At 38.2% G+C, this 60694-nt stretch overlaps 2 protein-coding genes and 1 long non-coding RNA gene across 3 annotated transcripts; 1 reads left to right on the forward strand and 2 right to left on the reverse strand.

Annotated features, from left to right (window-relative positions):
* Positions 1-4176: 4176 nt before the first annotated feature.
* Positions 4177-23442, reverse strand: pctp (phosphatidylcholine transfer protein). The gene is made up of 6 exons (XM_077202298.1): positions 23280-23442; positions 20989-21106; positions 8851-8930; positions 8532-8703; positions 5996-6063; positions 4177-5920 (listed from the first exon to the last, which is right to left on the reverse strand). Exons 1-6 carry the CDS (start codon positions 23406-23408, stop codon positions 5846-5848), a joined length of 642 nt encoding a protein of 213 aa, XP_077058413.1. The 5' UTR covers positions 23409-23442; the 3' UTR covers positions 4177-5845.
* A 4232-nt stretch (positions 23443-27674) lies between these two features.
* Positions 27675-33336, forward strand: tmem100a (transmembrane protein 100a). The gene is made up of 2 exons (XM_077202300.1): positions 27675-27938; positions 30966-33336. Exon 2 carries the CDS (start codon positions 31018-31020, stop codon positions 31456-31458), a length of 441 nt encoding a protein of 146 aa, XP_077058415.1. The 5' UTR covers positions 27675-27938; positions 30966-31017; the 3' UTR covers positions 31459-33336.
* Positions 31624-51998, reverse strand: LOC143711008 (uncharacterized). The gene is made up of 4 exons (XR_013194724.1): positions 51915-51998; positions 38169-38257; positions 35113-35217; positions 31624-31693 (listed from the first exon to the last, which is right to left on the reverse strand). It is a non-coding gene; the product is annotated as an uncharacterized LOC143711008 (long non-coding RNA).
* Positions 51999-60694: the final 8696 nt, after the last annotated feature.

A 60694-nucleotide genomic window follows, 5' to 3' on the forward strand; every position in this document is an offset into this window, starting at 1 on the left:
TAAACAAATTGTTTTGTTTATTATCATATTTGATACATCATGCTTTTATGACTCATATAGTATCATAGTGAGAATATGAAGCTCAAGGAGGAAGAAACACTTAAATTTTATTCAGAGGCCCAAACTGAGCAAAAATATGAAATTGGTGTAGTTGATTATATTTATATGGCCAAAAAGTAATATAAAATGATGATGCTTGTGATGTAAACCAATGAGTATTTACAACAGGAAAGATACTACTTACATAAAATAAAATGCATTTAAATAATTTTTCACTCTATATCAACCAGTAATATGTGTTAGTAAGATGATATCTAAAAGCTTATGATCAAAGCTGATGTGGTTTTAATTATAATGCAATGCAATGTAATACAATGATGATTGAGAGATGAACAAATAAACCTTCCTCAAAAGCCTGATGGATCATATTTGATACAAATACAAATTATTACTGTAATCAGCTAAAAATGTAGGCTACTTTAAATTTAGTGTTAAAATAACTTGTCGAGAACTTATTTTGTGTACTTTAATACTAATGATACTTGGCTAAGCACATTGCTAACTGGTTAGTATGCTTAGCTATCTAAGCATACAGTTTATTAAAATGCAAATACGAAAAGCTTTTTGAATAGTTAGAACAAAAATACTGCAATAGATTGGCAGGCTTTTTGTTCAGACAACTGGTTATTCTGTGGGGTAGGATTTGATACACCTCCTTTTGACTTGAGCCAAGGAGCAACAACATAAAATACCCTAGCAACCACTTAACAACCACCCAGAACAACCTGGGAACAATTTAACATCCACCTAGAACACCATAGCGACATAATATCCAGCTGAAAACATTCGAGCAATCAATTAACAACCACTCAGAACAACCTAGCAGTTGCTCGGCACGCACTAAAACAACATAGAAATCACATACCAGAAAACCCTAACAACCATTAGACCTAGCAACTGCATAGCAACGCCTTGAGCAGCATGAACCCCTTAACAACAATAACCCAGCACCCGCGTAACCACACAGAACACCTTAGCAACCACTTAACAACCACTGTAACATCATAGTCGCTAGACAACCGCACAGAACAATCTAGAACACCTATCCACCCTAAACACACTAGCTTATTGATTGATGCTGTTTTCTGTTGATGCGCGAACAAAACTTCACTTAAAACAAGGTCTCAGGGTTTAAATTCTGTCGATTTTATCACGAAATTAAAATAATATGTTTTGGCGCTCTTTTTAGTGTGGGGCGTTACAGATCGTTGCGCCTCAGTTCAAGCGGAACGTGAACCGATCATATCTTCCTCTGTAGGCTACTAAAGCCCTAAATAAACATGAATGAGCATCCAAACAAAGGTATGTTGAAATATACAGTATAACTTACCGAAATGTAGTATGCCTCAATCAGTGTTTCAACCGCGGACAGACGGTGTTTCATCAACAAACTGGCTCGTAACACCAACGATATCCCACAATTCCCTCAGGAAAGCCTTTCCATGTCCACAAATGGACAGTGTGTTAGCTAGAAAAACATTTTTGTGAAAAATATGCACTATATTGGTTACATTTTTACTTAATCTGTTTGTGATGTCTTATTTAATGCATGTTTGATTAGATCCGTCATGAAAACAAGTTTATGTTTACGTTATGTTTACGTTTAAAAATATATTGAAAAAACGAATTGGAGAGGAAACATTATCATTATGTAACTTACCATAATAATGTACCAACTTACAGGGTTCCCTGAATAGTTTACAGCTTGAGGTCGTTTTTTTTACATTGAGAAAAACTGATGTAGCTATACTTAGGCTACCTGATATAGCTATCCAAATGAATGGATATCGAAAAGATATAGCAATTGTGAATCAAAATCAAATAAAATCGATCAATACCCAGCCCTACCACCCAGAACACCCTAGCAACCACTTAACAACCACACAGAACACCTTATCAGCCTCATAGAACACCCTAGCAACCACCCTGAACACCCTAGCAACCAATTTATTAATTATATTTAAGAATGTTATTAAATTATATTAACTGCAAAATTATTACCAAATCAAGTCCAAAGACTGCAACTCCTGCGTGTATTTTCTTATAAATCCCTGCACAAATCCAGACGGAGACGCAATCGAATTACCTGCAGAAACACTTTGTTTGGACTCCTATAAACTGGCACTAGAGCCTGGACTCTCCTCGACGCCAGAACGGTTAAGATTTCAACAATGCAAAGCATATGCTTATGAAAATAATTACCTAACCTTGAGTTCAGGGCCTTCTTGGCTACAGATAGAGGGGCCAGACGCAGCGCCAGGTAACGTCTGCAATTATAACCGGGCTGAATAACCTCCATCAAAACTCAGTTCATGCGCATTACGCGCTAGAAAAAGCCCATAAAAGCCTATTCAGGATCAAGGAAGCCTGTTCCCAGAGGCCCCTCTATCTCTAATTGTAATCTATTAAGAATCACAAAAGCTGCAGACGGGAAGGTTTCCGAGCGGAGCGTCTGTTCAGACAGACAGGCACCTGGGAAATCGGAGGAGGTTTTCAGTCCAGGAGGAAAAGTATATCGCTTTCTGAAGCTAATTAGTCCTGTACATGACCAATCAGAAGAAATACAACAGCTGGCCAAGAAATATATTTGCCTTCCATTCGTGAAAGACAGCCAGTGGAAAGAAACAGAGGAATACCTGATGTTATTCAAGAGGGCCGTTTCAGGGGACAAAATGTGGGACAAATATAGACCCTCAACAATCTCATTTTCATTGTTTCCTACAGCTTGAATGGACACGAGTGCATCGGCCAAGAGAAACATTCAGAGGGTGAATCTCATGAAGCCTGTCAAGAACATTTAACCTCAAAAGAAGATTTAAGAAATCATATTTTACAACCATTAAGGTTTTTTAATAGATTGTGAGTGACTATGCAAAGTGAAAAAATAATATATAATCTAAATAGTAAAGTATTTATAAATAATGCAATATTTAGACTGCCTTTAGTTTATGATATTGAAATAATAATAATGAGAATTACATGCAACTCAAATATTAAACAATCATATACATTATGTATAACAATAAATAATAATAATACAATTTAATGATAAAAATATGTCACAAATCAGAAAAAAAATCAATTTTCTATATGCAAAATATGATTTATTTTGAATTTGGGGTGAGAGCCGCTCTTTATGCTGGTGCCATATTTGTGCTATACAGAAACAGCATCACATTTAACATTAAATATAATTACATTGTCAACTATACATATAAATATACCCAACAAACCATGATTTACAGAAGGATGTTTATAACACTATAGTGTGCATACAAAACGAACAGTCTTAATTTAGGAGAGTTATAGGATCAAAATCAAAAGAATTCAATTAAAAAATGCACAATTATAAAATCTATAATATTTAAATCAGGGGATATCATTATATGAACTGTTTTGACTAACCTGTTTATTAAGTTTACTTTAGTCACTCTATGAATTTAGAACCACACACTAGTATATACTCTTACTATTTAAAAAAAAAATTATATATATATATATATATATATATATATATATATATATATATATATTATGGCAGAGATAATAGAAGTCATATACTAGTATTCTGTTCTGAATATGACAACACATGCAGCCACTGACATTAGACTGTAGTTACACTTTTGAGCAGCAGGGAGAGACAGCTCCTGCATTTAATTTAGCCTAGAAAATACTGTCCTGTACAAGTATTCATTTGTACACTCAAATCCATGAACATATTATATTTGAGTCACTTTGATCCCCACAAATGATATTTTAAAGCATTTTTTACTTTAAAAAAATGATTCATGCCTTAAAATAGCTTGAATGTAACTCTACACCCTTGCCTAATTTAGTATACGCGGTTCTATGAATATGCAAATGAGCCCCGCCTCCACTCACTCACAGCAGCTCAGAGATCCACTCGTTGACGATCACACGTTGATCTGATTAATTACAAGGTAGTTTTAAGGAGAAAATACTCAGCAATGGTGTCGACTTATGAATTTACACATGGAAATCTTAAAGCATATTAAAAATGACACATAGACATATAAACCTTAAAAGCTTGATTTTTACCACAGGGGGAATTAAGCTCAATTTGAATGCACAAACACAAATGAAACTTCAACAACATTAAAATGCAAAACACCAGTTTTATTGCAATACAATTTTGCAACAATGAACAGGCTGAGGCAGAATGCACAGATGATTTTATTTCCACTTGCAGTACTGAGAGTTTAAGAGGTAGATGTCAAAAGACAACAGATCCAGAAGAAAAAAACACAATGAATGAGTGTCAAACAAGTCAAAGGGAATGTCAATGAAACTCTTTAATAACTTTCCTATGAATAATCTCTATTTCATAATGGATAACAACCCACGACTGTAAACACCAGCAGATATTAATGGACTGTATTTCTGCTTTAAATTGCTCGTGATCAGAATAATGTGTTATTGTTTTCCATTAATTTACTGTACTCAGCATTAACATGTAAACAGCATTATTATGAATTGAGTCATAATATTTTCAGTGCAAATGCTCAGAAATATATTTCCTGATCTGTATAGTAATTGTCCTTAATGTGATTTATGCAAATTCCTGTTAAAAAAAAAGTATCCGCAAAGTATCAGAAATATACATTTGAATGCAATTCATTTTCCCAATATACAGACCATAAATTCTGACCATTAAAAAAAACCGTATCAACCATTAAAATTAAATCAGTGCAAACTTTATCATCTTTGTAAAGTCTCAACTGTGTTCCCGTGCTTCAAACAGCAGAGGACGCTGCTTTACTGCTATCCATCATTATAATATTAATGCCTAATTCAGCACATGCAAACTTTTTTTGTTATATTTAAGTGCATGATTGTATTCAATTGCTCGGGTTGGAGAACAAAACAATAACATAACCATTATGTAACTATTCAGATCACACACAGTGACCCTCCTGCTTATTTGCACACTTGATTCCAGATGTGCATTAACGTTTTGGGCAAGTGAGTTTTTACAATGTTTCTGAACAAGTCTCTTCTGCTCAGCAAGGCTGCATTAATATGATCAAAAATACAGTAAAAACAGTAATATTGTGAAATATTATTACCATCTAAAATAAGTTTTTTTCTATGTGAATATGTTAAAGTGTAATTTATTCCTGTGATCAAAGCTGTATTTTCAGCATCATTACTCCAGTCTTCAGTGTCACATGATACTTCAGAATTTGATGCTTGTTTATTATTGCTGCTCAATTATTAATAATGCCAGTGTATATCTACAGTATTGCTTTATGATTCAAACCTAACCAACTTCTTTTTGCCATATATCTTTCTTTACAGTAAACAACTTGATTTTATACTCTGTTTTCTACCACATTTCCATGTCTTAAGTGTCCAAATTTTATATATTATACATATATATATATATATATTTCATTTTATAGGGTTGCTGTGTAAAACCTAACAGGATTTGGATTTTAGGAAGGCTGATTGATTGATTGATTGATTGATTGATAGATTTTGTGCATTTGATTTATAACGAAGAGGTTAATTCATGTTTTTATATATTCACAAATGACATAAAAGCGCTGTGATTAATCTGTAATACATTCAAAACTGATTTTCTAAACTCAAATTAGCCATGATTTCATTCTAAAGTTCAACAGGAACCAGAAATCCTTTGAAACTTTAACTGAATTTTCTCCGATCCCCATATAATCATCAGTAACTCTACCCACAATCCCTCTACCCAGAATGCCCTTCTGATGTGAAACAGAACCAAAGCGGTGTCAGCAGAATGAGAGGATCACTTGTTGGTGCAGTAGTTTGCGTAGTTACTGCAGGCCTTCTTCATGTCAGTGAGAAAGGCGGGGACGCCCGTCTGAGGGGAAACACATTCATTACCACCGTTACATCAATAAATCCATATGAATGAATGAATCTACAGCCGGCTCACCTTCGCTGCCCAGTTCACCAGCCACGTCGGGATCATTCCTCCGGGATTATCAAAGTAGTTCATGAACACTGGAATATGATTCAAACACACACAGTTACAGGTGAACAGGAGTATTGTACGGGTGGGTGTGTGTGTGTGTGTGTGTGTGTGTGTGTGTGTGTGTGTGTGTGTGTGTGTGTGTGTGTGTGTGAGTGTGTGTGAGTGTGTGTGAGTGACTGTGAATGAGTGAGTAAGTGTGTGTGTGTGTGTGTGTGTGTGTGTGTGTGTGTGTGTGTGTGTGTGTGTGAGGGTGTGAGTGACTGTGTGTGTGAGTAAGTGACTGTGAATGAGTGAGTAACTGTGAGTGTGTGTATGTGTGTGTGTGGGACTGTACATTTACATTTAGTCATTTAACAGACGCTTTTATCCAAAGCGACTTACATTTGAGGATTAAACCAAGCGAGTCATCGTGGAGAGGCAAAAACAACGCAAGAAGTAATCAGAATACAAAGTTCAAACATTGTTCAGAGTAGCATAAACCAGACAAGCGAAGATTTCAAAAAAAAGTTTTTTTGATTTTTTTTAGGTTAAGTGCTAAAAAAAGACTGAGTGAGTAACTGTGTGAGTGAGGATGTGAGTCGGTGAGTGAGTGAGTGAGTCAGTGAGTGAGTAACTGTGTGAGTGAGTGAGGATGTTAGTCGGTGAGTGAGTGAGTGAGTCAGTGAGTGAGTAACTGTGTGAGTGAGTTAGGATGTTAGTCGGTGAGTGAGTGAGTGAGTCAGTGAGTGAGTAACTGTGTGAGTGAGTGAGGATGTTAGTCGGTGAGTGAGTGAGTGAGGATGTGAGTCGGTGAGTGAGTGAGTGAGGATGTTAGTCGGTGAGTGAGTGAGTGAGGATGTTAGTCGGTGAGTGAGTGAGTGAGGATGTTAGTCGGTGAGTGAGTGAGTGAGGATGTTAGTCGGTGAGTGAGTGAGTGAGGATGTGAGTCGGTGAGTGAGTGAGTTACTGTGTGTGTGAGTGAGTGAGTGAGGATGTGAGTCGGTGAGTGAGTGAGTTACTGTGTGTGTGTGAGTGAGTGAGTGAGGATGTGAGTCGGTGAGTGAGTGAGTGAGTTACTGTTTGTTTGTGTGAGTGAGTGAGTGAGTGAGTGAGTTACTGTGTGTGTGAGTAAGTGAGTGAGTTACTGTGTGTGTGAGTGAGTGAGTGAGTTACTGTGAGTGATTGAGTGAGTTACTGTGAGTGAGTGAGTTACTGTGTGTGAGAGTGAGTGAGTTACTGTGTGTGTGTGTGTGTGTGTGTGTGTGTGTGTGTGTGTGTGTGTGTGTGTGTGTGTGTGTGTGAGTGAGTTACTGTGAGTGAGTTACTGTGTGTGTGAGTGACTGAGTGAGTTACTGTGAGTGATTGAGTGAGTTACTGTGAGTGAGTGAGTTACTGTGTGTGTGTGTGTGTGTGTGTGTGTGTGTGTGTGTGTGTGTGTGTGTGTGTGTGTGTGTGTGTGTGTGTGTGTGTGTGTGTAAGTGAGTGAGTAGGTGACTGACAGTGAGTGGGTGAGTTACTATGTGTGTGAGTGAGTGAGTGAGTGACAGTGAGTGAGTGAGTTACTGTGTGTGTGAGTGAGTGAGTGAGTGACAGTGAGTGAGTTACTGTGAGTGATTGAGTGAGTTACTATGAGTGAGTGAGTTACTGTGTGTGTGTGAGTGAGGATGCGAGTCGGTGAGTGAGTGACTGTGAGTGAGTGAGTGAGTGAGTGAGTTACTGTGTGTGTGAGTGAGTGAGTGACTGAGTGAGTAAGTGAGTGAGTAGGTGACTGACAGTGAGTGGGTGAGTTACTATGTGTGTGAGTGAGTGAGTGACAGTGAGTGAGTGAGTTAATGTGTGTGTGAGTGAGTGAGTGAGTGACAGTGAGTGAGTTACTGTGAGTGATTGAGTGAGTTACTATGAGTGAGTGAGTTACTGTGTGTGTGTGAGTGAGGATGCGAGTCGGTGAGTGAGTTACTGTGAGTGAGGTGAGTGAGTAAGTTACTGTGTCGGTGAGTGAGTAAGTTACTGTGTGTGTGTGAGTGAGGATGCGAGTCGGTGAGTGAGTTACTGTGAGTGAGGTGAGTGAGTGAGTTACTGTGTCGGTGAGTGAGTAAGTTACTGTGTGTGTGTGAGTGAGGATGTAAGTTACTGTGTGTGTGTGAGTGAGGATGTGAGTCGGTGAGTGAGTGAGTTACTGTGAGTGAGTGAGTGAGTGAGTGAGTGACTGTGTGAGTGAGTGAGTTACTGTGTGTGTGAGTGAGTGACTGTGTGTGTGAGTGAGTGACTGTGTGTGTGAGTGAGTAACTGTGAGTGAGTTACTGTGTGTGTGTGTGTGTGTGTGAGTGAGTGAGTGAGTGAGTGAGTGACTGTGTGTGTGAGTGAGTGACTGTGTGTGTGAGTGAGTGACTGTGAGTGAGTTACAGTGTGTGTGAGTGAGTGAGTGAGTGAGTGAGTGACTGTGTGAGTCACTGACAGTGTAAGAGCGTGTGCGTGTGTGAGTGACTGACAGTGTGAGAGCATACGTGTGTGTGTGTACCTTTGGTCCCGCCAGAGCCGTCGCTCTCCATGGCCAGACTCTGTTTGTAGTCTTTGACCCGTATCACGCCCCCCTTCTCTGCACACTGAGACACACACGAGCTCTTGGCTAAAACCACCCAGATTCTCCGTCCTTCCGCATCCAGATCCCGGCGCTCACGCACATACACATACTCAACAGGGTTAAGGCCTCACCGAGAGAAAAGTGCAGGTTTTACTTCAATCAGATATTATTATAAATCAAGAAATATTATTCGTCTGACACTGAATCGGTCTATTCCCGCACACACACACACACTTGAAGGGTGTCTGTAGGATACATCCCTGTTGGACAGAGGAAATGGATATTTCACCTCCCAGTATATGGCTTTCTGCCCGCTGTAGTCTTTCTCGTGCAGCTCTGAGGATGACACACACAGACACACACACACACACACACACACACACACACACACACACACACACACACACACACACACACACACACACACACACACACACACACACACACAGTGTAAGTACTTGCACACTTAAATACTTAACACTTAACATTAATTAACTACATTATTTAACAGCAACTAACAATGAACAATACTTCTACAGTGTTTTATAATCTTAATAAATGTTAATGTCAAACTATCAGTTAATATTAGTTACATTTTTTTTCTTCTTGAAACAAACTTTGTTGCATTATTTTCCTGTTATCACTGTGAAGCTGCTTTTAAACAATCTGTATTGTAAAAAGTGCAATGAAAAAAAGGTGAATTGACTTAATGCAAAGGAAACTAAGGAGAACTGCATTTTTAATGTGCAGTAAAAATGCTGTGAAAATATACATATATTGCTCACTGTCAGCTCATAATAGCCAATGCATAAAGATTAACTAATCTTAACAAATGAAACCCAGAACCTAAACTACACACATTAACAAACAGTTCAAGAGCAAGTTATTATGAGAGGAATGTTTCCAGATGAGAAGAGTGAAAGATGAGTTATGAGACATAATCACAGAGATGGGTGATATGAATAAACTCTATCACTGTATACAGTCATTTCACACAAAGGTAGACGGTTTACATCATGATATAATTAATTATGCGAGAAATTAAACATGAAAAATGTTATATATATATATATATATATATTCATTAAATAACCTATATAACTTAAACAGCCAAATTTGGATCAAAAAATGTATTGTACAAATTAAAGCTACACTTAAGCTAATCTTCATGCAACACTATTAAATGTAATTTTAGAGACACTGTTTGTTTCCGATTTTATGGCAAATATTCAGGAGGACCGTTTTCAGTGGTGTGGAAGAACTAAAACCAGACCTGAACCTCTCCTGAACTCTGAGTCTGATTTCCATCATGCAACCTCACTGACGCCCTTGTGTCTTATGAGAGCAAATCCATGTCCAACATCTAACATCTTCCCAGAAGACTGGAAGCGATCAGGAACGACAAACGTTTCAGGGTTTGAATTCAAAGTCACGTAAAAACAGCTTCATAGTATTAAACGGTTGAGTTCAACACTGACTTGGATTATACAACGGACTTTGAAAGCATGAGATCCCACCCTTCCTTCACTGCGTCTCCAAAGCCACGCGACATCAAAACAAAATGAACACACACAGCAGAGTCTAATGAGAGACTGCATTAAATGACCTTTAGCCTCAAAGCACATAACATTACATAACAACATGAACGGATACTTGTAGAGGAATAGTTTTACCACCGGACTGCTGCAGATTAATTTCGGCATTGATAGTGTTGCCATAGAAACGCAAAAGATATATGTACGTGTTAATTATTAGACCACTTGTATTTTTGATTGCTATCATTTTGTTTTTGTTTATGAAACAATTGCCTACCCTACCTTTAATGTTAGTTAATAACAAATATCCTTGTTTCTGTTACTGTAGTTCACTGTGCATTAATTAATGTTTACAGATAGAACTTTTGATTTAAAAAATGTATTAGTAAATGTTGACTAAGATTATAAAAAGCTGTAAAGTAATTTTCATTGTTAGTTCAAATGTTAACAAATTAAACCGTATTGTAAAGTGTCGTGTGGTGGATGTTTTAAATGAGATAATGATTAATTATGTTGCTAACCATAAAGATATGAATTATACTAACATCTCGTAATAAGTTCTAACACTTCCTTTGGTCCTATGTCTGAAGATGACTAAAACTTCCATTCCTGAGTCTAACAATAAATCTAAATTGAGCTTACTTCCTTTTTCTCTAGAATGTAGCCATCAGATGATGTCTAACCTCCTAAAACTTTTGACTTCATTTAACTTTGGTAAAAGGAACTTTGAAATTGGACTAACCGTTATATTGTGAAATGATTGATTGAAATATTAACCCCTCTTAATGTATTTGATGATACAGAATATCTTTGCTTATGTTACTAACAAAAGGTAATGAAAGGGGGGGACTTGCTTTGACAATCTAACCAAATCGTGATGATTGAGAGCGTGACATATTAGTCATGATGATTCTGTTTTGAGATATCTGGGTTTGAGAACTCGTGGTGATGTATCATGTTACATTATAAAAACTTTTGTATTCGTGTTGACTGACTGGTGGGATTCTCAGTGGGATTTGTCAGAGATCCACCGGCCTTGCTTCTTCTAGGGAGATTCTCTGAGAACTGCTCGAGAACTCTCCTGGCCGTGATTAAAGCATTTAAAAGGACATTTGCTGGAGCCTGTCTGTTATTTTCTGCTGCGCAGCAGAAATGGTTTAGGGTTAGAAAACAAGTTAGAATTAATACAATGTAAACTCGGCTGTAGTCGATTAGTAGACTCGCTGGAGTATAGGATTTTAAACGGATGCTGTAGTCGATTAGTAGACTCGCTGGAGTATAGGATTTTAAATGGATGCTGTAGTCGATTAGAAGACTCGCTGGAGTATAAGATTTTAAACGGATGCTGTAGTCGATTAGAAGACTCGCTGGAGTATAAGATTTTAAACGGATGCTGTAGTCGATTAGTAGACTCGCCGGAGTATAGGATTTTAAACGGATGCTGTAGTCGATTAGAAGACTCGCCGGAGTATAGGATTTTAAACGGATGCTGTAGTCGATTAGAAGACTCGCTGGAGTATAGGATTTTAAACGGATGCTGTAGTCGATTAGAAGACTCGCTGGAGTATAAGATTTTAAACGGATGCTGTAGTCGATTAGAAGACTCGCTGGAGTATAGGATTTTAAACGGATGCTGTAGTCGATTAGAAGACTCGCTGGAGTATAAGATTTTAAACGGATGCTGTAGTCGATTAGTAGACTCGCTGGAGTATAAGATTTTAAACGGATGCTGTAGTCGATTAGTAGACTCGCTGGAGTATAAGATTTTAAACGGATGCTGTAGTCGATTAGAAGACTCGCTGGAGTATAAGATTTTAAACGGATGCTGTAGTCGATTAGTAGACTCGCTGGAGTATAAGATTTTAAACGGATGCTGTAGTCGATTAGAAGACTCGCTGGAGTATAAGATTTTAAACGGATGCTGTAGTCGATTAGAAGACTCGCTGGAGTATAAGATTTTAAACGGATGCTGTAGTCGATTAGAAGACTCGCTGGAGTATAGGATTTTAAACGGATGCTGTAGTCGATTAGAAGACTCGCTGGAGTATAAGATTTTAAACGGATGCTGTAGTCGATTAGAAGACTCGCTGGAGTATAAGATTTTAAACGGATGCTGTAGTCGATTAGAAGACTCGCTGGAGTATAGGATTTTAAACGGATGCTGTAGTCGATTAGAAGACTCGCTGGAGTATAAGATTTTAAACGGATGCTGTAGTCGATTAGAAGACTCGCTGGAGTATAAGATTTTAAACGGATGCTGTAGTCGATTAGAAGACTCGCTGGAGTATAAGATTGTAAACGGATGCTGTAGTCGATTAGAAGACTCGCTGGAGTATAAGATTTTAAACGGATGCTGTAGTCGATTAGAAGACTCGCTGGAGTATAGGATTTTAAACGGATGCTGTAGTCGATTAGAAGACTCGCTGGAGTATAAGATTTTAAACGGATGCTGTAGTCGATTAGAAGACTCGCTGGAGTATAGGATTTTAAACGGATGCTGTAGTCGATTAGAAGACTCGCTGGAGTATAAGATTTTAAACGGATGCTGTAGTCGATTAGAAGACTCGCGGGAGTATAAGATTTTAAACGGATGCTGTAGTCGATTAGTAGACTCGCTGGAGTATAGGATTTTAAACGGATGCTGTAGTCGATTAGAAGACTCGCTGGAGTATAAGATTTTAAACGGATGCTGTAGTCGATTAGTAGACTCGCTGGAGTATAGGATTTTAAACGGATGCTGTAGTCGATTAGAAGACTCGCTGGAGTATAGGATTTTAAACGGATGCTGTAGTCGATTAGAAGACTCGCTGGAGTATAGGATTTTAAACGGATGCTGTAGTCGATTAGAAGACTCGCTGGAGTATAAGATTTTAAACGGATGCTGTAGTCGATTAGAAGACTCGCTGGAGTATAAGATTTTAAACGGATGCTGTAGTCGATTAGAAGACTCGCTGGAGTATAGGATTTTAAACGGATGCTGTAATCGATTAGAAGACTCGCTGGAGTATAAGATTTTAAACGGATGCTGTAGTCGATTAGAAGACTCGCTGGAGTATAGGATTTTAAACGGATGCTGTAGTCGATTAGAAGACTCGCTGGAGTATAGGATTTTAAACGGATGCTGTAGTCGATTAGAAGACTCGCTGGAGTATAAGATTTTAAACGGATGCTGTAGTCGATTAGAAGACTCGCTGGAGTATAAGATTTTAAACGGATGCTGTAGTCGATTAGAAGACTCGCTGGAGTATAAGATTGTAAACGGATGCTGTAGTCGATTAGAAGACTCGCTGGAGTATAAGATTTTAAACGGATGCTGTAGTCGATTAGAAGACTCGCTGGAGTATAGGATTTTAAACGGATGCTGTAGTCGATTAGAAGACTCGCTGGAGTATAAGATTTTAAACGGATGCTGTAGTCGATTAGAAGACTCGCTGGAGTATAAGATTTTAAACGGATGCTGTAGTCGATTAGAAGACTCGCTGGAGTATAAGATTGTAAACGGATGCTGTAGTCGATTAGAAGACTCGCTGGAGTATAAGATTTTAAACGGATGCTGTAGTCGATTAGAAGACTCGCTGGAGTATAGGATTTTAAACGGATGCTGTAGTCGATTAGAAGACTCGCTGGAGTATAAGATTTTAAACGGATGCTGTAGTCGATTAGAAGACTCGCTGGAGTATAGGATTTTAAACGGATGCTGTAGTCGATTAGAAGACTCGCTGGAGTATAGGATTTTAAACGGATGCTGTAGTCGATTAGAAGACTCGCTGGAGTATAAGATTTTAAACGGATGCTGTAGTCGATTAGAAGACTCGCGGGAGTATAAGATTTTAAACGGATGCTGTAGTCGATTAGTAGACTCGCTGGAGTATAGGATTTTAAACGGATGCTGTAGTCGATTAGAAGACTCGCTGGAGTATAAGATTTTAAACGGATGCTGTAGTCGATTAGTAGACTCGCTGGAGTATAGGATTTTAAACGGATGCTGTAGTCGATTAGAAGACTCGCTGGAGTATAGGATTTTAAACGGATGCTGTAGTCGATTAGAAGACTCGCTGGAGTATAGGATTTTAAACGGATGCTGTAGTCGATTAGAAGACTCGCTGGAGTATAAGATTTTAAACGGATGCTGTAGTCGATTAGAAGACTCGCTGGAGTATAAGATTTTAAACGGATGCTGTAGTCGATTAGAAGACTCGCTGGAGTATAGGATTTTAAACGGATGCTGTAGTCGATTAGAAGACTCGCTGGAGTATAAGATTTTAAACGGATGCTGTAGTCGATTAGAAGACTCGCTGGAGTATAGGATTTTAAACGGATGCTGTAGTCGATTAGAAGACTCGCGGGAGTATAAGATTTTAAACGGATGCTGTAGTCGATTAGTAGACTCGCTGGAGTATAGGATTTTAAACGGATGCTGTAGTCGATTAGAAGACTCGCTGGAGTATAAGATTTTAAACGGATGCTGTAGTCGATTAGAAGACTCGCTGGAGTATAAGATTTTAAACGGATGCTGTAGTCGATTAGAAGACTCGCTGGAGTATAGGATTTTAAACGGATGCTGTAGTCGATTAGAAGACTCGCTGGAGTATAGGATTTTAAACGGATGCTGTAGTCGATTTGTAGACTCGCTGATGTATAGGATTTTAGCGTTGATTAGTAGACGCTTGTGCGATTTAACTGGGCGCCCCAGATAAAAGAGCACTAGAGATCTTACTACCAATCTCAAGTGATAGTGTTCAATTTAAAAGCACTAGAGACCTTACTATCGATCAAAAGTGATAGTGTTCAATTATAATAATTAGGTTCCAGGTACGCAGTTAGGTTTAGGGGAAAATCTACCACAGTCGCCATAAACTTTAACTTACAAAAAGATATATATAAAACTTAAACTCATTTTTTTTCAGCTGTTGCTTATTTTAAGGTGACATAGTTATTTCATACTTACTCTAAGTACTGAGTAATACTACTTAACTAAATGTACTTGCTATAGAGTTACGGTTAGGGTTGTGTTGGGTTAGTCACTTGTAATTATGCATAATTTATAGTTATTACTACAGTAAGTGGATGTAGTAACGTGTAACTACGCCACCTCAATGTAAAGTGTTACCCAGGCAAAATTTGTCATTTTCGTTTAGTTGAACTTTATGTACTAAAATAACCACAACTTGAGATAAACAAAAAAATTATATAGATATTTTAAAAATAAAACTGATAAAATACAACAAAATTACTAAAACTTTAAGATGAAAATTACAACCGAAAATGTAAAATAAAAAGGCAAAATTTCAAATTTTCGTTAAGTGGAACCTGATGTACTAAAATAACAACAACTTCAGATAAAAAAAAACTATATAGACATTTTAAAAATAAAACTAATAAAAATGATAAAATACAACAAAACTACTAAAACTCTAAAATGAAAATTACAACCAAAAATATAAAAATAAAAAGGCAAAATTTCTAGTTTTCGTGAAGTAGAACTTGAACTAAAATAACCACAACTTGAGATAAAAAAAACTATATAGACATTTAAAAATATAAATAATAAAAATGATTAAATACAACCAATTTACTAAAACTTTAAAATGAAAATTACAACAGAAAATACAAAAATATTAAAAACTACGATCAATTTTTTTTTAAGAAAAAAAAAAAGAAAAGAAAAAAGCAAGCACTGTTGACTGAACAGTGTTGAGCAGAAAAGCACTGACAGGCGTTTGTGTTCCAGGTCTGAATGGGTCAATCTGCCGTTACACAGATGATCTGTCAGCGAACCAGGGTGGAGGCTCGTGATTGTAATCAGAAGCGATTCATGACTGATTTAACCCAAACCACATTTCACTGCTCTGGTGGTCCGACACAATATTCATACTAGTGATTGAAATTACACAACGTTCAGTGAAATTATACATGTGAACAAAGACATGGTGTTCAGATGAAGGAACAAAACAAGTCCTGTAGTTTGACAAACATTTATTTTAAAGAAAACGCAGAGATGATGACACTGCAGCGTGAAACAATAAGGACTGTAAACGCTTGTCATGCAATCAAGATCTGGAGGTCTGTTTGTGCTATTGATTGTGTAAATCAGCGTTTGTGTGGGATTTCTCCAGAGTTATACCACAGGAAAGCACACAGGGGGACACTAGAGGACATACATCAGGACTAAAGCACAAGCGCTGTCAGATGCATGAGGCTTTTCATGAAAGATCAGCTGAAACACATGCGTGCAGGGTCCGTCTGGAGCCAGAGATGTGTTTCCAATAAAACAGCACTCCACCCTCATGCACACACACACAGCTGTTCACGGTCTGTTTGTGTTTGCGGGAAATACACCACCCTGCCACCATGTCATGTCTTAAACATGAGGAAAACTAAATGACTTCAAAAGCTAGTTTCTTGTCAAGTGCACACTCGTGCAACTACAAAAAGATGTGTCAAAATAATAATGTATTATGAAATCAACGGTGAAATCCTTTGGAGAGCAAAAACAGCTTTCATGTCCTAAACTCAAGCCTAAAACAAAGTGATTTTTAAAGATGGTTTGATTGTTCCCAGATCCTGAGAGAACAGAACATGTAGATGTTCAGTTTGTCGAATAAAACGAGCTCCGTATTGACGATTACCAATGTTAACATTGTTTAAATGGTCATTTAATTTAAAACACGATTTCCTGAGCTTTTTTTCAAAATGCAGTGCAATACTTCAACACAAAAGAAAAACACAACTTATGACTTCCCACATTTACATATTAACAACCATGTAAAACAACTGATAAAGGACCATGTGAATTACAGTACGTGGGCAAAGATCATTTACAACCAGAAGTCTTAAAGGTAAAGTATCAAAAACAGCAAGTTTAACTACAATACATTCGTGTCATTTTTGACCTGGAATAGATTAAAAAAACAAAAAAAACAAACAGTTTTTAGTATGGGAATCAAACTTTGATGCGTCCAGACTATATAAACTGTGGCTTTAAACGTGATATTTTGTCACACTTTATGAGTTGAATTTGAAGTACTTTAGTGAAATACATTTAGAATCTCACACTTTGTGAATTGTGTTGATAAACATGAATCTGCACACAGACAGACAAAAAAAAGGAGACATAAATAAAATAAAAATGAACTCCAGCAAAAGTTCAATTAGTCTACAGTACATGTGGGAAAAGTCCACTTTCACTCTGTTGCGAGAAACTGATAATCTTTTCAATCATAAAGGTGAATGTTTATTCAAGCAAACTTGGAAAATATTCAATTAATGTTATTTTGATATTGGTTTGTTGGAAAACTGAAAATAGTTTGCAGTTTTTTATGCATCGTAAGTGTCAGAGAGGGAGAAAATGGTCATAAACAACTAAATTATAACTGTTTTTAACTTTATAACTAGTCTTCAGTGGAACACTACATGTTAGAATGCTATAAACTGCATGTAGGCCACTTTAAACATGACATCACACCTCCTCATTTCCTGAGCTTATTGTTGCTCTGCCAACTCATTTTTAACCATTAACACTTTTGATTAAACAGTAAACAGGTACAGATTGAGATTTAATGTTGTTGCAAAAAAAGAGATTCAGGGTACAGACCTGCTCAATGTACAGAAATCTGATCCAGGGTCAGTTTCTGCCGTTCACATGCAAACGGTTGAGCTTATATAGACTGAAGGATCTGATTCTGGATCAGTCCACTGAGTAACTCGATATATAAAGGCCTGTTCTGTATAAGTCTCAGCCTCAGACGTCAAGCATGGACGTCTGATGCATATGGCACACTTAACTAGAAACACTTGAGGATTTTCAAAGTCGTCATCTGATTGGTTGAACTCTACAAGACTTCCAGGAGACGTGTGTGTCGCGTTATTTAACGGCTCGCCTGAAAACAAAGCAGTCGTGAAGCCAAACCCCCTCATGGAAAAAGAAAACTGTCGTGTTTACAACTGTGACAATGAGCTCTTATTAGGATCAAATAAATCCAGGATTTTCAAAAGTATGTGAAGTATGTAAAGTTTGCGGCAAAGGCTCTTTAAAATACGTCCTAGAGTTTTACACATCTGTTATTGTAGGGACATCGACGTTACATTTTCACTAGTGCTGTAGCGGCGCGTCGATGACGTCGACACTTCCACGTCAAAGCCATATTTTTGCGTCAACACTATTTATTTATTGCACCGTTTCCGGCGGTACAGCTCGCCACCACGCGTAAGAGACTGAAACATTGCAGAATGGAGGACGAAGACAACTAGAAGTGAATGTGCTTTCCATTAAATGAATCACACACAGTAAATAATCCCTTAAAAAAAAAAAAACTTTGCAATTTAGACGCGCAAACTGGGTGCCGGTGCGGTGAGACGTACATGCTCTGGCAGATTCGGCTTGAAGTCGTTCATCCTCGGTTGCGGCACCGCGCGCGCTGTTACAAAAGAAGCTGTGCACACAGCCAAGCGAAATGGGGTCTTGCCGGTCTAGCGCACCCAACGCTTCATTTTTGCCGCGCGCACCTTCGCGCTCGTGCGGACGCGTCGAGTTTAAAAAAGGCTTTACTCCGTGTCAGCGCGTGGTCTGATCGGTAAAGGGGCACAGACCTCTCCCGAATCATCTCCAGCAGTAGCAGCCTCCGAAGCACCACTAACTCCGCCTACGTTTCCCTCGTAAGCTGATATTAGTATTTAAACATTCTCTATAATAATTTTTTTTGGTAAAAAATATTTTAATAACACGTGTTTGGCGGTTATAGAGCTCTAATGACGGTGTTCAAATACATAACATTATACTAACGTTAGCCAGCTTATAGTATCATGATTCAGTACGCTAGTTAGTATTTATTTGAGATACATTGTTTTTTTATTAATCGAGCAGCAGAAAAATAATCTTTATATTAATCGTCCAATTAGTCGTTAGATTAGTCGAATAATTGATAAAATAATCGCCCAACTAATCGTTTAGTAAATAATCGTTTACCCCAGCCCTAATTTTCACACCCCTAAACATGACACGGAACAAAACGAGCTGTGATTGGTTGCTTTACATGTCAGTTAGACGGCCTCTGGATGGTCCTTGGCTAATGAACGCTGCGATCGAGTCCAGATCTTCTACCTATATGAGACTAGTACTGTATAAATCACATCACTATAAAACAACACAGCACGTTCTACACACACAACAATGACAGAATAAACACTGGGTCAATCTACTGGGACACTACATGTACATGACATACCAGTCCAGTTCCCTGCGTATGTGAACGGATCTGACCACCATCAAGAGGAGAAGCTTCAGAGTGTGGAAAAACATTTGAAAAAATTAAAAAAAAACAACCAATATGATGCATTTCAAGTGGGAACCAGTTTATTTGAGCTACACAGAAGTTAACATAACTTTAAGACACTTAATACTCTGTAATATTATCAATTTGGCTATAACAAAACGTGAGCTGAATAATGAACCTATTGTCTTCTGTAGAGCTGCTTTATAGCTGAATTAGTTTCATAATTGACGCATTTTGCAACATCGACAGTTATTGAACTGAACTGAATAAAAATTGCACTGACTTGAGCTTTTTAGAGCTGCTTTACAGCAGCATTTGAATTTGTCACATTTGATGGTGTTGCATGAATGATTCTGCAAATTTCCTGTTTGTTACTGTAGAGCGCTATATGAATAAATCTGACGTGTTTTTTTTTTTTTTTTTTACCTGTAAGACCGTCTAACTCGATCCAATGGCGGTATTCGAATTAGCGGTGAAGGTCTTTGCGTGTTACTGTCTTTTCTCGCGGCAAAGTATTTTTGGTTAAATGCAATACATTTTCTCATATGTATTTTCTCGTTATTTCATCTGACTCCATAAATGAAAAGGCTTTAATGATATCTGTGCATCATTAAATGTGAGCGAATGTTTTACTATTCTTTTAAACTCTTGAATGAAAATAATGTCAAAGTCAATTAGAATAATCAAATGTCACAATTGAATATGTCAGGCAAATGTATCATTATAATTTCATAATCAATTCAAGGATAATCAATGCAAAACATCAAATGCTCTAGAACAAAGAGGAAAAAGTTTACCCGACAAGAAATGCGTGAGGCTGAGAGTCTCGCAACTCTCAGCCGCACAGGCCGAGATATCGGAAAGCCCCTGAGCTCTCGCTGCGTTTCATTATATACCCAGACCTCATGTCAAATCTAAACATCATCCACAATGGAAATTTACCTGTAAGTCACCATTTGCTAGCAGTGGAAAATTAGCATTCAGTCAAATGGTCGAAGGCGTTAACTCAAAGACACACCACACCCTCCAGTATTGGAGGTTGTGGAAGATATTTCTAAACTTCCTAAGAACTTTATTACCCTATGGGTTTACTTCTTTGGGAATGAGACATTTGTACCAGTCGTACCGGGACATTTCAAATAATACCAAATATGTATAAAACTAGATAATAATCATTCACATTAAACCATTTAGATTCTTGTGTGAGTTTGGGAGATCTCTGCCAGGATGAAGAATGGGGGAGAGAAATGTAGAATTAGGATGAGGGAGGTGAGACCTTCGTCTCAACAGTGCATGAGGGGGAGTTCAAATGTTAATTTCCTTTGCTTTCTCAGAGAGTGGCCCTCTCTTAAAGTCCTTCAAGTTTTTCCAGTCTTACATACCCACCAAAACAAAAGCTTGTTTGAGTTGTTCTGTTACAGAAATGGGTGTATCACCTATAATCGCTTCAATGATGATTAACGAGAGTAGGAGTGTCTAAACCTGCCTTACGAGTAATACTGAGAGTCAAACTATCATGACACTGAGACTGAAGGGTGAGTGCTTATGAAATAATGGTTTTCATGAAGAAGTCCTGCTCATGATTACCTTTGGCATAGGAGTCCCATTGTTTCCTGTAGTTGAGATCCATGTAAACATCTGCGAGGAGATCTGGAGAGCAGCTGGGCAGAGAACCGAACACTTTGTACTCGTACAAACCTGTTTCCTGTTCAACACGACATTGAAGACAAATGCATCACAAACACAGCCCACATCGCAGCCAGAGCCTGTGATACTGAACAAGCGTTGTGATATATGAATGATTGAAATGATGTTATACATGCACTAGATGGGAAACTGAACCCAGTGCATGAAGACAGGATCTCTTGAATTAATCTGTCATGGTTGCTTTTGCTTATAAATCACTAAAACATCTGGGGCCTGATGTATAAACGTTGCGTAGGCACAAAATGGGCATAGAAATATGCGTACGCATTTTTCCACGCACATATCGGGATTTATAAGAAATAAACTTTGGGTATAAATAAGTGCGCACCGTAAGGATGCTCTTGAACGTGCGTACGCACTCTTTTAGAAGAGTATGTGTTTTGGCGACACCAACTGGCCCAAATAGCAATAACTATTTAAAATGAAAAACTTCTAAATTATCCTATTACATCAACCAATAAATCAAATTGCATCAACCTATTACGTTTAGTGAAACTGACGCATATTGCCTATCTAAAACCGTAAATCTTCATTATAAGTCCTAATTATAAATACAGTGCATGTTCACAATAACAGTTTAAATAAATAAAAGAATGATTTAAACTTTGTTTTACTTCTGATGTAAACGTTTAGATTAAATAATTACATGAAATCATTACTGAGAAGTTTTTTACATTCAATAAATAGAAATATTTGTTGTGGATGCAATGCTTTCGAACACTTTTCCTCTGGCATGCTGTGTTTTAATGTTTAACTACAGAGATAATTGCTTATCATGATAATAGCAGATTGTCTGAGAAAATAGTTTTGTGCAAATAATGCACAACAAGGTCTATCTGTTTCCATTAAAAATATAAATCAATTAAAAATACTCTTTGGCCAGTGGAAAAGATAGTGTAAAATACATTTCAAAGAAAGTTTTTCTCAATTTGATTTATTTATTCAAAATCAAGGGAAGGATAGGCTACTCAATTTTTTTTTTATGTAACTAATGTGACAGCACTTCCGCAATCCATATTTTCCTAATGTCTTGTACCGTTAAACATGTTATCACGTGGATGAATAATCATGCAAATGATATGCAGATGAGGATATGCATAGTAAAACTAGGCGTTGTAAGCTCCATATGTGGTTATTTCGGGGAGGAGACGCATGTGCGCACAATCTTCCGCTAACTGGGATTTATAAAGTGAATTCTGCGCAGGTTCTGGCGTACGCACGGTTTTATAAGTCTGAATATTTTTTTGCGTACGACATTTTTGGCGCACGTACACTTTTAGTAAGGATTCTACGCAAAGTTTTGTAAATGAGGCCCCTGGATCTTTAATGGGTGATTATGTTCCTTTCATCCACACTGAACCAAATAATGTAATAGAACTTTTAAACTTGTATATTACCAACCCAATGCAATGGTTGAGTTTATAATACATATTGTGTTAATTATTATGTAACAGAAAGGTTCAGTTGTAAATCACTGCACTGCCACTAGATTCACCCATTCAATTAGGTATTATATTATACTCATTTTAAATAGTCACACTTTCACACTTTTCATATTTATCAGGGTTGTCTTATTTTTAAAAGCCCATTTATATGGGGCAAGTTGTCACAATGAGAAGCTGCCATTAAAAAGCCTATTAAACAGAAAGACAATATTAAGTAATTCAAGAAACATTAAAAAGCACAAGGAGGAAACGGGAGGGAAAATAGCAAATTAAAAAATATTGTTTTATTCAACTGAAATGTCTAATTAATAACAAAATATTATGATACTGAAATTATAGTTTATTATAAAAATACAATAGGTGGATTAAATCAAAACACACAACTGCTCTAGAAATCAAGCATATCTGTGTTTTCTTTTGACTCGAAATTTTTAAAATGCATGGATTATGACAACATATGTGACAACTAGCCCCGGTCTGGTGCTTTTACGGTAAGTTTGAAGCTTATCGTCATTACCATCACGTACTTTAATTTAGCACGTAATTTATCACATTTACATTGTATTATGTTGTCGTGCCTAAAATAATAATCAAACACGGCCATTGCATTATGTTATATATTATATACTATTCCATGTTATGCATAATGTTACAGATCAGATAACATTGCATTGTTTTGATTGTGCACAGGCCGCGTGCACATTGAGTCATTCATCATATATTCACCTTGTTATAAAGTCTGTATATTTTGACGTCCATGGTCTCGGTGAAGAACTCCCAGCCTCCGTCGAGCATCGGCTGGTCCAGCTCGGTCCAGGCCTGCTGAAACTCCTCATCACCGAACAGCAGAGCCATGATGTCTCTGATGTTTCCGTGTTCACCACAAGAATCAGGAATCATGTGTGAACGTGGGCGCTGACGTCAGAGCGCAGCTGATCGCGCGCCACGTGCTCGCGCTCACGCATTTCGGTATTCAAAAAAATTAAGAGTATATATAAGAGTATATAAATGTATATATTAATACTATTACTATATATAAAGACACACACATATATATATATATATATGAACATCATTTATACACACTGCCGTTTTAAAAAATACAGCAAAAAAACAATAATATTGTGAAATATTCTTAAAATGTAAAACAGCCGTTTTCTACAATGTCAAAGTGTAATTTATTCCTGTGATCAATGATGCATGATCAAGAGACATTTATGATTATTATTAATGTTGAAAACCAGTTGTGCAAATAAAAAGTTCAAAAGAACAGCATTTATCTGAAATAGAAAGCTTTTGCAACATCGTGCCTTTCAAAAGTTTTGGGTCAGATTTTTTTTTTTTTGGGGGGGGGGGGGGGGGGGGGACTTAAAGAAATTAATAAATTTTTTCAGCAAGATCCATTAAATTGATCAAAAGTGATGGGAAAGACATGTATAATGTTAAAAATATTCTATTTCAAGTGAATGCTGTTCTTTTGAACTTTCTATTCATTCTTGGTGAACATAAGAGACTTCTTCTAAAACATTGAAAATCTTACCGATCAAAACCTTTTGACTGGCAGTGTACATATATATCTATATCTATATATATATATATTATATATATTTTGTGCCAGTCAGCCGTTCATTATCTCTCAAAATAAACTCCGGCCGGGTGGTCAGGAGCCTGACATGAGACATTTGTCTGAGAGCCTAGTAACCCAATGCTGTAACCTTTGTTACCAGATGATACTCTATACCTACAGCCTGTTAATATTCATACCCCACCATTCATAACAGGCCCACCAGTTCATCAGAAATGGGTGGTGTGTCATAATAGTTGTGAAAGTGTAATAAGATAAAGGGTTAGATTCGAGCTAATAGGAAAGAACCTGTAATGAAACAGCGAAAAACATATCAACTTAACAGACAAATAAAGCTGTTAAAGAACCATTGAAGAACCTAGGAGTGTTTGTATAAAATCTGCTTATTAAAGAAAGGCTTGGAAAGAATTGCATTGAATGAACTCAAATGAACTCAAGCCGAATGACCAAAGTCTCAGTGTCTCTTTGCTGTCAGTCAGAGACCCGAGCGATGTCCGTCACCGGGTGCCTCATTTGAGGAAAGATTTCCTCCGGGAAGGAAGACTGCAGACAACACCCGTATCATATTACAAGAAAAAAAGAAGCAGAAAAACATATTGGATGCTTGAGTCACACATAAATGAGTTTAAGAGCAGAAGGCAAGAGCCAGTTCAAATCACAAACGCATTCAAATTCACATCGACACATATTCAAATGTATGTCCACAAACAAACAACACACTCACAGAGGTTGTGCTGTGATTTACTTCAGCAAGACTGTTGTAGCTGTCACGTCAGATTCAAAGACTGAAATAAATATATGCATTGCTTTGTATATGCAATAACGTGCATTTCCATATTATATGACTGTGTACAACTATAAATACTATTCATATATTATTTATTTGTACCTTAAATGCATGGCTAACAGTGTCTTCCAAATGAAAATACACGAAAATGTTGCTTATTAGGCTACGTATCGCAAAAGTGTGAAACGCATGTGTTGTTAGATGTTGCAATAAATATAACCAGAACTAAATACACACATATCATCAAGCAATTTCTTTTAAAACACTACTGAAGGAGGAACTTCTGTGCAAATAAACACAATTTACTGTTCTGAAACTAATTTGAAGCATTTAAGCCTTTAGATCAAAAGTTTTTTTAAGAAACATTAATTAAGAATGTTTTTAAAAAAAAGCTTTTTTCAACATTTTCAGCATTCTTCAGTGTGTAATGTTGCTACTTGAACATGAAAACGGTCTCAAAAGTTACAAAACACAAAGGCTGCTTTTAAGTCCACTTTTTTATGCCCTTCCCTCGCTAACTTCACTCCGTCTTGTTCACTCGGATGTACGTCATTGCTTATGTTGCATGAGCACCCACTACTGGCGGAAACCTTGCAATGTGTTTAAAGGGGTGGTAAAACACGATTTCACTTTTCTAACTTTAGCTAGTGTGCAATGTTGCTGTTTGAGCATAAGCAACATCTGCAAAGTTACAGCGCTCAAAGTTCAAAGCAAGGGAGATAATTGCTTTTAAAAAATTCAATTTCTAAGGACTACAGTAAACCGCCGGTTTTGGACTACACGACATTCATCCAGGGTTGCTGATGTCAGCATATCCCATTATTTACATAAACCCCTCCTCCGAGAATACTTAATAAGCTGGGCGAGGCCATTTTATTTTGCTGTTTTGTAGATGAGTTGTCGCAATGCCGTCGAAACGCTGCTGTTATTTTCATAAGGTCCACTTTGTTCAGCCTTCCTAGGGACGAGGGAGTTAGGGATCAATGGTATCATCTATTTTTAACTCGTTCCCTCATAATTATGACCCATATCTCGCTCTCTGTGCTGCACATGTTACGGAGGAAAGCTTCCACAAACGTGACGAGTTCAATGCAGGATTCGCACATCGGCTTGTCCTGAAAGATGGAGCAGCTCCAACTTTAAAAACAAAAGCTTTTGTTTACGAGCCACAACCTGTAAGTATGATTTATTTTTCGTCGATGCGTTTTCCTGTAATAGTTCGTATTGTTAATTGTACGTTGTAGCAAGGAAATAAACAAACAGACATCGCAGTTTGGCTCTGCTGGTTTGTTAAATGCTCTAAATGCTCTGCTGGTTTGTTAAATGCTCTAAATACTTAACATTATCCGACAAACACCTAACATTACAAACTTTTTTTAAATCTCAACAGCGAACATGGAATTAGTGTAAATTATTCTTTGTTTAGAGCTTTTATGTTTATCTACATGCTTGTATATCTACAGGCATGCTAAACATGGTTCTGTGTTTGATTTGGCAGCCGATGTTTAGTGTTCGTTTTGGGTTAATAGTTCTGTCAACAGATATTTGTCTACAATCGTTCTAAAAATACAAAACGGTGGCATACAGTCAGAAACGATCACTATAGATCCGCAGTCGTTACTCAAAAAAATCCCTTTGAGGACTGTAGTATAATTTGTTAGAACGATTTTATGAAATTCTTGTTTATGAGGCTTATTTTTTTGTAATTCTATATTAATTAGTACAATTAAATAACAGCGTATCTAAAAGGTAATGAGAGACAAAAAACAAACCTTTCTGAAACGTCGTTTAACAGCCGTTCTTGAACAGGTTCTGCTCGATCATCTACACTAACGTTTCCCGGGTCCGATTGGTTTTATTGACGCCATTGTTTATAATACACCAAAGCACAAAGTACGGTAAAGGCAAGGGGCGTGGCGTTTCCGGGAGACGAGCACTAGACGGTTAGCGAATCACAACACACTGGGCCAGCTAACCAATCTGAGCCCATTGCGTAGTTTTGAGGGACTGGCTTCATAGAACCCGGAAACCATCAGACCGTTTTTACAAAGAGGGACAGAGCAGTGTAGAATAAAGGTAAAATATATGAAAAATAATGCAATTTTTAAAAAACGAAGCATGAACACATGTTACAGTGCACCCCACAAACACAATAAAGCCTTCAAAACAATGCGTTTTACCACCCCTTTAAAAGGAGCGCACTCCGTAGTGTTTCTGAAGAGCATTTTTGAGGCCCAAAGTAGGCGGAGCCAGCCGTCACCATCTAGGCAGCGCATCAATCCCGGATAACCGAAAAAGGGCGAAGAGGCGGATTAGCTGAGGTGACGTGACGCTAACAGAGAAACGGCTAGTACCGACAACAGCAGCAATCCACCTGTCACTCAAGTGGCCACGCCCTTAATTATGCACAACTTTAAGGTTTAATATAATTTAAAAGGATGAGTTATAAAAATAATTCACGCCCCTCACAGTTGTCATGAAGGGCAAAATTTCCTATATAGACCAAAACCACTTATTGTACCAGGCTGTAAACATATTCTTTTCTGTTGTAAATTTAGGCATTTTAACATGGGGGTTTATGGGAGTGACTCTCTTTTGCAGCCTGACTTTAAGTGGCCAGTCGATGAACTGCAGTTTAAGTCACTTCTGTGTTGGATTCAAGAGAGAGGTCGCTTGGTTGAAAGTTGCAGTTATGGTAATATAGTTCCTCTCAATGAACTTTATTACATGACCATCACTGCAAACCATCAGCACATATCGTGCAGCAGATGACATGGTTTACAAAGCTTACGCCCCTCCCTGTGTGTTCAGACTGAAGCAGCGTTAGTTCACATGGAGGAGGAGGAACTCAGACGCACTTCTAGTGAATGAGACCTGCACACACAGCCAGTCTCCAACACGCTTCAAGAGGAAGAGATCTCTGGAAGCAGCCTGTGCTTGGAGTATAACGGGACTTTAACGCCTTCGGTTTGCTGAATAGGATCTACAGAGGAGGATGGAAAACACGTGCGAGGTGAATGACTCGACCCCGTCTCAAATTACCTTCATGCATGCACCAAACTCATTATTACACATTCATAAAATAGTATTTTCGTAAGGGTGTTGCACGTGACATTAGTGAATGTTTCTGCTGCCTTCATGCATGCAGTTTCTGATATATAGCTACAGAAATACAAGCCTAAACCTTTTCGGTTTTTCAAAAACACTTTTAATGTAATTTTTAATTTTTAAAACTTTAAGAAGTTTTAATGTAATTGTAATTGTTAAATAATATAAAGATTATATATTATTTTAAGTCACCAAAACAAAAGTTTTAATACATAAATAATAGCATTTTAATTCACTATAAATATAAAGCAATACATATACTGTATTTGCCATATTTAGTGCACAAATGCACTTATTTAAAAGATTGTAACACACTTTAACACTTTGAAAACATACAACAGCATTAATGTAGCCAATGATTTGATATTTTATGACTATATCAACTTTCATGACAACTGATTATAAACGAGATTTAGCTTGATATTTTAAACATCTAGTTATGCATGAAAATAATATTACCTTGGTTTTGTTTGGGCTATAAAGTCATAAGCAAATGCCATTTTCAGATTCTGTGAATGACTTTGCCACTCTAATAGGATTTGTTTTATAGTACACTCAAAAAAATAATCTGTTGAACCAACTTAATTAAATTAAGGAAAGGTTTTCCACGAAATTGAATTATATTTATCCAACACAAACGAATTTGTTTGAAATGACTTGTTGTAATCTTGCTGTGTGAACTTAAATTAATTTGGTCAAGACTACTAAAATAATTGTGTCATTCCTACTAGATAGAATTTTGTCAAGTTACCCAGATTTAATTTTTGTCCTGTCTAAAATCGTCAACATTATAATTTTAGTTAGTTTGACTCTATAGTTACTTACAATGATATTAGCGATTAGCAGTCAATATAATTAGAACAACTTTTCGCATAGTAATATTAGATATGACTTAGGCAGGGATGCAAGTGAGGTTTAATGCATATGGAGTGTTTACTGAGTTCCCACAGGCTAAACACAGTCGTCACTCTTCTGCATAATGGTAACCACAAAATTCAAAAACATTACATAAAGTCCTCTAAGTTTCTAACATAACTGAACGTTAAATACTAACATCAACTAACAACATCTTTCCGTTTACTGAAAAACACATAAAATAACATTTTAATCCCTAAATTTACCCTCATAATGCAGTCCCTTGCAAAGCATGCTGGGAGCTACAGATCCACTGCCAAGTTAGTTGTCAACAAAAATAATTCATGTAGTTTTCACACAAATTAATTAAGTAAACTTCAGTTTTAAATATATTAGATTGATTGAACACAATTAAATTAAGTTGTGACAAAATATTAAACAATCGTGTTCCTTTTGCTTATTTTAATTAATTAAATTTAACAAGAGGCAAAATTTATTTTTTTGAGTGTATTGTGTTTTTACTATAATGAAACAATGTTACGACCCTTCATGGGTACCCCGTCACTTTTCTGGAAAAACAAACAAACTGCATGCTCAGTTTAAGGTAAAAACTAAAGTTCAATAACAATATCAGTCAGTTTATATTGTTAGTATAGATCTGCTCTAAATGGAAACGTGTTGAGGTGAATCTGAAGCACATGAGGGTTAAAATCCAGGCTAAATTGTGCAGCTGTAATGCGTAACGGTCAGAGAGAAGTGTCACAGGCGTTTGGCAGTCCTGTTGACCCTCTTAAGAAAAAGCCCCTTGTGAAATGACTGTTAATTTATACGGCGCTCGTGTTTCATGAGCCGGTTTGTAATGTCATATCGTGGGCTCTCCAGGGAATGTGGCAGCTCTCTTTGCGTCATTCAGACGACGGTCCGCCTGCGTCTGCGGTCAGAAAGGGGATCTGGGGGCTCTTCCCGCTTGAAAACCAAAACAACTCTACAGACCTGCCCTGCGCTCGCATGTGTTTACTCGCTCAACCATCACTATTACTATTGCTCATACATCGAGTTAGGGCTTTGTTTAGATCATTAAGTATTGCACTTCAGTGTGTAACTCGTTCTGCATTCTATAAACAAACAAACACCACTAGCAACCAACCTAGCAACACACAAAAACATTCAAAACACCCTAGCAACTACCTAGAACAGCATAGTAATCGCAGAGCAATGCAATGACCACCACCCAGGGGTGCGTTTCCCAAAAGTTCTGTCGTTATAAGCATAGTTCAACAAGTCTGTGTTTCCCGAAACCATCGTTCTAACAAACATTCGCAAACAGCATTGCAAAGTTGTGTGTTTGGAACGACAGATCTCGACCTGTGGTTAGAAGAGTTGTTTCTTGTTTGCATGACGTGTGGATTCAATAAAGCCTTATCTTGAGCAAAATAAGCAAGCTGACATTCAGTACAATCTGTATATTTTATTTGGAATATATACAAATGTAATTTCTGTCTTTTAATTTGTCAAGAGATTTAAAGCAGTGTTTCTGAAGAGTGCACATGTGCGTACGTACTCTAGTATGTAAGAACGAGCCTATGATTGAATCTCGAAATAAAGCAAAATAACTGAGAAAAATTAGAAATAGTACTCAGATGTCACGTCCATAATTTATAGCAAACATCTTCCATTAATTTGATCTCAAACAGATTCATTTAAAGTAGTTATTACTCCACCATGTTTGTAACATCATTAACCAATGTGATTGAACGACCACTTTGCGACAATTATGGTTTCGGGAAACACATTAGGTGCATTTTCAATTTGCAATTTCAATTTGCAATAATCCAAAAGGCAATGGAATCCCGTTAAGGAAACCAAAGTAGCCATGTTTCCGTTACACATTTGCACAAAACTTTTGAGATAAAAAACTATTGCAAAATGACTGCGTTTCCGTTAACCGATGTTATGCGACTAAAACTTCGGCCTCCAAAAATACTGCAGTGCTCTATTGCTTATTCTTAAAAAGGCTTTAGAACCATTTTCTTATTGTATAAAACCCTGTAAATAAATTGCCTTGCTTTTCCTACAGGTGTGGAAACGGTGAGAACAATAGAGAGTAGAGGCGGCTCAGACTTCGGCTGATGCCTCGAAACACACTGACCCTTGACCCTGCGATGCCCGCCGAGCTTGTGAAAGACACCATGACGATCCCCGGAGCTCCCGAGCGAATCCTGGCCGAGAAAACCAACAACAACGAGCCACCGGCGGCCGTCACCATTCCTCTGGTCAACGAGGTGCAGCTGACGGCAGCCACCGGGGGAGCCGAGCTCTCCTGCTACCGGTGCACCGTCCCGTTCGGCGTGGTGGTCCTGATCGCAGGGATCGTGGTGACCGCCGTGGCCTACAGCTTCAACTCTCACGGCTCCACCATATCCTACTTCGGACTGGTGCTGCTCTCGGCCGGGCTGGTGCTGCTCGCCTTGAGCGCCGTCTGCTGGAAGGTGCGAATGGAGAGAAAAAAGGAAAGAAGAAGAGAGAGTCAGACAGCCCTGATGGCCCATCAGAGGAGCATCTTCGCCTGATTTCGACACAAGCACGGACTCCAAAAACCTTCATGACGAATGAGTCAAACCATCGTTACACTCACATTTAGGGACAATGTCCAGATGTTTTGCCCCCGGTTCAGACCAACCGAGTGATCTCGGAGAAAAAAACGGATGATGGGATTTCACGAATGGGTCTCAGAATGAGCGTTCGGAGCATTTAATCGAGACAGACTTGCAGTTTCATGCGTCCAGATGTCGAGACACAGGTGCACTGCAACACAGGTGCACTGCAACAACAACAAAAAATAATTTATTTTCTTAATCTCAGTATTTTGTCTTGTTTTCCATTACAAATACCTAAGATCAAAGGTACATTTATTTGAGATACTATTAAGTCATGTTTTTTGAAAAATGTATCAAAATGAAGTGGGTTTATGCTTAAAACTAATGTCAATGAGGTCAGAAAAATAATCTAGTTTTCCATTTACTATTCTTATCTAATTGACAGATATTTGTTCTTGTTTTAAGAATAAACTCACTTAATTTTGATAAATTTGACCTTATTGCATATTGCAATTAAAATTATTGAAATCGCAAATATTGGATTTATTGCAATTATTGCAATCTTGCATATTGCATGATTGTAGTCTTGAGTTATCGTCCGCGAATGAACACATCAATATTCCTCGTTTAAATTATTCCCGTCAAAGACATTAGATAAATAAAGAGGTGATGTCTGGTTGAATTGTTCAAACTCACGGTTATATGGGCGTGACATTTAAGAAACATGCTCAAGGCTGTTAGCCAATCACAACACACTGGTCCAGCTGACCAATCAGAGCACATTGAGCTTTTCAGAAGGAGGGGCTACATAGAGACAGGAACTAAACAGGGTGTTACTGACAGACTGGGAAGAGAGGAGCCGCAACAATGGAGAATATGTGAAAAATAATGATTTTTGAACATTCAAGCATGAAAACCTTTTTCTAGTAGAGGCAAAAAGGGCATAATAGGCCCTTTTAAAGGGATTTTGATTTTCAAGTAAATGTATCTTGATTTTAAGAATGACTTGGAAAACAAGACAAATACTATGTACAGTAAGAAAGTAATTTTTTTCAGTGTGGGACAGCGGTTACGCTCGTTTTCACGACCTCACAGCTTCTAACGGGCCGCAGCGCTAGCAAACCTTTCAAGTGGTTTGTAAGCACTTTTTTTCTTTTTGTTTTTTCCTCAGTCTCTTTTGCCTGTCAGGCAGGACCGTTCGGTTATCTGGGACGCGGGCCAAGGCAAAATTAAGACCAGTAACCGCTGTGCAAACCCAGAGACGGGAAGTACCGTATTAATCCACAGCTGCTTCCTGTCCGGTCGGATTAATGGAAAGACGCACTTTGAGACATAAAGGAAAGGGAGGACAATGAGGAGATGAAGAACAATGATATTTTTTCTTCATTGAGAGCGTTTTTCTGACACCCAGCTACTTTATATGTCACTTTCATGGACGTACGGTACTTATATCACTTGTGTTATGATGTATAAACAACAATCGGCTGGAAAACCAGATGCTATTATTTTCTTTTATTGAGTTTATTTTGTTTATATTCTTGTACTTCGGACTATGACGACAGACATGCTCTGACTTGAGCGGTATGTGAAGTAACTCAAAAAGACTGATAACCGCATTTAAGATGACAGTATTATATGTATTTGAGCACTTTTGATCATTTTAACAAAATGAAAATCGTGAATCATTGATTTCAGGTGCTTATGTTTGATGGGAGAATGAAAAGAATGTATCTTAACAACAATTCAGTTTCAAATTATTTTATGATTGTAATCGTCATAAGTGTCTTTGCAAATGTTATATCTGTAAGCTGTTGACTGAACTATTTTTAATAAACTCCTGTGCAAACAGAATATGTTATCTTGTGGTATCATGTGGAGTGAGTGATTTCAAAAATAATCTGAATAATTATATTATAATTATAATTATAGTTCATTAAACTGTAAACCTCATAGTAACTGTTGCATTAAAGTTGAATGTGTCATTATATTTGTGCATTTAACAGACTGGCGAAGCATCCATTTTAAAAGTCGAATGATAAAACTAACTGTTATGACTTTGAACTCTGATCGAATGAGCTGCACTGAAGTCTGCGTCTCTTTTAGAGGCGACTGGCTTTAATCATTTCTCCAATCACTCTTGCTGTTTGTTTGAAGTCTCGGTTAATGAGCGCTTTGGGTCGGGCCGATTGTAATGAGATTTCTCGTGTGAGTAAAACTTTCAATAATGAATGGAAGGAAATGTTTCTTTCTTTTACAGTGTGTTCTCCATGACTACACTGCGCATTGTGTGCCTGGATGATCCAGACTTCACTACACATATAGTTTGTTGCTTTATTGTTGAGTAGTGAAATTGAAAGCCAGATTTGAGTAAGACTGTGTGGTTGTTTACTAAGTCAAGCATCGCTATCACAATTACTCGCATGTAGGCAAACAATTATAAAATGTGGTCAAATCCAATTAACATTTTACAATTAACACAGTTTGTTGTTTTGCAAACTGTTTGTTTTAAAATTCACCTTAGAAACACTAAAGCAACGCCCTGGCAACTACTCTGAACACCCTGGCAACCACATATCAACGCTCTCACAACCACGCAAATCATTTTATAAACAAGAACGCAACGCCCTGGCAACTACTCTGAACACCCTAGCAACTGCATAGCAATACTCGCAACTTCGCAAATCACTTTAGAAACAAGAAAGCAACACCGTGGCAACTACTCTGAGCACCCTAGAATTGCATAGCAACACTCTCTCAACCAAGCAAATCACTTTAGAAACACTAACGCAACACCCTGGCAACTACCCTGAGCACCCAAGCAACTGCATAACAACGCTCTCTCAACCCACTCAAATAACTTTAGAAACATTAAATCAACACCGTGGCAACTACCCTGAACACCCTAGCAACTGCATAGCAACTATCTCACAACCGGCGCAAATTTCTTTAGAAACAGTAAAGCAACACCCTGGCAACTACCCTGAACACCCTAGCAACCGCATAGCAACACTCTCTCATCCCACTCAAATAACTTTAGAAACATTAAAGCAGTGCCCTGGCAACTACCCTAAACAGCCTAGCAACCGCATAGCAACGCTCTCTCAACCCACTCAAACAACTTTAGAAACATTAAAAAAACACCCTGGCAACTACCCTGAACACCCTAGCCACCGTATAGCAATACTCTAACCACTCAGAACACCATAGCAACACCCTGGCAACCACCTAAAACACTTTGGCAGATATTGGCAAGCAAAATGTAAAAGAAAGGGAAATACTTGCACATGTAGTTAACTAAACATAAAAAACAGAGATTTTGTATTTTCGTCATGAACTGAAAAACGGAAATGTTCTATTTGTGTAAAAGCACAAAACAACAGTCCATTAGAGCAGTACAGCTGTAGTCCCCAGACTCGACCAGCTCTATAGGTGATAGGTTGTGGCCTTGAACTACTCGCTTCGACATGGTGTTTTAAAATAGCCAGACTTACGAGACGTATTTATAGGCAGCATTTGCATTGCTATGCGTTTCCCTGACACCAGACACTACAACTCAATGGTTTGCTTGCGTCAGAGCAGCATCCACGACACACTTCGTCAGATTCGATAGCCAGCGTCCCTCACGACCTGGTGAACACACAGCACAGAAGAGATGGGCTGACACCCGACACATGCAGTAGATCAGATGTTTGACGCCCAGGACCAGGTCATCCTCTTCTCGTCTGGAAAGACCTTTGGAGAAATAAAAATAAACGCAAATGAGACCAGTGTTATTTCATACTATTGTATTATTTATTCAAATTTTGAAGTAGCTTTTATTTGTATGTTTTCAGTTTTTATTCTAACTTAAATTTTGGTAATTTTGTTACTTTGTCATTTGTATTGGTTTTTAGTACTTCGGTGTAGATTTAATTTTAATTTTTCTGTTTTAGTTTTTCTGAATTTAGGATTTCAAGTGCTAAAGTACTCAAGTACCACTTTTAGTCATTTAAGTTTTTAATCTAACACTCAAAAATGAATTCACTACCCTTACTTAATTTAACTGAAGAACATTAATTTAATTTAGTTAATTCAATTATTTTCCAGTTTATTTGGGTCAACATAATTTAGTTGGTTTAGGTCAAATTAATTTACTCTAGTATGTAAACTTAACATTATTACATTTGTAAACACCCAACCCTTCTAGCAAACTACTTAACCACCCCAAACACCCTATCAACCACTTAACCAACCAGAATGCCGTTGCACGCACTGAACCAACTAAAAACACCCTAGCAACCCCTTAAAAACAGAGAACACAGTAGCAACCACTTAAACACCCAGAACACCCTAGCAACAACTTAACCATCACCAGAACACCCTAGCAACCACATAACCACCCAGAACATCCTAGCAACCACTTAACCTCCACCAGAACACACTGGCACCCACATAACCACCCAGAACACCATAACAACCATGAAACCACCACCCAGAACACCCTAGCAACCATGTAACCACCCCGAACACCATACCACTTAACCACCCTGAACATCCAAGTAACTGGTTAACAACCACCTAGAACACTTAACAACTGCTTAACCAACGCCCAGAACACGCTAGCAACCACTTAACCTCCCTAAAAACAATAGCAACCCCATTAACCACCCTGAACACTCTAGAAACCAGTTAACCACCACCCAGAACACCCTAGCAAACACTTAACCACCCCAAACACCATAGCAACTACTTCACCACCACCCTGAACACCCTAGCTACTGTTTAACAACCATCCAGAACACTCTAGCAACCAATTAACCACCCAGCATACTCTAGCAACCACTTAACTACACTGAAAACCTTAGCAACCGGTTAACAACCACTCAAAACACTCTAGTAACTGACAAAAACTAGCCAATACACCCTAGCAACCAGTTAACCACACAATAGCAACCACTTAACCACACTGAACACCATGGCAAATGGTTAACACCACCCATCACACCCTAGCAACTGTTTAACAACCACCCAGAACACTCTAGCAACCAATTAGTCACCCTGAACACCCTAGCAACGGGTTAACAACCACCCAGAACACTCTAGCAACCACTTAACCACAGTGAACACCTTAGCAACTGCATAACAACCACACAGAACACCCAAGCAACCACTTAACCACCCCAAACATCCTAGCAACTGGTTAACAACAACCCATAACACTCTGGCAACCACTAGCAACTGCAACTGCTTAACAATCAGGCAGAACTCTTGCAACCACTTAACCACCCCAAACATCCTAGCAACTGGTTAACAACAACCCATAACACTCTGGCAACCACTTAACCACCCAGCCAGAACGTTCTAGCAACCACTTAACCACCCTGAACACCCTAGAAACTGGTTAACAACAACAACCCAGAACACCCTAACAACCGCTTAACAACCACCCAGACCACTCTAGCACCCACTTAACCACCATGAACACTCTAGCAACTGCTTAATAAACACCCTAGCAACCACCTAACCACCCTGAACACTCTAGCAACCACTTAAACATCCTGAACACCCTAGCAACGGGTTAACAACAACCCAGAACCCCCTAGCAACTGCTTAACCACCACCCAGAACAATCTAGCAACCACTTAACCACCCAGAACCCTGTAGCAACCACTTAACCACCCTGGAAGAACAAAACAACAAGAAAATGCTCAAAACTGACAACCTTGTCTGACTGAACTATTCAAGCTGAATATTTGTGAATTAAAGAATATTACATTTGTGACGTTTCATTCCTCATGCTGTGTAGACAAACCCTCAAGACATGTAATAATAACCAAAAAGTAATAACCAAAAGGCTGAGGGAAACATGTGGTTTAACTCTAACATCTCTCTGTCTTTAAGTTTAATTTGATTAAACGGACTCATGCAACTCATAGGAGCAGCAGGGGGTTCCTGAACACAACCCAAGATCTCTGTCTGTTGAAATATCACTGCTGTGGCCCTGGGGACAGAGACATAGCTGAGGTCTCACAGTGAGGGGTGGCTCAGTGTTTGGGCCTCAGCACAACATTACTTTCTCCAGCCGTTTCTTCACCTGACTTTGAGAAATCAGAAGGTCGAACGAGCTCATCCGGTCCTGCCAGCAAACAATAAACCGCAGCAATTTACTTTGGAACAAAAAAACCCAGAGCTACATTAACCCAGGGTTAAATGCTCAGTACTATGTCAACAATTGTCATTTACTTAATTTTAGGAGCAATGTCTGAGACACAACCCAGCAAGCAAAAGCTGTCATTTAGGTTAACTTTAGACCCGGTATAGTCCGGCTATGAGTAGTCCACTTCTAGCCAAAATAACCTTGAAATTGGTTACATGTCGTTTTTGCCAAAATAATTTGCGAGATGTAGCATCTTCCATCATGTAAGCAAAGTCAACAGTGATTACAATGAGTTTGGTTTCATTTCTTTGACATGTTCGTAATTTAGATGACTAGTCTATTCTTGGGCTATGGTTTAGACGTCTATTCAATTTTCACTGACAGCCCAAATTTTGCCTTGTTTTAGCCTAAACGTCAGGGCTGTGTGTTTGAACGGCTATTAGACGTCTTTTATTGAACGGCTATTAGACGCTTGCTGGGAACTGATATAATTCTTAAGTTGATAAATGAGAAATGAAAGAGAAATCCTTTGATCAATGACCACAACCTTGCAAAGTATCCACTGTTTTCCTCCTCTGAGCTCCATCAGCTTTTATTCGTCTCTGCTTTGGGCTCTTGTCTGACCTTTGACATCATCTAAACAAGAGCAGAGTGAACTAGAGTAAATGGTTTCTGTGTTAATGCAGTGGGAAAGACCTTTAAAAGGAGTGTTTCTATTCATGAATGAAATGCACTGTGCTTCACCTCCTACAGCGGCTCCTCACTTTAAACACGAGAATGAGAAGCTATTCCTTGTGGGAATTCTTTTGCTTTGCCCATAAAAGTTGGCGAAACACTAAAAAGTTATCTGTCATCCTGCAGCATTGTGTTTCTAACAGACCGAAGCATCACTCCTGCTGTTCTGAGCTTCAATTTAACACATTGCAAGCAACAACAACAACAAAAAACAGCCTGAACTGAGGAGTTTTAGAAACCTATAGATCTGCTTAAGTGTCTTGTAGAGAGACAGTACGGCCAATTAATGCTCTGAAAACTCTGTCATGGCTGCAGGGATGAAAGATCTCAGCGTGGGATCACTGCACTTCCTGTGCCAGACAGTTCCTGGCAGTGACATGACTTTGAACCCGCATGCATTCAGGAGGAAGATTGGATAAAACACAACTGATCTCACCGATCTCAGCGATTCATCTCAGTAAAAACGATAAGTTACCGTCATCAATTTCACTTTATTCACATTGACAGGGTGACTCCCTAGTTCTCTTCCTTTCTTTGATTGTGAATAAAAGCCAAAGAACAGGAAGGAAGGAATAAGAAAATGTGAGGTTTTCATTATTGCCTTCAAAATAAACTCAAGGCCTTTGACTTTGCAACGTTTTGAACTCTGAAATGCAATTGCGGTGTTGCAACAGAGATCTTCATTTCAAAAGAAAGAGCTGGCAGACCTTTTTGTCACTGGTTGAAAGTTGAGAAATGGAGTGAAACTCAAGGGAAAGAAAATGGCCAAAGGATCTATTTAATCTCAATTGTATTGCCATGAGACTAAATGAATCCTACTTCTCAGATACTTCTCCTGGGAAAATGTCCCCAATCTCACGTGCAAAACAGATCAAAACAGATCTCAAAACAGTCTCAAACTCAGATTTGCTAAGAAACCAAAAGACAACGATCTAAATTTTACGTCAAACATTTCAAATAATCTGAACTGCTCTTTGCATAAATTGTATCCAGTATCTATCTACACTCTTTATGTTTTAGGAGGGACATCGGCAACATCATTGATACTTAATATGTAACTGGGAAGAACATAGAAGGGGGCATATTTGCGCTTAAATACAAAGAAAATTGGTACAACTGTTCAATGAAATTCACAATGTCATAATCCACAGTGAATACACAGTGATTTCACAACTTTTATTAAGAACATTTCTTTGGAAGCAAAGTTCACAAAGGAAGATTGTTTTGCTCAAATGTTGCTCTATGTAAACTAGGCTCAATATACAGTAGATGTGTTTTGTTCATAAAAAAATAAAAAAACAGCTCTATATGCCTGGTCCAACTTAGACTAGCATTCCTTTCCATGTCAGGGCCGGGTGAGGTTTCCCACGTTGAGTCAAAATAAGCCGCAGGTTCAACTCCTGGTGGTGCCTTTCCATCAAATCCTTTAAGATTCAGCTTTGCAACCCCCTGGAACCCAAAGACTTATGGTTTCCTACACACTGCCTGGCGGGTCATGGTAATAATGGCCCCCCTCTGACCCACTCGGGCATCCCAGGGAGGATGCGCAGTCCCGGACAGGATTTAATTTTAAAGGTCCTCGCACACTGAGGTCGAAATTTTCGTCCAAAATTTTCGATTGACGTTGTGTCAATCACATTAACACACTGCCTCTGAAACCCTCATCCGTCATAAAAAAATTGGGTCGGGTTTGTTTTCTGTGTTTTTGCATCCGTAGCAAGCACTTTGAGAGGTGTTTTGACAACTTAGAGCCATCGAATGACGAATACGAAAATATTTCGGACTCTTGAGTCTGGTTCTCAGGCGGCTGTGTGATGGACTGTACTCAGGTTTTGAATCATTTCAAACACAGACCTCCAGAGAAGTAAACCAGTGCATAGTTTGCTGCTGGCAGCCCAGAGAAGTGCAGTCAGCAGGCTTGAATGTAGGAATTGATGGTTGGATGAAAAACAAAGTGTGGCCTCGGGGGAAACTTCAACCCCCTCTGACCCGCTCGGGCATCCCAGGGAGGGTGCACCGTCCTGGGCACGATTCAGTGTCAGGATTTCCTTCACAGAAAATGTGTCAAGCGCAGGCTTGGCCTAAACATCCAGCCTCTCTGACCTACCCTGGCCAGTTGGAGCAGAGGCTGTCCGAGGGAACGGTTTGTTCCGGGTGGATGATGGAATCGATTGGTGCATTTTGTTTACTCTTTTTGTCACTTTTGATCAATTTAATGGATCCTTGCTGAATAAAAGCATTTATTTTCTTTTTTTTAAACTTACTGACTCCAAATTTCAGAACTAGTGAGACTTTAGAACAACATTTTTCAATATATAGGTAAATAACTTCACTCAACATACCTCAAACATGAATTTTGACTTTGTAGTTTGAAATGTAAGTTGCCAAACAACTTTCCGCACATTAAAAAATAAATACGACCTCATGTTGTGTCAATCAAGTGTTACGATCCCTGGTCTAGGTCAGGGTGTAACATAAACAACAAAACCAATTCCTTTAGTTAGCTTGAGTTTATTGCTATTTTCTTGCCCTCTGAGTTCTTTACACACTGCCTCCGAAACCCTCGTCCGTCATAAAAAAAAATCAAATGAATTTCTTTAAAAAAAACACTTACTGACTCCAAACTTCAGAACTAGTGAGCATTTAGAGCAACAGAGCAATAGTGTCGAAATACTAATGGTTTCTAATATGCTGTGTTTTTCGCCAACTGGCAAACTGTAGTGTCGAAATACTATTGGTTTCCAATACGCTGTGTTTTTCGCCAATTGGCAACCTGAGGTGTAGAAATACTATTGGTTTCCAATACGCGGTGTTTTTCGCCAACTGGCAACCTGTAGTGTCAAAATACTATTGGTTTCCAATACGCTGTGTTTTTCGCCAACTGGCAACCTGTAGTGTCGAAATACTATTGGTTTCCAATACGCTGTGTTTTTCGCCAACTGGCAAACTGTAGTGTCGAAATACTATTGGTTTCCAATACGCTGTGTTTTTCGCCAACTGGCAACCTGTGGTGTCAAAATACTATTGGTTTCCAATACGCTGTGTTTTTCGCCAACTGGCAAACTGTAGTGTCGAAATACTATTGGTTTCCAATATGCTGTGTTTTTCGCCAACTGGCAACCTGTGGTGTTGAAATGCTATTGGTTTCCAATACGCTGTGTTTTTCGCCAACTGGCAACCTGAGGTGTCAAAATACTATTGGTTTCCAATACGCTGTGTTTTTCGCCAACTGGCAAACTGTAGTGTCGAAATACTATTGGTTTCCAATATGCTGTGTTTTTCGCCAACTGGCAACCTGTGGTGTCGAAATACTATTGGTTTCCAATACGCTGTGTTTTTCGCCAATTGGCAACCTGAGGTGTCGAAATACTATTGGTTTCCAATACGCTGTGTTTTTCGCCAACTGGCAACCTGTAGCGTCAAAATACTATTGGTTTCCAATATGCTGTGTTTTTCGCCAACTGGCAACCTGTGGTGTCGAAATACTATTGGTTTCCAATACGCTGTGTTTTTCGCCAACTGGCAACCTGAGGTGTCAAAATACTATTGGTTTCCAATACGCTGTGTTTTTCGCCAACTGGCAAACTGTAGTGTCGAAATACTATTGGTTTCCAATATGCTGTGTTTTTCGCCAACTGGCAACCTGTGGTGTTGAAATACTATTGGTTTCCAATACGCTGTGTTTTTCGCCAACTGGCAACCTGAGGTGTCAAAATACTATTGGTTTCCAATACGCTGTGTTTTTCGCCAACTGGCAAACTGTAGTGTCGAAATACTATTGGTTTCCAATATGCTGTGTTTTTCGCCAACTGGCAACCTGTGGTGTCGAAATACTATTGGTTTCCAATACGCTGTGTTTTTCGCCAATTGGCAACCTGAGGTGTCGAAATACTATTGGTTTCCAATACGCTGTGTTTTTCGCCAACTGGCAACCTGTGGTGTCGAAATACTATTGGTTTCCAATACGCTGTGTTTTTCGCCAACTGGCAACCTGTAGCGTCAAAATACTATTGGTTTCCAATACGCTGTGTTTTTCGCCAACTGGCAACCTGTAGTGTCGAAATACTATTGGTTTCCAATATGCTGTGTTTTTCGCCAACTGGCAACCTGAGGTGTCGAAATACTATTGGTTTCCAATACGCTGTGTTTTTCGCCAACTGGCAAACTGTAGTGTCGAAATACTATTGGTTTCCAATACGCTGTGTTTTTCGCCAACTGGCAACCTGTGGTGTCGAAATACTATTGGTTTCCAATACGCTGTGTTTTTCGCCAACTGGCAACCTGTAGTGTCGAAATACTATTGGTTTCCAATATGCTGTGTTTTTCGCCAACTGGCAACCTGAGGTGTCGAAATACTATTGGTTTCCAATACGCTGTGTTTTTCGCCAACTGGCAACCTGTAGTGTCGAAATACTATTGGTTTCCAATACGCTGTGTTTTTCGCCAACTGGCAACCTGTGGTGTCGAAATACTATTGGGTAAATTTGCAACGTGCAATATCCCACAGACCAAAACAAAAACAGATATTCTGAAACGAAACGCATATTTCAAAGTAAAATAACTGGCTGTAGAAGTGTTTTTCAGAGAAACAGGTATGTGACCTCAGCATGTTTCCTAAATATCTGCAAACTTAAAATATTATGGTATTTTTATGCTTCAGTACAGTCAAAAACGTACATACAGCACCTTTAAGTGCCTAAACATCACATAAAAGCATGCACAATTCATTCCTAGTCAGTTTCCCTGTGTGTGTTTATGGAGACGGCTAAGTCATTGTGTGCTGGGCTGGAAGGTGGTAAAGCTTTTATGAAACAATGGCTTTTTGTTTTTGAATGATTTCCACCAATTCTACCTCCGCTTTGAGCAGCACTATCGGCAAAACAATCGTCTGAATGGAGCAGTGCGTGAGTGATGATAACCACAGACTGTTGTCCTCTGTGACACAAAACTCTGGCTCGCACTGATCGATTGGCGAGTACTCTTTTCCCCACTGTTGCTGCAATAGTCCCACCCTGCTCCTTACACACACACACACACACACACACACACACACACACACACACACACACACACACACACACACACACACACACACACACACACACACACACACACACACACACACTTCCTAATTAAACCCAGGAGTGCGGTGCTCAGGCCGGTCAGCCTTTGTTCAATTTTCCCTCATGAAGAGGTCTTGCAAATATTATGCAGAGCTGCGTCCATCGGCCTCAGACAGACGTATCCCACAATGCCCCAAACAAGGAAAGACGTCAAGCCTCCCGCTCGGGAAACCGCAGAGCAATGTTTGATAGAAATCTGTATGAGAAAACATTATCCTCAGTGAGTAATTCATTTGCTTGTGATTGTTTGAGTAAAAGTGAACATAATAAAGCTACACTACCGTTCAAACATTTTCACCAAGGATGCATTAAACTGATCAAAAAGTGACAGTAAAGGCATTTATAATGTTAGAAAAGATTTATGTATCAAGCAAATGCTTTTCTTTTGAACTTTCTATTCATCTAAGGGTCCTGGGGAAAAATGCATCACGGTTTTCACAAAAAATGTTGAAACTGTTTTCAACATTGATAATAATTAGAATTTTTTCTTGACCATCAAATCAGCATATTAGAATGATTTCTGAAGGATCATGTAATTTTTAATGACTATTTACCACACTTACTATTAAATAGTCTGTTTTTGCACTGTTTATCATTCTCAGCGTGTAAATAATCTCTGTGATTAGAGTTTTGTTACTGCCTAAGTATTCATTTGTAAACATTGTCTGTTTTATTAATGTGTACTAAAGCGCTGTATACTGTGTATTTTATGCAGTTGATGAAAGTTTTGTGAAAACAGTTAGATGAAATCTCAAAGGAAGCGGCCCAGTGTCGCTGTCGATTGGGTCGTGTTGTTTCTTGACGTGTGAGATCGGTTGACCTTTGAACAACCTCTTTAGACAATGATCTCAGAGCTGGGATTCAGGAAAACACTATGACATCAGCACTAGTATCAATGAGTCTCAGGACACACACACACACACACACACACACACACACACACACACACACACACGCACACACACGCACACACACGCTGTTCGAAATAAGAGAAAGTTAGTATAAGCTAAGAGGATAAAATATGTTTAAAGGGCAAGAACCAATATAAAAATAGATGTATATCTGTCAAAGGGGTAAATCTATGGACTAATTTGGATAAGGAATTAAAATTGTGTATTTCACTTTGTAAATTTAAGAAAATGTTTAAAAACAAGGCGTAATAAGCAAAGGCTTCAGCCTACACCTTTTTCGGTTATTATGTATAACTTTATTTGTTATGAAAAATTGTTTTATCTTATCTATCTAATCTATTTTACACACACGCACACGCACACACACACACACACACACACACCTAATCCACTCATATACAATCCAAGCTTGTCATAGTTACTCACGTTGCTGCAATGTGAATGTGTGTAGTTCACATAAGCACTTTTTACCACAAGGGCCCATTTATTAAGAAAAGGTGGTTCTAGGCAAGAAATATTATGACCCTTGAGGGAAAAATCCAGTCAACAGCAATTGTTGCTAAATGTTGATTACCACATACACACACACAAAAAAAAAATCTCAACTCATGTTTTAACTAAGAAAAATCAAAATGAAAGTATTGTGTCGACATCCACATGGTTTAAAGTCGGCATGAAATGTATCCTATTTTCTAAATGCATGTTATTGATCTCATTGTGAAGAATTTATTCATGAAGTGGCGGCTCGTCAGATTTTTCACATAAATTTTGAAGGTCAACTTAATGTTAATGAAATTACATGATGTTAGTTTGAACTGCTAGCGCTGATAATGTACCAAATACCTTAGTTATGGAGAGCAGAGATACTGGATATTTGATAGCCAACAAATTTACCAAGCTACCATTCCAACAGCAGTTACGAGTTAAAAATAAATGAAGACCCAATGCCTAGGTTGTATATACAGCAATCAGCTTCACTAAACGGATGAATGTGCTCTTTTAACACAGACATTTAAAGGGACATAAGGATGGATTTTTGCTTCAAGTGATATAGGCTAGTTGCGTAAAATTATAGGGATAGTGTTGTAGGGTCTGGACCAATCAGACACACACTAATTATTCATATTCACTATATTTAATGAATATAAAGGTCTATGAAACTCTCCCCCAAAACTAACCTCACAAATGAAGTTACTTTGTCAGCCGGGTGTCCGGTTACAGAACACTTTAAGACTGATAACAGACTTTACGACCTCAAAGGAATGTGGCCACATGCGCCACATGCTTAAGAGAGAGAGACCATCTTTAATTAAATAAACTTTGCGGTGTTACTCTGATCTATGAAGGAACATGCCTCACAGAAACTGTGATGATTTACTGTCTCGTGTACTATTAGGTATAACAACATGGTATGTTTGATTGGGGTGTATGTGGTTGAACGACCACCCAACGGTCAATATAACCTCACCTGTATCATGCTTCCTAGCAAATTAATCCTCATTTAATGACACACACTTTGATGTACATCACCTTCTCTTAGAATGCAATGTGAATTTGTTATGTCTATTTGAGCTTGAATGAACAGTCTAAGCATGCTGGGGACAAAGACCATAAATCAACTAAGAGCCGCTTCCCCTCTCGGACATGTCACCTTACTCATAGGTCCATTCAAACCTTAGGGGTTGGTTCTTTCTCAGGGTATATCAGAGGCAGGCAACAGTGACCGCCCTCTCTTAGTTTTTTCATCCAGCCGCAACACTGTTCTGGTGAGACTGGGGAGCCCCCTCCCCCTCCACGGGGGCCCCAGGGCCCAGCAGGCCTCGATTCCAACCAGATCCGGCCTCATGGAAAAGAGAGAAGACTCTCTCACAAAGAACCAAGGACAATCTCAGGAGTTTTGGAACAAAGACTCCAACCAACAACGACTCCAATCACCCATCCTTCCGACTTCCTCACTTCTCCTGGGTGCTCGGCGTGGCCTCAACAGAGTCCCAGGCCTTCACCAAACCAGTCATGCGTTCCTGGAGAAAGAGAACGCTCAACCAACTTCCACTTGACACTGCCGGAACCATCAACGACTTCAATTTTCAACAACTTCAAGAATTGTTCCCATTACAAATGCAAGTATTCAATTCAATGAAATGTGAAAATGAAATTCTGATGGTTCTTCTCATAGACCCTCTTCCGGTTTCCAATTTCATCCTATCACTAACCTATTTATGTATTCATGTGTGTATGTTGTTTAGTTTATTTATATTCATATAAATATCTATATTTAGTTAATAAAACTTGTACATAATATGTATTTGGTTCTGTTTTGTTTGCAATACAAGTCACTTAACGATCACGGTTTTTGCTACTGGCTCAAAGTACTGTACAGGCGAAGAAATAATTATTCTTCGGTGGCCATGGAAGATACCCTTTATTAGAATAAATTAATAATCAAAATAGTTCGTTGGAAGAACTGATTAATTGATTGTAATATTAATTCAGCCACATCAAGTTAATCCAATTAACTGACCCAAATATTTATAATTAATAATAACAAGATATTATTGATTATTAATATTTCCAAAAAGCTGAGTTCCTTACAGTGTCTTGTTGTATACGTGTCATTTTCTTTAAATCTTCTGTCTAAAAGTGACCAAAAAGCTATTTTAAAGCAAAAAATGTAGGCCACAACCCAGAATCAAGCTGAGGGCATTAAAAATTAACACAATTAACAGGTAAATTCATCTACTCTCTAGTCGCTTTCATAACCTCGTTGTGTTTATAATCACACTCTTGCAAATGTATAGGCTATAACTCGAACTTTCAGTGGAAATTTGTCTTAAATAAAGACAGACTTTTTTCTTAAGTTTTGCTGACGTTGAAGTCATGCAACAGTGTTGTAGTTCGTTTATAGCCTACTTTAGCTTTATACTTCTGGCGATTGAATTTAGGCTTCAAAATTCATAGAAGTTGTGTTAATTTGTGAAGATTATTATGATGAACAACAAATGCAGTAATCAGAAACATTTGATTTATCTTAGAGCTTATTTGGGCAATAATCCAAAAGCCAATGGAAAAATCCTATTGGTTTTCTGTCGAGGGAAGCAGAGTGATGCGAACTTATGACTCGGCCTACAAAAATACATCATCACTGCAGAAGAAAAGATGGTAACACTTTATTTTACAGTGTCCTTGTTACATATGTTACATGTACTTACCGTAGTAATAACAGTAAATTATGCATAATTACATGCAACTAACCCTCAACCAAATCCTAATCCTACCCTAACCCTATAGTAAGTACATGTAGTTAATTATTATTACTCAGTACTTAAATATATAATTACACTGCAACAATGACACCTTAAAATAAAGTGTAACCCAAAAGATCTGTTGAAACTTTTGTTTCATCTGAACTTTAAAGGCTGAAAATGATGTAAAGCTCATATTTTTGTTTAATATATGCACTTCAATTCTACAGTAAAAATGTCTGTTATTTAAGATACATTAATTACATCAACAGAGGCAAATTGTCATTCATCTGAAGGCAGCAAACGACTTTTGTATAGACTTTTTCTGGCTGGTTTTCATCATCAGATATTATAAACATATATACATGCACCGATATGAACGTTTTGGTAAACCCGATATGATAATTCTTAAACCCGATAAATCTAAATCCGAGTTTTTATATAACTTTTGAGAGCCTGATTACGTCCCAAGCACACATTATAATATTCTCATTATAATTTGATGTAGCTTATATGACAGACTTGCATGTTACACTGAACTGTATTTTCCTTTTTTGAAGTGATTCTAATCATATTTCAAGCAAATCAAAACCATCATGGCGAACAGTGCACAAGGTCTCAGCTGAACACGAAAATAATCCATTATTTATCGGCTTTGATATATTGGCCAAGTTTTCTTCTTAGGCCGATAGCGATAACATTTAAAATGATCGTATATCGAGCCAATACCGATATATCATGCATCCCGCACACCAAAATGTATGTTCTTCCTGATGTATGCCACACTGTAACTGCAAAATGTCCAGCAAATAACGACTTTATATTTCACTCAACACCTCACAAAAAACTATGACTTGGAATATAGCACACAGCAGTCGTATGGACTATTTGAGTTCAAAGCAGTATTTCTGAATGAATCATTTATTATATCCACTCACAATGCATCAATGTTGGGACGCACTATTAAAACCAAATCAAAGGTCATTTTATTAGGCTTTCGTGCATCTACGAAACAACGAGGGGTTTTTGTGGGCGTTTTTCCGAGGGTAACTGAAGTGAATAGTTGAGACGGTGAGTGCAGGAAGCATGAGGGTGTGTGTCGCACAGCAGCTGTGGAGGTCGGGAAGCGTTTAACGCTGATGTCATGAGAGGTACGGTCTTCACACCGCAGACTTTCCTTTTATCTCACCTCGGCCCTGCTGTGAGAAAAGCTCACAGTTCATCCGTCATCCTCCAGAGATGCATTAAAGCGCCATGACACGATGGCTGTGGTGTGTTTAGTCACAGGAACACTCATCTAACAGATCATTTTCTTCAGGTTGGTGTGCTTGAAGATGATTAGTTCATCTATTGAACATATTGAAGTTGAAAACAAAAACAAAAAAAAAACATTTAACAGCATTTTGAACGACCACAACACAATTTTGTCCCATGGACTGTGCCGCCCATGATAAATATAACAACTAATATAGGCCTACATGATTTTATTTCAACTTTTTTATCAGTAAGGATTCTCTCTAAAACGCCCATTTTCATGATAAATAACACTTATACATGATTTTTCCCAACTTTTTTTTACATTGTTGGGTATATCATTAATGATTTTCTCTATATATATATTTCAGTTATTGAATTTATTTTAACAATTATTATCAAGGTTTTTTTAGCTTGTCCCTCAATTTATTGTCCACCCTGTTAATTTGTCTACTTTTCCCTTTAAATGAAAGATGGAAAAGTTAAATAACATCATGTTATAAAACTCTTTTAAACTCCATGACTTCTCCGTTTGGGGTCTCAGAGACCTTTTATGGCAACTGTTTTATTCTAATAGTAATGTCAAATTTAAAGATGTGAGCAGGTTACTGTCGGCCACAGCGGGAGTGTGTGTTTATGAGATCGCAGGGCGTTATTATTATCTGTGAAGTGTGAACATTCCTGCCTCCTCCTCCGCCGAGGGACGAGCGTGAAAAGGGTTTTCCGTGGAGCTTTTTAAGAGAGGCCGAATTCGGGGCAAAGTGTGTGACCCACCGAAGGAAAACTGAAATACACAGATGACGCCTTTAGAAAACTGCAGATTTATTTTCCCGCAGAAAACCACTCATATAAAAATAGCTGTTTTTAGATTAAAAGGGAAAAGTCTCCAGTTGTTTCTCAGTAAAAACCCAGTAATCTTACATGTTTCTCCTCTAGAGATTCAGCAGAGATCTCAACTACATCTAGGCTCTATAGCTTTATGGCTCTAAATGGATGACAACTAGTAAATCATTTCTATTTATATTCTATTTTTTAATTGATTAGAACATATGAACAGCACAGATGGGTAATTTCTGGTATTCTGTGCTTTTAATTCTTTTAATCATCATAAAGTGTAGGAAATCAAACTCAGTTTTTAATACATTTTAATACATTTCTGTGTAGTCTTGATAGGGTGACGTAAAACACCTAAAAATATATATTCTGGTCAAGCTTGGGTAAATACATTTAACCATTTATTAAACAAAATAAATGAAGATCAAAAATGTCCATAAGGACAGGTACAAAAGCCTAAAAGGCATTTTGGTTTACTTTTAAGGTACTACAGTATTGATATACTATAGTACATTTTCATTGTCACTGAATTATAGGTATTTTTTGTGCTAATTTGAAGAAATTATTGTAATAAAAAAAAAACCTGCTTAGCACTAGCAGGGTGGACAAATGAATAACAAGTGATGGACAAAGTGGTCTAAAGAATGGATGGATGGATGATTTCCTATCGCTCACAAACAGTTACAATTTTACTTTAATTTGAACTGGATTTAGATGGGAAACAATATCTAAAACATCGCAAACAGACTTTAAATGCACTACTTCTTCAACTTTAAACATAAATTACTATTACAATCACTATGTTCACTCTCGATGTCCACTCTGTTAGCTCTCCAGATATAACAGGGTGGACATTCTGACCTAAAGTCAGCCAATGAACCGAAACAGGCTAACATAGAAGGTTTATCAAATAAAGAATTGCATAGCCTATAAAACTGTAATTTTAAAAATAGGATTTTTCTACTAACTTTTTTTCATATTTCCCTTAATAGTGTTCACCAGACACTGTTGTTCGGTGGATGAGCGGCCGGAGCGCGTTAAGGGTTTTCTGTTAGAACGGTGTCGTGTTAGCGGCCCTTATGTTAATAACTAATGATCTTTGCAACGGAAGTGAATCAATCAAAACTAACTTTAGCTGGACAATAACTTTATTCTAGAGCTGCTGTCAAACCAAAACAATCTCTGTTACTGTAATTTCCTAGTATCACTGTAAAGCTGCTTTGAAACATACTAAGGTTAATTTTAAAGATAAAATAGGTTACAATAATCGAGGATCTCACTCACTTGCGAAAGTAACTCATTTAAAGGGAAAGTAGTCAAGATAACAGGGTGGACAATAAATTGAGGGACAAGCTAAAAATAATTATAATTGAAAAAATATATATACATAAGAGAGAATTATTAATGATATACCCAACTATGTAAAAAAGTTGGGAAAAATCATGTATAAGTGTTATTTATTACGAAAATGGGCGACAGAGACCTGGGGACAAAATTTGGACGTGGTTGTTCAAAATAGCCTACTGTAAAAAGTTTTTAATAATTTCTTTAATCAATTTCAATATTCTTAGAGTTCAAATGGTGTTATTTATGGCAAAAATAGGTTTCAATTTGATACTTTTCAACATTTTAAGACAGTAAGATGATCTTAACTGGGGACACAATGGCACCGAATCCCAGGAATGACCTATATGTCTACTCAGAAAACTATAATTAGGGCTTACCTGCAAACAAAGTCTTCTGTATAAATGAAATGTTATTTGTGAACATATGGTGAGCCAACGTATTTCTTCTGTATGATGTGTAATGTGTGTATGTTGTTCTTACACATGCGCGTTTTATGTAACGGCTCAGATCGGCCTGGGCTTCGGCCGCTCATCCTTGACTAGAGGAAATGTGGAGTCCAGGGAGGAGTCGGTTCCCACACCCAGAAGAAGGGCTTTCGGCTGGTCTAACACAAACACTGCAGCCCTCAGGAAGGAAAGGGTTCCCAGACACCCCACAGACTGACCCAGCGCCAGCCGAGGAGCGATCGATGATCTGAGTCGAGTGACTCGCTCACTAACGCAGGTTTGAGTAGGCCTAACGTTAGGTTACACGCACAAAGCGAGAAGAAACACGTTTGCTTACAGTTCCGTGGAGTTGTGTCAAGTCAAATATAGCTTATAATTAATATTCAACAGGTTAAGCTTACCTGTCTCCCATTGTGTTTTATCCGAGGAACTGCTACAGTGTTTTGATTCGCGAGTCGTTCAGACCGCTTGCTAACCGATTTGGCTGATCCATTGAAATGAATAACTGATATGACACTGAACGATTCTTTTGCGATTCACGAAACCTTTCGTTCAGACCGACCGACCGACCGACCGACCGATTCACTAAAATAAATTTACTAGAAAGATCCCGTTACTTTTCGCGAAAATTTTACTTGAATGATCCCGTTACGATTCGCGAAAGGAGTCGTTTGGGCCACGCAAAGCGATCTGACCTATAATCATTAAAAATAATAGACAAAAAAATCGCAAAAGAATCGTTCATTAGAGTCGATTTTTTTTCCAGCAGGGAAATCCCAAAATTTCTTTAGCAAATCACAAAATAATCGATGAGGCGCTTTGCTATCCAATTTGACCTAATTGAAAAGAATACACTAGAATGAAAGATTCTTTTCCGATTTGCGAAACTATCTTTCAGATGGCTAGCAAATTAAAACCAAATGATTCATCTATGAAACAGAAATCACTATTAGTTAATGCACCTGTGTAATATTTTTCGGTTTTCACTCAAAAAAGTAATGCAATTGTCTATCTGAATAAGGTATTTTCTCTGCAAAGTGTAGGATATAAAGTAAAAATAAAATTCAACAGAAACATTTATTCTTGTAGAAAAATATTTTTTGGTGAATTGTCCCTGTAAGTACAGTATGAAGTCATTTCTGATAGAGACAAAACTGAGATTTGGTTATGAGCTTAATAGGCTTGGAATTCATAAAACTCATAAAAACTATTGCATTGGTATTGTAAAACACTCAATCAAATATAGGCCTACCGTTATTTCATATAACACACACTCATGTACTGGCAGGGGCGTGAAGTTCATTCTCCATATGTGTGTGAGTGTCTCTCTCTGTCATAATCAATTTAGTTTTGCTGTCCATGTCTAATGGAACCGTCTCCGCAGTTCAGGATAAATAGGCTCAGTCTCAGAGCAGTTTACACACACACACACACACACACACACACGCACGCAACATCTTCTCTACAGCCATGCCTCTCAGCGCAGGATACACACACACAGGTCATTTCAACATGAGATTCAATAGAGTTCACGCAGCATAAAGTTCATTTGGAAATCTCTGCCAGTTGTGTGTCTTTAAACTGAACAGAACTTTACAAGTAAATTAGTATACGCTTGTGTTAATTCTTCCAACAAGGCTTCCAAATGTTAGTTTCTTGGGTCTTTATTAGTGTGAAATTGGATTAAACTAAAGAATTTCTGCCTGGCAAACCCTTGATATGATTATTCTTGGTTTATCATTCCAATTACAGAATCCTCCAGCGCAAACCTCAGCGCTGCTTCCAAAGACATTGAGAAAGTCAGTCTCTGAACTCTGCTGGTTGTTCAGGGAAATAAAATGCTGTCTATGGTTCTCAAGACTCTTTGTCGATGTTCCCCACGCATTAAACTCTGGGAGAAAAAAGCGTCAAGCTACAGCATTAACCGGCTGCATTGACGTATGCATTCCATGTCAAATGTTGCAATAGCATAATTTCAATTTTGACCCCGTTTGCAGCGAGCCTTTCTGAGCACAGCCAATGATTATTATTTTTTGCATGGGAAATATCATCATATTATACATATTTTATGCAAAAATTAATAATTGTAAACTAGAACGAAAATTATTTTGGGGAATCACATATTTGAGGAATCACATTGCGATCTGATTTAATGATTCATTGAAAAGAAAATAGACTAAAAGTGAATGATTCTTTTGAGATTGACAAAGCAATCATTCAAACCGCTTTTGCAATCTGGTTTAACTGATTCATTGAAAAGAACTAACTAGAATGAACAATTCTTTTGGTAGCCTATTCACAAAACATTCATTCAGACTGCTTTGATATCTGGTTTAACTGATTCATTGAAAATAACAAAGTAGAATGAACAATTATTTTGGGATACACAAAGCAATCATTCAAAACTCTTCGCAAACCGATTTAACCAATTCATTGGAGAGAATTGACTAATGAACTAGGCCTATTTGGTTGCGATTCACAAAACAATTATTCAGAGCATTTGTGATCCAATTTGACGGATTCATTGAAAAGAACTGACTAGAATGAACTATTATTTTGCGCTTCACAAAGTAGGCCTACTTTGCAAAACTATTCTACTATTAAAAAAATTGAAATTACCACACTGTGCAAATAACTCGCTAGGAAAATCTTTAATGAGAACAATTCAGGGAATGGCAAGAGAGAGAAAAATGTATTTGCATCTAGCGTAAACGCAACAGACACATGGATGCAGGAACAGGAATAAACACGATGAACTTTGTTTATGCACGTCAGTCAAACATCTCTCTTTCTCTCTCTCTCTCTCTCTCTCTCTCTCTCTCTCTCTCTCTCTCTCTCTCTCTCTCTCTCTCTCTCTCTCTCTCTCTCTCTCTCTCTCTGGCACCACTTCTGTATACACACAGACAGACAAGACAGACTCCACCCGCATCTCTCAATACACACACTGATAATGCATAAAACATTTCATTCCTGCTTATTCATTACATAAAAGTCTGACTGGCTGAAGAACAGCTTGCGATTTTAAAAGTCCTGCACAGATGTTGTGGTGCCGCTGTATCTCCGAGTTTTTCACTTATCAGTTATGATGTCAGCAGAATGAATGATGGCAACAATCTGTTCCTCAAGCTCAGAGAGATCAGGCCTTCTCATTATTGGTATTTCATTTTTTTTAATCACTCACTATTAATAAAAAAAAACTGATTAAACCTTTATCACTAAGTATTAAAGTTCAGCATGTGTGTCATCCAGCTGTGTTTGAATAATTCCTCTAATCATGTTACATTTAATAACTCTCTGTGCGCGGTGGTTACTTTAGTTAAAATGTCATGTGATTTCACATCCAAAAATCTGAATGTGTTCATTTCATAAATGCAGTTTTCATTGCAGCAACATGAATAATATGATAGCATAATTCTATTTTCGACGCATGTATGTCTGTACATGTCAAATTCAAATGAGTCAAAGTTGAAGTTCGTGTGTTGTTTAAGGATGAGGCCTGTTTTCAGTCCTGAGCACTTCTGCCCTCTGCTGTTTAAAAGAGACACTGCACTGAATATCTCTGAACAGACCCGCTGCATGGTGAAAGATCCGCTTTAGGAATGACTCGAGTGAGTTATTCATGTCTTGCACACATGGGTACATTCTGATAGAAAGTCGATCTGTAGATTCATGTTTCTCTCTTGCTTTCTGTCAGATTTTGGTCTGCTAAAAAGCTTGATTTGCTAATATGCACCATTTAAATGTTCCAATTGTTTCTGAGGTAGGCTAATTACTAATGGCTGACAGAATACTGAATTCTGAATACTTTTAAATGATTTTAAAATAGGCCTCTACACAGTGGCGGCTGGTGATATTTATTTTTTGGGGGGGCGCATTTTTTTATTTTTTTTATTGAGGGGGGCAAATAAATACAAAGCAGTACCAAAAACCATGTTGACTACTTGAATATAAATTTTGATGATCTTTATTTACATTTCAGACCAATAAAGAAATACCAAAAAGCATGTTTCTCACTTGAACATAAATGTCACTCTCTTTTATATACATTTCAGACCAAAGTACCAAAAAGCATGTTTTCTACTTGAACATAAATGTTGCTCTCTTTTATATTTCAGACCAAAAGTACCAAAAAGTATGTTTCCTACTTGAACATAAATGTCACTCTCTTTTATATACATTTCAGACCAAAGTACCAAAAAGCATGTTATACTTGAACATAAATGTTGCTCTCTTTTATATACATTTCAGACCAACAAAGCAGTACCAAAAAGCATGTTTCCTACTTGAACATAAATTTTGCTCTTCTTTCTTTTTGGCCAGCAAATTTCTCAATTACTCTCTGATTAAAGTCAGTCATCTCCGTAACAAGTCTCTTTTCCATGGACAGCAATGCCAGTGCATTCAGCCTCTCCTGGGTCATGGTGTTTCTGAGAAAAGTTTTTATTCTTTTCAAGGTTGAGAAGCACCTCTCAGCTTCAGCCGTGGTCATGATAACTTTTAGGAGAGTCACAGTTTCGGAAAAGACTTCTTCGAGATTATTCTCCATAAACAGCTGGAATAGGTCCACAGCCATAGGTCCACTTTGGTGGCTTCAAATTTCATTTGATCATTTATTTTTATGTTGCCAATTTATTATTTTTGGGATGCTGTTGTATCATATTAAAATTATGATTTTTGTAAGGATTTATACCAAACTAAAAAAAAAATCTTGAGTCTGTAGAATATGATATGCAGGCAGGACACCTCTGCAGCACAACAATAATGTAAAATGGTATTTTGACTGATTTCTATAACAAACTCACCTCTGCTGCAATCCTTTCACGGTCTTCCGAACTGAGCGCCCGGCGCCTCTTTGTTGGACGAGAATCACTGCTTTGCTCACCAATGGAGTGCAGAGAGTTTCTGCAAAGGACAAAGATAATTTATTATAATTTTGGCAAAGGATAAAGAGAGTTAAAAATGAAAGAGAAAGCAAATAATGATCATATTACAGGAATAAAGTTACCTGATCTTTTGTATTTCCTGTTGGAACTGTTGGATGCTCACTTTGATATGGACCGAATCAATGTTCTTCTTCTGGAGCTTGGCATAGAGGAAGTCTACATGTGGCATGATGTGGTGATAAAGTTCCAGAAAGAACTTAAAATCCTCATCCTCCAGTAGCATGGCCAGAGCTCCTGCTTCTCTGACAGTATTGGGGTCAAAGTCACCTGAGTCTTGTATGCTCTCAAAACAGTGAATGAGATCCTCTCTGTGCTCAAAAATCGTATTAATGGCACGGCTATGAAAGTTCCATCTGATGTTGCTGGATCTTGGCAGTCTATGGGCAACCACATTATCCAGAAAACATGTCCGCTTGGGTGACTTAGAAAAAAAGCTGGCAAATCCACCAATGTTAGAAAAAAAAAATTCTCGTCTTGGATATGTGAGACGTGGCCTGTTGCATTATCAGGTTGAGCTGATGTGCGTAGCAGTGGATGTAGTGGGCATTTGGGTACACATCCTGTATTTTCCTCTGAACACCTGCAGTGGCACCCCTCATCACGCTGGCCCCATCATATGCCTGGCAGATGAGCTTACTTTTCTGATCCTCAGGAAGGATAGAAGCAAGACGCTCTTTTAGTGCAGTAGTAATGGACGCAGCTGTACCTGACTGCAGAGGGATGAACTCAAAAAATCTTTCCTGCACGTTATTTTTGTCGTCGATTCAGCGCAGCACAAGCACAAGTTGGGACTGTGTGGCAATATCTGTTGTTTCATCTGCCTGGATTGATAAAAAACTACTTGTCTGGACTTCTTTGATTATTTCCTCTCTTGTAACAGACAACATACAGTCCAGTAGCTCGTTCTGTATAGTTTTCGACGTTCCCTTAAATACAGTAGCACTGTCAAGGTGCTCTTTCAATGCTCCATCAAGAGAGGCAACAAAATCCACCAATACGCAAAATATACCGGGGTTATCTGAGCTCTCACGCTCATCATGGCCATGTAACGCCAACTCAAATGCTCCACAAAATTTCACACAATCTATTATCCTGGACAGTATGTGTCGATTTTTTGTCACCTCTTCGTTGTGCCTTCTAATGCCAATCCTGTAGCCTTCATCTAGTTGTTCAGCAATGCTAACTCTGCCCAAAAACGTTAGTTTCATGCTATTATCAATATGGCTGCGGCTACTTTCATGACGTTTGCATTTGTCAGAGAGATGTTTGAGGTCTCTTACCCCCGTCGTTGTCCACAAAACTTCAGTGCCGACACTTTGAAATAAAAGACAGGGAAAACAAAACAGAGAATTGCTAACATGACATCCAGTCAGCCACCTCCGTTTCTCATAACAAACGCGGGTGAAGCTCCGTGTGTAGCTTCGTCCTCTGTCACTGGCCTGCTGCTAGATTTGTAAACCGGGTTGGTCCGGTCCGAGATCCTTTATCTTTTTTTTTTCTTCCAGCGAAAGCCTTGTGAAAGGGTTTTTTTGTAAGTAAATTACAGAATTTGGATGAACTGCTGCCATTGTTTATACAAAAATGTTGATCAGCCTAGCAAGGTTTTGACAGAGTCGAAGTGATGTCGCCTGCGCACTCGTCTTGCACTCAGTAGTGGCCCAGAGCGTAAAGTTGAATGACAGGTGACGAGAACCAATCAGATTGGATAAAATAACATGTATCCAATTCTGATTGGCCAGGGACACAACGACTTGCGCCCGAGGAGAATCTTTAAGAAACCAATTAGAGACCAGCTTCAGGTCACATGCTGCCCGAAAATTTAAAGGTTCACATAGACATCCATTTGTCCATCCGGCGTCCCGCATGAAACGCATTGAAAAACATTGAAAAACATAGAAAATAGTTGACCGATTAAAGCCAGTTTTTATTAAATGCTGATGCTTTTCTTACTACCGGTCGGCATATCGTATGAAAAAACTATTTTATTTTTGTATTTTTATATAATTTTTGTATATGTATATTTCTTGAATCTTGATGGGGGCGGCGCCCCAGCGCCCTCTATTGACAAGCCGCCACTGCCTCTACATGTTTATTTTTTTAGCCTACCATTGTAACTTCTTTGTTATAAATGAACAAAATTAAAATTCTGAGTCAATACTTTGTCAATCTTTCTACCAAAAGGTATTTTTGGTAGAAAGATTACAAAAGTTTATATTCGAGACCTGACAGGATGTTTTTTGCGGGAAATAGCAAACAGGCATGTCGTGAATAGAGAGAAGTTGCTCCGTCTATTCGTTGCCACTTGTCTGGTGTGCAAGTGGCAGAGGTAAGTTGTGTGTGTGTATGTATGGTGGGTGTGGGAATCTCTTGAGAATCACCCGTTTTAAAGAAACCATGAACAGAGGAGAGTCTACTTGGGGATGGTGTTTTTTAGTGTTATCTAGTTTCTCATTTCAATAAGTTTGTATTATAGATTCAGTGTTTCTTGTGTTTGTTCATTTATTTATTTTGTGTGCATTTTGGAGCCTTTAGTTGGATTTTAGTTCAAGTTCAGTTTTTCCATTTCTATCTTATTTAATTTTTTATATTTTTCATTTAGGATGTATTGACTTGTCTCAGTGTTGTGTCTCTGTCTCACATAATGTGACAGATTATAGTGAACGCTGCTAAAACAGATGGTTCAATCCCTCCTCACAATCAAGATTAGGATTACACAGGAGCCCTCTGTGCCACACACACACACACACACACACACACACACACACACACATATAATCAGTGTGTCTTAAAGAAAGGAAACACAAAGAACAATAGAGGCAAATACAATAACTTCATTCTAGATTTCAAACTGCAGTAATGTTTTGCTGAAGTCTCCACCAGTCAGTGATAGAACAACAATGAAATTCATTCATGTATCAATGCATGGACTCTTAAAAATAAAGGATCCAATAGGGGTTTTCGTAGTGCTGTCATAGAGGAACCATTTTTTTATGCATTTTAGTTTTTTTTTTAAACGATACCATTATTGGTACACGGTGACATCATGTGCATGAGTATTACGTATTACAAAATGACATCACCAACTACTGGCCTGGCAAGAAATAATACAGCGTTTTTCGTTTTCGCGGATCCGTGTGAATGGGGATCTTTTTGACAACTTTATGTAAATGAGCCCTTAGTGCACATATGAAGACAGTTCTCTTCAAGTTCACACAGAGGAACCAAAGGTGTTCAACATTAACGAATTAATTAACGTTTGACGAACATTTTTGACTTAAATTTTTTTCACTATATCTATTGTTTTAGTATTTCCTGACAAACTTATCAGATGTTTTTACTGAACATTTCGCTTTAAAGCTGCCATCTGCAATTTTTTTTTTGATCATATTCAGTGAAATCGACACTATAATCCGACAGAACAACATAATAAAGTGGTTTTAGAAAAAATCCCGAGCTTCTCACTCCACCTGGAGCTTGTTATTTGTTTTGCAAAAATCCACCGCTCCCGGATCATCGGGTCCAATCAGCGCAGGGGGGTGTGAGATCTGACTGTCAATCACAGGTCGTGCACATGCCACCCTTCGCGCACGTTACAATCACATGCACCTCGGTTAGTCTCAAGAGCTAGGAGGTCAAAAGCAACACAGGAAAAGAGAACACCTGCTGAAAAGAAAGAAGAAAAGAAAGAAAGCGACCGTGCCCGTAAATAAACCAGGATCAACATCGGATCGGCATTTGAAAGGTGGAGAGATTTACGTGATTTAATTGGGTTCAAGCTGGATGCAGAGCTTGCAACATTTCTTCTCGACAGGTAATTGTGCTTTGTCAACCAGTTACTTTATTTCTTAGTGTTATGTTAGTAATCTAAGTATGTTTGCCCAAATGTGTTGGTATGGATAGCTAACGTTAGCACTTGTTGGGCAGGTTCGTTAGCTTTGTTTGCACTGAAATCCGTGTGAACGTAACGTTAGGTGGATAAACATGTCCAGATGAGGGGATAAAGTTCGGCTTTTTGGAAGAATCATGCTATACTCTATCTTTCTTACGAGAGTAAGAACAGTAGTAGAGCTACTGTTATTGTATGTGCTATCTGACTAGCTCCAAATACTCCACGGTGTTGATTCACAGAAAATCTTTTGCACACGCACTGACGAGCACAAACTCAGTGGGAGGGTATTCGTTGATAGTGGGGGAGGGACATGAGAGTTCCACTCAATCTGCCAGACTTGCCGACTGCA

This window comes from Siphateles boraxobius, unplaced genomic scaffold (genome assembly GCF_051911475.1).
Source record: "Siphateles boraxobius isolate OS27281-9 unplaced genomic scaffold, OSU_SipBor_1 49, whole genome shotgun sequence".
Classification (NCBI taxonomy): Eukaryota; Metazoa; Chordata; class Actinopteri; order Cypriniformes; family Leuciscidae; genus Siphateles; species Siphateles boraxobius.

Bases quoted from the DNA above. Each gene is read 5' to 3' on its own strand.
- pctp (XM_077202298.1), bottom strand. From the start codon at position 23,408: ATGGCTCTGCTGTTCGGTGATGAGGAGTTTCAGCAGGCCTGGACCGAG. The intron at 21,107-23,279 runs GTGAATATATGA...CGTGTTGAACAG, and splicing joins TATACAGACTTTATAACAAG to GAAACAGGTTTGTACGAGTA. The intron at 8,704-8,850 runs GTATCCTACAGA...AACCCTGTTGAG, and splicing joins TTCCTCTGTCCAACAGGGAT to TATGTGTATGTGCGTGAGCG.
- tmem100a (XM_077202300.1), top strand. From the start codon at position 31,018: ATGCCTCGAAACACACTGACCCTTGACCCTGCGATGCCCGCCGAGCTT.